Source organism: Dama dama, chromosome 19, assembly GCF_033118175.1.
Source record: "Dama dama isolate Ldn47 chromosome 19, ASM3311817v1, whole genome shotgun sequence".
NCBI lineage: Eukaryota > Metazoa > Chordata > Mammalia > Artiodactyla > Cervidae > Dama > Dama dama.
Genome location: NC_083699.1, coordinates 510,213 through 580,714, shown reverse-complemented (window position 1 = coordinate 580,714; position 70,502 = coordinate 510,213). Strand labels below are relative to the sequence as shown.

General features: G+C 38.2%; 1 protein-coding gene across 4 annotated transcripts; it reads left to right on the top strand.

Annotated features, from left to right (window-relative positions):
• Positions 1 to 44,132: 44,132 nt before the first annotated feature.
• Positions 44,133 to 67,609, top strand: PLSCR1 (phospholipid scramblase 1). 4 transcript variants are annotated; one of them, XM_061168067.1, is made up of 9 exons: positions 44,133 to 44,254; positions 49,277 to 49,302; positions 51,985 to 52,026; positions 55,332 to 55,534; positions 56,877 to 56,919; positions 59,302 to 59,522; positions 61,382 to 61,543; positions 64,060 to 64,221; positions 66,645 to 67,609. In XM_061168067.1, exons 2-9 carry the CDS (start codon positions 49,290 to 49,292, stop codon positions 66,672 to 66,674), a joined length of 876 nt encoding a protein of 291 aa, XP_061024050.1. In that variant the 5' UTR covers positions 44,133 to 44,254; positions 49,277 to 49,289; the 3' UTR covers positions 66,675 to 67,609. The 4 variants fall into 4 exon arrangements, with proteins under 4 accessions (XP_061024050.1, XP_061024049.1, XP_061024052.1 ...); XM_061168066.1 differs by having other exon boundaries at positions 44,213 to 44,352; XM_061168068.1 differs by having other exon boundaries at positions 44,240 to 44,352; positions 49,263 to 49,302.
• The last annotated feature ends 2,893 nt before the right edge of the window (positions 67,610 to 70,502 follow it).

Sequence of the window (70,502 nt, the reverse complement as noted above, 5' to 3'; positions counted from 1 at the left end):
AATCAGATTATGTCTTGCTGACTGAGCCACTATTTTATGATCATCTGCTAATATATATTATTATCAAAATAATTGAAAATTCATTTTCTGGGCATTTTCCATTTAATTATAAATATTTGGTTTTAAAGTTCAGTTACAATAGAAATAAGAGATTTCAAATATGAAAGTATAGCATTTTGCCTAAAACGAAACACGATGAAACAATTTGTCTTATGAACTTATAAAAGCTAATATTAATAGGCATGTTTCACACATTGTGCTAGATTCGTCACATATGAGTCTCATCTAATTTCAACACAACTCAGAAAAGTGATTATTATAAACTCAAAAGCACAGAGGAAGAGAATGATGCTCAGGAAATTTAAGTAACTTGCCAAATTTTACAAATTTGTTAGCCTTCTCTCTACCTTCTATAATGAGAATATGAATGGACAAGAAATGACAAGACAAGAAATTTTAAAATACACAGGATGAGGATTCAGAAACCTAGGACAGAAGTATCCTCATCCCATTAGGACCTGAACAAATAATATTCTCATCAACACCATGTGCTATCTCTATTTGGAAAACAACATATAAACAACAACATAAAATCTTTTATCCATTAACAACGTATCTCTGACGTCATTTTTGTGGATGCCTCTGGTTACTATTCTAAGTAGTAGATTAAGGGTGTAAAGGGTAAACCTGAAAAAAAAAAAATCTCTTTGAGAAAAAGTTTAAATTTTATGGAGGAATTTTTAAAACAAACTTTGTCAAACGTAAGAGGTAGAAAATATTTCCTAGTATCAATACATCACAATGAAGTGAAGTGAAAATCACTCACTTGAGTCCGATTATTTGTGACCCCATGAACTGGAGTCTGCCAGGCTCCCCTTCTATGGAATTAGGCAAGAATACTGGAGTGGGTTGCCATTTCCTTCTCTAGGGAATCTTCCTGACCCAGAAATCAAACCCAGATCTCTTGCATTATAAAGGTAGATTCTTTACCATCTGAGCCACCAGGGAAGCCCCAATATATCATAAAGGCTATTTTAGTCTACCATTTAATTGCTTTTTAAAAATTAATTTTAGCATAATCAAATAATCAACAAATAAATCTCAGAAATCATTCTGGCACCTTACTGTATTCACAAGTAGTTTGTAATGTAAAATATACTACATTTTTAAGTAACGTTGAAAGCTAGCAGTTGAAAATACATAGAAAGACTAATGGAGAAATTAAACAATTCTTACTTAAGTAAGTTCTTCAAAATCCATTTATATACATACAGGTAATACACACTTTTAATGTCTTTCAAACTGCAGGTGGCGGCAACACTTCACAGTATCCGCTCTGCTAAGCTACACCAGATTTATAGAAGCACAAATGTCTACTGAATATTCACTCTGTTCATCCCATAATCTGGAAAAGAAAATGTGCTACTTTTGTATGTGGAAGGGTGAAATTTGATGTTATTCTTCCTATCAAGCAAGAAACAGACTGTTAGGGTTGCGGTATACACAACACAAATGTTCAGTAATTACTATTTTTGATCACCAAACCAAATACAATTTCACAATTTTGATCAATTTAGTGAATGTACATAATCTTATTTTTCCAAGAAAATTGAGTAACAGTGTATTATCAAATAACGAATTATAGGCATCCCTAAAGATTAAGCATATAATTAAAAAGAGATCCTAAAATCTGATTTGCTATTTCTCACTTAAGAGAACTAAAATTATTCAGAATCACGCAGGAAATCTCTTCACTGTGGTCATTCGTATGTTGCACTGTGATCATCTTCACAGATAATATATAGGCAAAGCCATGGCACACACATGGAGTCAAACACTTCCAGAATTGCTGATTCCAGGTCGTCAAGCAAGGGTGAGTAGTTCTGATCATGAAGAAGAACATCCCACCATTTAAAATAGGTTTAAGATGATACAATGACAGGAATTAAAAAACTGTAATTAATATTTTATAAAGAATGGTGACAGGAAGAGGAGCAAAAGTAAGGGAAATACAGTGTAAAATATAGAGAATCAACTGTATCCTGTATTGGTCATTTTCAATTCAGGCTGAATGTTCAGTGTGGAAAGATTTTTTAAAGTACCAATGCAGAGGCCTCATTTATGATCATTGAAGACACAATTCCTAGAAGAATTCCTGGGCCACTGTACTCTTTGTTACCAGTATTTCCAGTAATATAAATGCTCACCTATTACTGTAAACGATTTCATATTCAGTGTTGACAAAGTAACAAAAGATTTATTTTTAAGTACAGATCCCAAATTTAGCATTCAAAATTTCAGTAATTTGGCTCTGATTTTCTTTATAAACTTCCTGGCAGTCTAAGCCCTTTATATCACAAGCCCACTCATGTCCCTTGGGGATCCTTATGCAGATCCTCAGCCTACCATCTTTAACCCATATTTCCAAAGTACCGACTGATTGCAAAATCATAATGACAATAGTGGTATCATCTGTCCCTGGTGACTCAGTGGTAAAGACTGACCCTACCAATGCAGCAGATGCAGGTTCGATCGCTGGGTTGGGAAGAAACTTGAAGGAGTAAATGGCAACCCTCTCCAGTATTCTTGCCTGGGAAATCCCATGGACAGAGAAGCCTGGCGGGCTATAGTCTATGGGGTCACAAATAGTTAGACACAATTTGGTGACTAAACAACAATAACACCTATACAGTTGTAGAATTCTTTAGAGCATTTTAAAGAACTTCCACAGAAAGCCTCAATAGAAAACCAAGAGTTTCAATTGTGTAATTTGTACATGACCAGGTACAATCTCCATACATTGAAGTTATAGAAAGTGAGAAGTAGAAAAACGACTTTTTTTCTACTTCATGTCTACAAGTCTTTTCATCATCAGTTCAGTTCAGTTCAGTCGGTCAGTCGTGTCTGACTCTTTGTGACCCCATCAATCGCAGCATGCCAGGCCTCCCTGCCCATCACCAACTCCCGGAGTTTACTCAAACTCATGTCCATTGAGTTGGTGATGCCATCCAGCCATCTCATCCTCTGTCGTTCCCCTTCTCCTCCTGCCCCCAATCCATCCCAGCATCAGGGTATTTTCCAATTTCATCATAGTTGACATAAAAGACTATTAATAAATATGTGAAATGCTCAATGATGATGAATAAATTAATAAATTATGTTTCACACATCACATAGTATTCTCTTTTCTTAAAATTAGATTGTAATTTAGATTAAAATAGAATACATAGATATGTGGTTAGACACAGGACTGGAAAATGTCAGTTTTTATTCCAGTCCCAAAGAAAGGCAATGCCAAAGAATGTTCAAATGACCACACAATTGTACTCATTTCACATGCTAGCAAGGTAATGCTCAAAATCCTGCAAGACAGGCTTCAACAGTATGTAAACTGAGACCTTCCAGATGTGCAAGCTGGATTTAGAAAAGGCAGAGGAAACAGAGATCAAATTGCCAACATCCGTTGGATCATAGAAAAAGCAAGAGAGTTCCAGAAAAATATCTACTTCTGGTTCACTGACTACACTAAATCCTTTGACTGTGTGGATCACAAAAAACTGTGGAAAATTCTTTTTGTTTTTTTTTTGTTTTGTTTTGTTTTCCTTTGGAAAATTCTTAAAGAGATGAGAATACCAGACCACCTGACCTGGCTTCTGAGATACCTTTATGCAGATCAAGGACCAACAGAACCACAAATGGGACAATGGACAGGTTCCAAATTGGGAAAGGGGTACGTCAAGGCTATATATTGTCACCCTGCTTATTTAACTTACATGCAGAGTATATCATGAGAAACTGGGCTAGGCTGGAGGAAGCACAGCTGGAATCAAGATTGCCAGGAGAATATCAACAACCTCAGATATGCAGATGACACCACCCTGATGGCAAAAAGCAGAGAGGAACTAAAGAGCCTCTTGATGAAAGTGAAAGAGGAGAGTGAAAAAGCTGGTTTAAAACTCAACAATCCAAAAAACTAAGAGCATGGCATTTGGTCCCATCAGTTCATGGCAAATAGATGGGAAAACAATGAAAACAGTGACAGATTTTATTTTCTTGGACTCCAAAATCACTGCAGACAGCAACTGCAGCCACAAAATTAAAAGACACTTGCTCCTTGGAAGAAAAGCTATGACCAACCTAGACAGGATATTAAAAAGCATACATTACTTTGCCAACAAAGGTCCATATAGTCAAAGCTATATGGTTTTAGCAGTAGTCATGTATGGATGTAAGAGTTGGACCATAAAGAAGGTTGAGTGCTAAAGAAGTGATGTTTTTGAAATGTGGTGTTGGAGAAGACAATAGAGAATCCCTCGGACTACAAGGAGATCAAACCAGTCAATCTTAAAGGAGATCAATCCTGAATATTCACTAGAAGGCCTGATGCTGAAGTTCCAATACTTTGGCCATGTGTTGAAAAGAGCTGACTCATTGGAAAAGACCCTGATGCTGGGAAGACTGCAGGCAGGAGGAGAAGGGGATGACAGAGGATGAGATGGTTGGATGGCATCACCGACTCAATGGACATGAGTTTGAGCAAGCTCCAGGAGTTGGTGAAGGGCAGGGAAGCCTGGCGTGCTGCGGTTCATGGGGTCGCAAAGAGTCAGACATGAGTGAGCCACTGAGCAGCAACGACAAATGGATAGACAAGAAAGAAAATAAGTGCATTGTAGGAGGTAAAGGGAAATCAAGTTACTTGGCAGCAGTATGCAGAATTACGATCACTTTTTGTAAAATTGAAAATAATTACATGTGCATTGTGTATAAAAAAAGAAAGAGAAGAGGGAAAATACAAAATGTTAAATTTTCTATTTGCTCTAGCAGAAGCAGGAGCATGCAATTATAAAAGTAATATAAAACGCTTTTGGATATATCTTTGAAAGCACAACAATCAGAATATTATTCTATATTATAGACCTATGTCAATTCTAAAATGAATTGTTTTCTCGACTTTTTTGTATCTAGGAGTCCCCCTATAAATCAGATCTTGTCAATGAAGCATAGCTAGAAGTCTTTTAGGGCTTCTGGTAAATTATCTGCTGTTCTGTTAACAAGGGCAAATGTGACTGACTATTTTTCAGCCTACTTCTTCCTTTTTGGCATAAGATACGATGCCTAGAAATATTGCAGCAATCTTAATGAGTCAACAAGTCAATAGTCTAAGGATGGCAACTCAGATACTAGAAAGAAAAATAGGTCTTTAATGATATAATGTAACTCTTATACTATCTATCTCTAAAATTTTTCAGTGAGATCATTATTGGGCTTATGAGATCATTTATTGCTTAAGGCACAAATAGTTAGGTAGACTATAACAGGAAATTGAAAATATTGCTATATGATATGTCCATTTAGAAAAATTAAAATATAATTTGAAGTCACTCACAAACAGACCTTTAGACACACACAAAAAAAACATGAAATTTTGGAAGAGTAAAAATTTCTGTTTCACAAAACACAAATAGAACACAAATTAAGACAAAGGGGAAATAAGTTGCAACATAAAAGAAGACACAGATAGTACTTATTTACAATAAGGAAAGATCTTCTGCCAATATATGAGTCAATTAAAAAAAAACACAGGCAAAACAATGAACATACAATTCATTTAAAAGAAAATATTAGTGGGAGTAAAAACAATCATATTCAGTCTATTAAAGAACAGAATCAGATTATAGAAGATTCAAAAGTTTAAATTATCCATTGTTATCAAATGCTCCAGAAAGTAGCACTTTTCATATACTCTCAGTGAAACAGTAAATTAATATTAATCAGGAGGAAAATTTGGTACCAAGTGAAAAAAAATTTGAATGTAGGTATTAGTTAAGCAAGCAGTTTTGTTTTCTTGGAATTTATTCTATAGATGTTCTAAATAACTGCAAAAGATTTCAAAGATATATGTACCATGGTGCTAACTGCAAAACTGTCTTAATATTCACAATAAAATAAATGGAGACATTCTAACCATTCATCAATGATATATTGGCTAATAAATATTTGTTCACAAGTAAAATGGAGTTTTCTCAAAATTACAAAGATTGATAGCCATTTACATATAAGACAGGAGATTGAAGCAGGAGATAGGGAGAGAGGATGGAAAATATCTTTAATATAGAAAGTAGAGGAAAAGTTACTTTGCAAAAGTATGCAAAACTATGATTGATCTTTTGGTAAAAAAAAATATTGCATATACACTATAAAGGATATTCTTAAATTAAAAAATCTAGAAGAATATATTCCAAAATTTTAAAGTGATTAGTTTAGAGTTGGGTCAGGCATAAGAATGGAATAAATTATTATTTTATAAATTTTTGAAATGCTTGAACAACAAACATCTTCCATATCTACACACACAGCACCCTCATATAAAATGGTTAAAATGAAACTAGCTTGAAAAACAATTATCCAGATCTGCCCATAAGGGAACATATGTGACTTTTTTTTTTTAAATAAAATTAAGGAAAGTAATGACTTTTTTCTTTATGACTACTTCCAATCTTTTCAACTGTGTTCCAAACGAGTCCATCTTTTATGCATTCCTATTTATTCCATTGATTTTTTTTTTTTTTGGTCATAATGTCCAACTTATACACATGTACCAGGTTTTTGGGCTTTACGATACTACCCAACATTTTAAAATTCCACTCTGTTAATATTTCCCTTACCATAATTCAGTAGCAATCAGATTTGACATAGCATCAAGGGACATGAATATTCAGCATAGGAAAGAATAAATATCCTTCTGTCAAAATACTTAATAGGACAAAATTCACACTCTGAAATCAGTTGGTATCTAATTTATAATTAATACACACTACAGTCTTTTTAATACCAGCTTATTTTTTGCCCATACAAAAATGCAGTCAGAAGATAAACTGAGAAAGGAAGTCCATCCCTTACTGGACTGGTTTTGAGGTGCTAATGATGCATCAGAGTGAAGACATTTGGGAGGTGCTATCAGGAGAGAGCTTTAGCTCACAGGTTTTCATTCAGGAATTGAAGCCATGAGTGCATGATTTAACCCACCAAAAATATACTGTATGAAAAGAGAAAAATGTCAAAAATGGAAGGAAGACTTCAGATGCTATACTCCACAAAGGACAGAATAGAACTGCCTAGACGCTAGCAGGACAGACAACAGGGTATGATGTGAGGTGTGCAGTATTTAGCCATGCTCAATGCTACAGTGAGTTAAAATGTTACAGTGAATTTAGTTATTTTCTTTGGATTTAGGCTTTCAAATATTATTAGGCCTTAGAGAAATAGTATTATGTGAAATTTATTAAGGGTCCTAATTTAGTGCATTTGAACATGATGAAAAAAAGATATAGAGAAAGTGAAATTAAAATTTAAAAAAATTCAATGTAATAAAAATGACTTGGAATTCATAGAGCAAATAATAGCAATCACAAAGATCTATAAGAAGATGGCAATGTCAGGTCTTCAGTGGCCAGGGAGTATTTTATTATGCTGCAGAAATATTATAAAAATTATATAAGCAAGGCCCAGAGAATAATACATCAAAAAGAATACACCAAAAACAGGTGAATAAATCTATTATTCTTATAAGAGTGAGGTAGTTCTTCCAGAATCAAGAGCATAAACATTTGGTTAATCAGAGCTAAAAGGCTGAGCTCAAATATTATTTTAGGGAGTGACAGTATAAGACAAGGAATAATGAAGAATTATGGTTTCCAACTCTTCAGTGAATTGCTCAGTGAACAATTACATGTATCGTTCACATGTAAATCCAGACCTTGTGGTTCCATATTAGAGTTTAAAAAACACATCAATTAAAGTCAGTAGATCAAATTTTAATTACTAGAACCTAATTATACAATTAGATAGCAATTCTGAAAAGACATGTGGCCTGGAGTTCTACATATTGCTTTTATATTAAAATTATGCTTATTGGTCATGAAAAAGGAAGAAATTATTTCTTCTTGTGTATTCACAACTACCAATGATGAACTAGTCACCAAATGTTATGAATTCTGTCTTCTTTTTACCTCTTACTTCTCTCGCTCCATCTCCTTTCTACTGGCACTACCTTATTTCTGAACCTGCTCACTTATATTCCTGGCACAAAGCTCTCCTCCCTACAATCTATTCTCTATATAACTGAGACTGACTTCTTTTTTTTTTTTTTTGTCATACATTGATATGAATCAGCCATAGATTTACACGTATTCCCCATCCCAATCCCCCCTCCCACCTCCCTCTCCACCCGATTCCTCTGGGTCTTCCCAGTGCACCAGGTCCGAGCACTTGTCCTGAGACTGACTTCTTAAAGCAAGTGATTCAAAGGGTCTCTTTCAGTTCAAAACAACTAAAAGTAAAAACTTATCTCTCCTTTATCCTAAATCTCTAAGAAAATTATAGGAAATGAAGAAACAAACAAACAAAAAAATCCAGCAAAAGGCAGCCCAGTATATATGAATAGTTTATAATGGAGAAAAGGGATGTACCTGGATCACAGACAGCAGTGTCTGTGATGCCAGGCACGAGTAGGAAGAATGTTTAAAGAAAGCTAATTGAAAGTCTGTCTACTGAGATATTAATGTGGTCTAGGACTCCACACCAACTCACCCTAACCTCTTCCTTTTCTCCCCACACACTGAGCACGGAAGCCCAACATTATACTCCCAGGCATCCAAATAGCTCTTAAAGAATTTAATTAACAGTATGAGCATAAGGTTTCTAATGATGCTGGAATTGCCTTCACTGCTACAGAGTAAAGATCTCAAGATCTCCCCTTTTTAGCATCCAAAGAGTGGTTTCCCCATCTACTCATCCTAAAGATAACAAGCACTGTTCATACCTGAGCTCATACCAAGTCCTATCGCTGGGAGAGAGCTAGCAGAGAATCAGCTGTAAAAGAGCAGAGGGAAATGGTAACAGTCACCCGTCTTCTATTCTTTAATATGAATGAACTAAGGGCCACCAAATATATGGGAAACAGAAAATCAAATAAATAAATTACTGACCAAAAAGAAACAAATGGAAGTAAAGAACAGAGAACTCTTAAAAACAAAACTCCAGTATATATTGAGGAATTTGAAAAATTAATATATCCATTGAAGAAGAACAGGCTCTTACAAACAAAAGATCTCTTGGAAAATAGCATATTACTACATTCCTGGGACCCCTGTGATTTAGTATCATAATCTGAAAAAAATATGAATTTTCCACTTAAGAGTTTGAGCTCCTATCCCAGCAAATATTTATTGGAATTACTACTAAGGAGCATAGTTAACGAATTTTAAAGAGCAAATCTTTTCCATCTCAGATGAAGGAAAATAATAGCAATAAAGGTGCCATTAAAAAACATGCAAAGACAGGCAGATTATACATAACCAAAATGTACCATCACTTCTGAAAATTTTGTTTATATGTCCTTAATGAATGTGAGGAGCTTTCCAGGTGGCACAGAGGTAAAGAATCTGCCTGCCAATGCAGAAGACCTAAGATCCACAGGTTCGATCCCTGGGTCAGGAAGATCCGCTGGAGTTGGAAATAACAAGCCACTCCAGTATTTCTGCCTGGAAAATTCTATGGACAGAGGAGCCTGGTGGACTACAATCCTTGGGGTCACAAAGAATCAGACACATTCTTGTCTGACACACTTTGGAAAAAATTATGAGACATATTTGCAAAAAAAAAAAAAGGTTCAGTTTTGTTCTGTGCTATTTCATAGATCATAAAAGAATAAAATAATAAATGCATAATCTATATAAATAATCCACATAAGCAACTGACAAACTGCTAGTTTTTCTCTTAGATTTTAATGTTATTATTTCTGAAACAAATGTCAAATCCAACAAATAAGTATAAAAATGTTTTCAGCCTACAGGAAATGAGTATATTCTCTCCTTACCCTACAGTCATTTTAATAGCCATTGTTAATGAACTATGCATCTATTACATGAGTCAAATGTATAAAAGCATTACTGTACTTCTTTATAGTATAGTTGATATACATTTTCAAAAATGAATACTAGGAATAAAATATAACAGATAAAAACCATGCATTAATGATAAGAAGGGATGTGATGTGTGCGTACATATTGCTGACTTATGCTGTTGTACAGAAGTAGCTAATACAGCAATGTAAACAACTACACTCCAAAAAAAAAAAGAACTTGGGAGTTGTCAGAGTACAGCCACTTAGAATATTACTTAAACACTGTTATTTTATAAGCTGAACTATCTCTTGGATCTATCAAGTGAGCCTGGGATGACATAATGAGACACTGTACCTGTAATGTATTTATAATGGCAGGGGAAAAAAAATAAGATAAAAGAAAAGGAAAGAAAAAAACTGAAGGGAAAAAGAAGACATATGGTGATTGACTCTCAAATAAATACAATACTACAATGTCTTATGACTATTGTGGGAAGTAAAACAATTTTATTCTTGATATGTACATTGCAGTACCCATTATAAATGGGTTAGAGAATCATTTACCCCAATAAAATAGGGTTTACTTGTACATTCACTAGGTATTCCAAACAAAGCTAGTGGAGGTGATGGAGTTCCAGCTGAGCTATTTCAAATCCTAAAAGATGATGCTGTTAAAGTGCTGCACTCAATATGCCAGCAAATGTGGAAAACTCAGCAATGGGCACAGGACTGGAAAAGCTCAGTATTCATTCCAATCCCAAGGAAAGGTAATGACAAAGAATGATCAAACTACTGTACAACTGTGCTCATTTCACGTGCTAGCAAGGTCATGCTCAAAATCCTTTAAGCTAGGTTTCAACAGTACGTGAACTGAGAAATTCCAGATATACAGCGGGATTCAGAAAAGGCAGAGGAATCAAAGATTAAATTGCCAACACCTGTTGAATCATAGAAAAAGCAATGGAACTCCAAAAAAACATCTGCTTCATTGACTACTCTATAGCTTTTGACTGTATGGATCACAAAAAAAACTGTGGAAAATTATTAAAGAGATGGGAATACCAGACCACCTGACCTGCCTAAGCAATAGCTAGAACCAGACATGGTAAAACAGACTGGCTCCAAATTGGGAAAGGAGTACTTAAAGGCTGGATATTGTCAACCTGCTTATTTAACTTATATGTAGACTACATCACACAAGAGGCTAGGCTGATGACTCACAACTGGAATCAAAATTGCTGGAGGAAATATCAACAACCTCAGATATGCAGATGATACACTCTAATGGAAGAAAGTGAAGAGGAACTAAACAGCTTCTTGATGAGGGTGAAAGAGGAGAGTGAAAAACTGGCTTAAAACTCAACGTTCAAATAATGAAGATCATGGCATCTGGTCCAAACACTCAATGGAAAATAGATGGGGAAAAGTGGAGACAGGGATAGATTTTATTTCCTTGGGCTCCAAAATCACTGCAGATGGTGATTGCAGCCATGAAATTAAAAGACACTTACTCCTTGGAAGGAAAGTTATGACCAACCTAGACAGCATATTAAAAAGCAGAGATATTACTTTGTCAACAAAGGTCTGTCTAGTCAAGGCTATGGTTTTTCCAGTGGTCATGTATGGATGTGAGACTTGGACTATAAAGAAAGCTGAGTGCCAAAGAATTGATGCTTTTGAATTGTGGTGCAGGAGAAGACTCTTGAGAGTCCCTAGACAGCAAGGAGATCAAACCAGTCAATCCTAAAGGAAATCAACCCTGAATATTCATTGGAATAACTGTGCTAAAGCTCCAATATTTTGGCCACCTGATGAGAAGAGCCAACTAATTGGAACAGACCTTGATGCTGGGGAAGACTGATGGCAGGATGAAAAGGAGGTGACAGAGGATGAGGTGGTTGGATGGCATCACTGACTCAATGGACTTGAGTTTGAGCAAACTCTGGGAGATAGTGAAGGACAGGAGAGCCTGGCGTTCTGCAGTTCATGGGGTCACAAAGAGTTGGACACAACTTAGTGACTGAACAACAGCAATGTACATTTGTGAATGTAAAAAAATTTTACATGAGTTTATCACTCAATGCCTTTTGCCAGTTGTAGCTTCCAGAGAATGTAAAATGTAAATTATTTTGCAGGATGCAATCTTTCAATGTAGTGAACAGCAAATGGGACACTGGGTGAGGGCTGCGGAGGCACCAAATGTCATTACATTAATGGCAGATTTCAGTTCCTGCCATTCATAAATTTGTGGGCAATTAAACAAACAAACAAACAGACCTGCATATCTATTAGCCTCACAGGGCAGGAAGCAGTGAAATCTCACTGTTAAGAAGTTAAAACATCATAATGAAACTTTTCAAGCTGAATGTTGAAGCAAAAAACTAAAAATATTTAGACTTTACATAATCTCAAGCATCACCCTTTATTCAAATTCAGTTATGATCTAAGCACATCTGTTTTCCTACAGTTATTTATATATCTGTCTCCACTCTAGCACATTTTCATATTTTTCTGCCCATCCAAACAGGCCTGTCATCTTTTAATGCCAAAACTGCATTTGCCTCAAAAGTCTTTTCCAATTTTTATTCAGTCGATGTTATTTTCTCCATCCTCTCAGTGTCGAAATGAAACATTATTAGAGAAGTTAGCCTTTTCATACTATTCATGGGAGTCTCAAGGCAAGAATGCTAACGTGGTCTGCCTTTCTCTTCTCCAGTGGACCACGTTTCATCAGAGCTCCCACCTGACCTGTCCTTCCCGGGTGGTCCTCCGTGGCATGGCTCATAGTGTCATTGAGTTAGGCAAGGCTGCCGTCCATACGATCAGTCTGGTTCTCTGGATTGTGGTTTTCATTCTGTCTGCCCTTTGATGGATAAGAATAAGCGGTTTGTGGAAGATTCCTGATGGAAGAGACTAGCTATGTGGAATACTGAGTACTGCTCTGATTGGCAAGGCCATGCTCAGTAAATCTTTAATCCACTTTTCTGTTGACGGGTGGGGCTGTGCTCCCTTCCTGTAGTTTGGCCTGAGACCAAGCTACTGTGGGTTAATGGCCACAGTGGCACCCTCCTCCAAAAGGACTTATGCCAGCAAGCCACAGCTCAGGACTGTTGTAGTCAGTGCCCCTGACCTGTTGGATCATAGAAAGAGCAAGAGAACAAGCAAAAAAAAAAAAAAAAAACCCACCTCTATTTCTGTTTCACTGACTACAACAAAGCCTTTAACTGTGTGGATCACAACAAACTGTGGAAAATCTCTTTAAGAGATGGGACTACCAGACCACTTTACCTGCCTCCTGCAAAACCTGTATGCAGGCCAAGAAGCAACTGTTAGACATGGAACAATGGACCAGTTCCAAATTGGGAAATGAGTATGTCAAGGCTGTATATTGCCATCATGCATATTTAACCTCAATGCAGAGTACATCATGTGAAACGCCAGGCTGGATGATGCACAAGCTGGAATCAAGACTGCCAAGAGAAATAACAACAACTTCAGATATGCAGATGACACCACCCTTATGGCAGAAAGCAAAGAGGAACTAAAGAGCCTCTTGATGAAAGTGAAAGCGGAGAGTGGAAAAGTCGGCTTAAAACACGACATTCAAAAAATGAAGATCATGGCATCCAGTCTCATCACTTTATGGCAAATAGATGGGGAAACAATGGAAACAGTGACAGGTTTTATTTTTGGGGGTTCCAAAATCACTGTAGATGGTGACTTCAGCCATAAAATTAAAAGACATTTACTGCTTGGAAGAAAAACTATGACAAACCTAGACATCATATTAAAAAGCTGAGACATTATTTTGCCAACAAAGGTCCATATAGTCAAAGCTCGTGAGAGTTGGACCATAAAGAAGGCTGAGCCCTGAAGAACTGATGTTTTTGGACTGTGGTGTTGAAGACTCTTGAGAGTCCCTTGGACTTGAAAGAGATCAAACTAGTCAATCTTAAAGGAAATCGATCCTAATATTCATTGGAAAAACTAATGCTGAAGCTCCAATACTTTGGCCACCTGATGTGTAGAGCTCATTCATTGGAGAAGACCCTGGTGCTGGGAAAGACTGAAGGCAGGAAAAGAAGGGGATGGCAGAGGACGAGATGGTTGATGGCATCACCGACTCAATGGACATGAGTTTGAGCAAGCTCCGGGAGATGGTGATGGACAGGGAGGCCTGGCGTGCTGCCATCCATGGGGTCGCAAGGAGTCGGACACGAGTGAGTGACTGAACAACAACCATGGAAGTCAGCATGTTCTACTGGACATGACAGCTATTTATCTTCTATTTATAAGTCACATTTTTATTTTTAAATTTTTCATTTTTTAATTTCTCTTTATTGGATGTATAGTGACATAGAAGATTACGTTAGTTTCAGGTGTGTTACATATTAGTTTGTTACTTATATACATTACCAGTTTATCACCAAGATAATCTAGTAACCATCACTCATCTTACAAAGTCACTGGAATATTATTGACTACATTCCCTATGCTTTACATTCTATCCCTATGACTTATTTATAACTGGAAAGCTATACCTACTTATCTCTTTACCCTCTTTTTCTCACCCTCTTTGGCCCTCCTTTCTCACAGCTACCAGCTTGTCTTCTATATCTGTGTGTTCATTTATGCTTTTGTTTTTAGATTCTACATATAAGTGAAACCACATGGTACTTATATTTCTAGTCTTACTTATTTCACTTAGTATAATAGCTTCTAGGTCCATCAGTGTTGTCACAAATGACAAGATTTCTTTTTTTATGGTTAATGTTTCATCGTATAAATATGCCCAATTCATCCATCAGTGGACATTTAAGTTGCTTCCATGTCTTGGCTATTATAAAAATGTTGCAATGATCATAGAGTGCATGTTTTTTGATTTAGTGTTTTCATTTTATTCAAATATCCAGAAGTAGAATTGCTAGATTGAACAAAGTTCTATCTTTCATTTTCTGAAGAATCTCCATATGCTTTCCATAGCAGCTACACCAATTTACAATTCCACCAATAGTGCCTGAGGGACTTCTTTTCTCCACCTCCTCACCAATAAGTTTTGTCCTATATTTTTGAAAATAACCATTCTAACAGGTGTGAGGTGATATCTCATTGCAGTTTAAATTGCCATTTCCTTGATGATTAGCAATGCTGAACTTCTTTTCATGTATCTGTTGGTCATCTGTATGCCTTCCTCAGAAAAAAGGCTATTCAGGTCCTCTGCTCATTTTTAAAATCAGATTGGGGTTTTTTAATATTAAAATATATGAGTTCTTTATATATTTTGGATATTAACCCCTGATCAGATATATCATTTGTAAATATATTCTCCATTTAGTAGGTTGACTTCCATTTTATTGAAGATTTCTTCCTCTGGCAAAGACTTTCTAGTTTGATGAAGTCCCACTTATTTTTCCTTTTGTTTTCCCAGTTCAAGGAGACAGATCAAAAGTTACTATGAAGTTTGATGTCAAAGAGCACACTGCCTCTGTTTTCTTCCAGGACTTTTATGATTTCAGGGCTTACAGTTGACTCTAATACATTTTGAATTTATTTTTTGTATATGGTACACGAAAGTAGTCCATTTTCATTCTTTTGCATGGACTAGCCAGTTTTCCCAACATTGTTTATTAAAGAGATTGTCTTTTCCCCACTACATACTTGCCGGGAGCCAGCACACGAGATCCCACCCATGACAAGGTCTTGGGGAGAAAACCTGACAAGCAAAGTCGGTCAGGATTCCAGGGATTTCGAAAAGCTGTCCCAGGCACTCACCTTAAAGATGATATCTGTCTTTCTGATGCTTGCTTTAACAGACTACTCCCTAATTTCTGTGACACAGGCAGAAGGCCTTCCCCGATCTCTTTCCAAATAAGAATCAACTCAGAAGTTTGATCAGTATGTCTCCCGGGTGGTATCTTATGAGGTTATCCAGGGTGAAAGGAGGGTTTCAATTTGAACTCCTTTGCTGGCATTCTAGTTTGTTTAGCAAATGCGTCCATGCCCTTGGTACTAATATGCATGACTGCTCATAATACCCTAATCATAAAACAGCATAAAAAACCTGATCATATAAAGGCCCTAACAGATAAGAGCCCTTCAGGGCGTGAGGAAGCCCTGTTAGAGAACACAAGAAAAATTATTCTGAAAGTGGTCACTGGGTTAATGTTTGCTTGCTGTGTTTTTGCTCTTAATGTGCCAAGGTTGTGTTATGGAGACCATTGTTAATATAGTTAAAGATCTAGAAAAATAAGAGCTTAGCCCTCGTGGGGTAACAATGAGACGGTTGTTAATTGTTAGCCAGGAGTAATATGCAGGGGCTGCCTCACGGAAGCCGGTGGGGTCTGCGTGGGGTAAACTTCTTAGGTAAATTCAACTGACAACTTGCAGAAGGATTAACCTTTGTGTTAACAAGGTTATGCTCCTGCTACGATGTGACATGCTGTACTGTTGCCCTACGAGACTGCACCTTTTCTGCAACAGAAACGGAAAATAGGTTTTCATTCACCTGACTTGCATAAAATGTTAATAGGCCCCAAGGCCAGAAGATAATGTGCAAAGACCTATTACAAAAATAAAATGTAGAAAACATCTTGCTCTTCCTAAAGGACAAACTGATGTAACGTTAAACTAACCCTTGTGAGCATGAGTAAGCATCTCCTACCTGGGACACATTCTGAGTGAGGGGATATAAACTGTCCTCAAAAAGTAAACGACAGACTTGGCTTCACAGAGGCTGGCCTCAAGTGTCTCCTCTCGCTGACGCCGTTCATCCCAAGGGTACCCCTGGATCCTGCCGAGGCTGGACCCCGGCATATCCCCTTCAGTGCTTTGTCATAAATTAACTGAAAATGTAAATATGGGTTTGTTTCTGGGCTCCTTATGATCCGTGTGTGTGTCTACTGTGCCAGAACCAGTTCTGGTTGCCATGATGTTCAGGCACTCAGTCGTGTCCGACTCTGTGACCCCGTGGACTGCAGCATGCCAGTCTTCCCTGTCCTTCATGATCTCCCCGAGTTTGCTCAAATGCATGCCCAATACATCAGTGATGCTATCTAACCATCTCATCCTGAGCATCAGGGTCTTTTCCAAAGCTTTGGTTCTTTGCATCAGCTGGCCAAAGTATTGTAGCTTCAGCTTCAACATCAGTCCTTCCAAAGAATGTTCAGGGTTGATTTCCTTTAGGATTGACTGGTTTGATCTCCTTGCAATCTAAGGAACTCTCAAGAGTCTTTGCCAGCACCATTTGAAGACATCAATCCTTCAGCACTCATCTTTCTTTATGGTCTTGATTACTATAGCTTTGTAGTATATTTGTGAAATTAGTAGCATGGTAACTCTAGCTTTGTTCTTTCTTAAGACTGCTTTGGTTGTTTGGGGTCTTTTGCAGTTTCATACAAAGCCTGGTATTATTTGATCCAGTTCTGTGAAAAAGGTTATTGGTATTTGATATAAATCACGTTGAATTAGTAAAATGCTTTGGTTAGTATGGACATTTTAGCAATATTAATTGTTCCATTCATAAGCATAATATGTCATTAACATTTTTTGTATCATCGTCAGTTTTGTTCATCAATTTCTTGTATATTTTAGAGTGTAGGAGGTCTTCTATCTCCTTGGTTAAATTTATTTCTAGTATTTTGTTCTTCTGGATGAAATTGTGAATGGGATTTTTTCTTAATTTCTCTTTCTTATAGTTTATTATTAGCCTATAGAAACTGACCGGATTTCTATCTAACTATCTAACTAGATTTCTATCTATCTAACAGAAACTTCACTAAATCATTTATTAGTTCTAGCAATTTTTTGTAGCATCTTCAGGATTTTCTATATGTAGTATCATCATTTGCAAACAGTGACAGTTTTGCTTCTTTTCATTTTGTAATTTTTCTTTTTCCTGTCTGATTGCTCTTGCTAGGACTTCCAACACTATGTTGACTAAAAGTGGCAAGAGTAAACATCCTTGTTTTGCTCCTGATTTTAGAGAAGCTGCTTTCAGCTTTTCACCACTGAGTAAGATATTGGCTGTGAGTTTATTATACATGGCCTTATTCACTGAGATATGGTCCCTCTATATCCACTTTATTGAGAGTTTTTATCATAAGTGGATGTTGAATTCTGTCAAAAACTTTTCCTACATCTATTGAAATATTCTTAATTTTGTTAATGTTGTATATCACACTGATTTGTGGATGTTGAACCATTTTTGCACCCCTGAAATAATCCCACTTGATGATGGTGTATGATCCTTTTAATGTAATGTTGAATTCTGTTTGCTAATATTTTGTTGGAGATCTTTACATCTATTTTCATCAGAGATACTGGCCTGTAAATTTCTTCTTCTTCTTCTTCTTTTTTTTTTTTAATAGTGTCTTTATCTGGTTTGGGCATTAGGGTATCTTTACTATATGTTTGCTTTTAAAAGGGAGGTTTTTTTAAATAGCTTTCTCATTTCTACTTATAGCTTTTTGTTTCCCATCTAAATAAGTCCCTTTAAGATTTATTTTAAGGCCAGTTTAGCGATGATCAACTCCTTTAGCCTTTGCTTGTCTGGGAAACACTTCATTTCTCCTTTGAGGCTTCCAAGGTGGTACTAGTGGTAAAGAAGATGTTTGCCAATGCAGGAGACATAAGAGACACGGATTCAATCCCTGAGTCAGAAAGACCCCCTGGAGGAGCGCATGACAACCCACTCCAGTATTCTTGCCTGGAGAATCCCCGTAGACAGAGGATCATGGCAGGCTACAGCCCATGGGGTTGCAAAGAGCTGGACACGACTGAGTGATTTAGCATGCACACAATAGCCTTGCGGGGTGGAATGTTCTTGGTTGTAGGTTTTTCCTTTCAGTACTTTGAATATATCACGTCACTCCCTTCTGACCTGAAAGTTTCTGCTAAGAGTCAGCTGACGGTCCTATGCGGGTCCCCTATGCATGACATCCTCCTGGTGCTTTTAACTTTGGATATTTAATCACAACACACCTTGGTGTGGATCTTGGGTTCCTCTTGTTTGAGATGGTCTGTACTTCTTCAGCTTGGATGTCCACTTCCTCCACCAGATTAGGGAAGTTTAGAACAATTATTTCTTCAAGTAGTTTACCTCTTATTTTCTCTCTTGTTTTTCCTTCTGAGAGCTCTATAATGCAAATGTCAGTACCTTTGATGTTGTTCCACAGGCCCCTTCAACTATCCTTATTTGTTTAACTCTTTTTTTTTTTTTTTCTTTTCTTTTCACTATTTGATTTCCTCTCCTTGTCATCCAGGTCACCGATCCATTTTCCTGTATTCTCTAATCTGCTTTTTATTATCTTTAGTGTATTGTTTTTTTCAGTTATTGTATTATCCCATTCTGACTGGCTTTTTTCTATATTTTCTATCTCTTTGTTGATGTTTTCACTGAGTTTATCCATTTTTCCCCTGAGATTGGTGGTATTTTTATGACTATTTGAACCCTTTATCTAGTAAATTGCTTATCTCCATTTCACTTAGTTCTTTTTCTAAGGTTTTATTTTGTTTGGAAGGTATTCTTTTGTCGCATTTTGTCTCTCTGTGTTTGTTTCTATATATTAGGTATATCAGCTACATCTTAGAAGAGTGTTCTTATATAGGAGTTCCATGGGGCCCAGTATTACACTTCCCCTGGTCATCAGACCCAGGCGCCCCAGTGGCATCCCCTTATATAGGCTGTACGGGCCTCCTGGGGTTGAGACACAGCTGCTGCAGACACCCTGGTAGACAGAGCTGACCCCTGGCCCAGCTGGCTGTGTGGTTCAGACATGACTACTATTAATGATCTAGCGGGCAGGTCTGATCCCCCGCCCAGCTGTCTGTGAGAACAGTGACTGTTGTGGGCATGTTGGTGTGTAGAACTGGCTCCCCAGAGCAGAAGACTCTTTAGTGGGGTGCCAAGGTCAGCTATAGAATTGGTGAGAATACTTCCCTGGAATGAAAGCCACTCTGGGAATGCCCTGCTGCTGCCCAGAGCTGTCTGGTGGGGCAGGAAAGGAGCCAGTTGGAGGGACCAGTCAGGACTGGGCAGGCTGGTAGAGGATACTCTGTGATTCGTCTTCTTTCCAAGACTACAAGGTCTTTCTTGGCAGGGTCTGCCTCTGAACCATTTTTCTTACTATCCTCAATGATGCCAAGAACACTGCCTTGCATATAGTTAATTTTAGTAAGTATTTTCAGGTGGTAGAATAAATGAAAATTTGAAACAGATACATCTAATTTCTCAGACCTGACTACAAATCATCTTCAAAATTTCAGAATGGGGAGTGTGCCAACATTTCATGTAAATGAAAAACAAGAGTTTTATTTAACTACAAGCTCCAGTAACTACTAAAAAGTCAGAATTTTACCAAGAGGGTTTGACAGAAGTATAATGTCTACAACAAAGATTGTAGCTATAGTACTGTATGTGTCAATAATTCTCTATCACAGGTTTTATAAACACTATCAGTTCAGTTCAGTGCAATCGCTTAGTCATGTCCGACTCTTTGCAACCCCATGGACTGCAGCACGCCAGGCCCCCCTATCCATCACCAACTCCTGGAGTTTACTATACTAATAGATTTAAAATTTCAAGAACACTGGTAAACTAGAGGATATTTGAAATAGTATGATTAAAAAGATGAATATGGGGGGATGCTTCCAGTTCAAGGTGACAATGAACATATGTCCTTTATACAGACATCAAATCTCCAGCTAGAAATAGGAAAGTTCATTCTGAAAGAAAAACAAAAACTAGCTGAGTGGCTCCTACATATCAGCCAAACAAGAAAATATCCACATCAAAATAGGTAAGAGAGGCTGAGACACAATCTCTCAATAAATCCCACCAGGGATTTATTTAACAGGGGGGACATTCAAAACTCCCTGCATCTTCTTGAGCACCAAAGGGTTTGACCCCATATTTGACACCCCACCTTTTAACATTTTCACCTAAGAGATGGACTCCCAAAACATCCAGCTTAGAAAACCAGTGGGGTTTGCATGCCTAATATCCACAAGGCTATTGCAAACTCAGAGGAAGATCTTAAAAAGTTAGTGTGGACGCACAGTGGTTATACCTTTAGAGCAGAGGCAGCAACTAAAACACAATGACTCTTTTAAAAAAAGAGGCTGTCGGGAGCCACTGAGAGAAACCCCGCCTGTGACAAGGTCTGGGTCCAAGGAGCTGGCACGCAAAGGCGTCTGGACCTCCGGGGGTTTCTTGGGACCACCCCACCATCCACTCCCAGGCCTTCGTCCTTTCATCTTCTGATGCTTGGCGTTCTTCTATGTTCCCTAAAAACTAGTCTGACTCTTACCTAAAATCCCTCCTTGAAATCTTTGCATGGCAGCAACACAGTCCCTGGGGGCACATGGGCCCCAGTAAACCAGCCAGAGGTAAGGAAAATATTACACAGAACATCCTGACTCTTCTGGCTCTGTTGGAATTATGATTGGGAATTTAGAATCTGGAATGCTCATGACGGCACAAAAACCCTTCTAGCACAAAACCGAGTCTTCTAGAAACAGGCCTATCTATACCATAAGCAAAAGGAGATTGAGAAGATTCCTTAGGGTGTGATCAGGAGGGAATTCATGAGACCTCTGACCCTTAGGATTACATACCAGAGCTTGCTGTCATGCCTCCCTGGCCCCTGTCATAATGTGCCTGGGAGCATACTAGAAGAAGACACAGAGATAAGAGTAAATAACAGAAGAAGTATAAGAAGGGATTTAGCTGGATAACAAAATAATCATAATGTAAATTTTACCTTTGCTGAGAGGTCAAAAATCAAATGTCATGCTACCTATGAAGCCACATCCACTGGATCATAGAAAAAGCAAGAGAGTTCCAGAAAAACATCTATTTCTGCTTTATTGACTATGCCAAAGCTGTTGACTGTGTGGATCACAATAAACTGTGGAAAATTCTGAAGGAGATGGGAATACCAGACCATCTGACCTGCCTCTTGAGAAACCTGTATGCAGGTCAGGAAGCAACAGTTAGAACTGGACATGGAACAACAGACTGGTCCCAAATAGGAAAAGGAGTATGTCAAGGCTGTATATTGTCAACTTGCTTATTTAACTTCTATGCAGAGTACATCATGAGAAACGCTGGGCTGGAAGAAGCACAAGTTGGAATTAAGATCGCCGGGAGAAACATCAATACCCTCAGGTATGCAGATGACACCACCCTTATAGCAGAAAGCGAAGAGGAACTAAAAAGCCTCTTGATGAAAGTGAAAGAGGAGAGTGAAAAAGTTAGCTTAAAGCTCAACATTCAGAAGACTAAGATCATGGCATCTGGTCCCATCACCTCATGGGAAATAGATGGGAAGACAGTGGAAACAGTGTCAGACTATTTTTTGGGGCTCCAAAATCACTGCAGCCATGAAATTAAAAGATGCTCACTCCTTGGAAGGAAAGTTATGACCAACCTAGATTGCATATTAAAAAACAGAGACATCACTTTGCCAACAAAGGTCCATCTAGTCAAGGCTATGGTTTTTCCAGTGGTCACGTATGGATGTGAGAGTTGGACTGTGAAGAAAGCTGAGTGCTGAAAAATTGATGCTTTTGAACTGTGGTGTTGGAGAAGACTCTTGAGAGTCCCTTGGACTGCAAGGAGATCCAACCAGTCCATCCTAAAGGAGATCAGTCCTGGGTGTTCATTGGAAGGACTGATGCTGAAGCTGAAACTCCAATACTTTGGCCACCTCATGCGAACAGTTGACTCATTGGAAAAGACCCTGATGCTGGAGAGATTGGGGGCAGGAGAAGGGGATGACAGAAGATGAGATGGCTGGATGGCATCAATGACTCGATGGGCATGAGTTTGAGTAAACTCCGGGAGTTTGTGATGGACAGGGAGGCCTGGCGTGCTGCATTTCATGGGGTCGCAAAGAGTTGGACACGACTGAGTGACGTGACTGAACTGAACTGAACTGAACTGATGAAGCCACAAAGTCTGCCCGGGGCTGAGCTTCCCAAGATAAGGTTTGTAGATGGCTTTTCATAGTTGATTAGCTGCTGCTGTTGAATTGTTTAAAAGTTATGTGTAGGTATTGATTGTTCTGGAAAGTTATTTATGATGTAACCCATGATTATGCATCTGGTACAATCTTATCATTCCCCCCTCCTTAAACCTCTTTGAAGGATTATTGGTTTTAGGGTATATAAGCACTGATGTAAAAGAATAAAGCAGTCTTGATTCTGCACTCAACCAAGACTCGACTCACTTCCTTTTCTTCGCCAACGCCGCTCATCTAAAGGGAACCCCTGGACTCCGCCGGGGCTGGACCCCAGCAAGAGGCTATTTTCATATGCTAATATTTGTATCCCAAAGAACAGGCTTTTATTTTAGCACATATAAACAAGCTGACTGCAAGACTCTTCAGAGACCAATTATCCAGTGTTATGAAGTTAGAAATAAATTACAAGAAGAAAGTTCACAACTATGTGAAGATTAAACAACATGCTACTAAACAACCAATGTGTTAACGAAATCAAGTGAGAAATAAAAAAATATATTGAGACAAATGAAAAAGGAAATACAGCATTCCAAAACTTACTGGATTCAGCAAAAGCAGCTCTAAAAGGAAAGTTTAATCTACATTAAGAAACGAGAAAGATCTGAAATAAATACCACAACTGTACACCTGGAGAAACTATAAGAAGCAGCACAAACTAAGCAAAAAGCTAAAAGGAGGAAAATCAGAAAGATCAGCATGGAAATAAACGATAGGGACTTAAAAAAATCAAAATGACCAATTGAACAGCTGATTTTTGGAAAAAAAAAATACAAAGGAAACAAACCTTTGTCTAGACTCACCAAAAAAGCAAAACAGGTCTCAAATAAAACCAGAACTCATAAGAAAATACTATGAACACATATATGCCAAAAAATTGTATCAGTTCAGTTCAGTTCAGTCGCTCAGTCATGTCCAAGTCTTTGCAATCCCATGAACTGCAGCACGCCAGGCCTCCCTGTCCATCACCAACTCCTGGAGTTCACTCAAACTCATGTATATTGAGTCTGTGATGCCATCCAACCATCTTATCCTCTGTCGTCTGCTTCTCCTCCTGTCCTCAATCTTTCCCAGCATCAGGGTCTTTTCAAATGAGTCAGCTCTTCCCATCAGGTGGCAAAGTATTGGAGTTTCAGCTTCAACATCAGTCCTTCCAGTGAATATTCAGGACCAATTTCCTTTAGGATGGACTGGTTGGACCTCCTTGCAGTCCAAGGGACTCTCAAGAGTTTTCTCCAACACCACAGTTCAAAAACATCAATCCTTCAGTGCTCAGCTTTCTTTATAGTGCAACTCTCACATCCATACATGACTACCGAAAAAACCATAGCCTTTACTAGATGGACCTTTGCTGACAAAGTAATGTCTCTGCTTTTTAATATGCTGTCTAGGTTGGTCATAACTTTCCTTTCAAGGAGTAAGTGTCTTTTAATTTCATGGCTGCAATCACCATCTGCAGTGATTTTGGAGCCCAAAAAAATAAAGTCTGACACTGTTTCCCCATCTTATTTGTCATGAAGTGATGGGATCGGATGCCATGATCTTAGTCTTCTGAATGTTGAGCTTTAAGCCAACTTTTTCACTCTCCTCTTTCACTTTCATCAAGAGGCTCTTTGGTTCTTCTTTCCTTTCTGCCATAAGGGTGGTGTCATCTGCATACCTGAGGGTATTGATGTTTCTCCCAGCAATCTTTTCTGTTTTTTCCTCCCAGCAATCTTGATTCCAGCTTGTGCTTCTTCCAGCCCAGCGTTTCTCATGATGTGTTCTGCATAGAAGTTAAATAAGCAGGGTGACAATATACAGCCTTGATGTACTCCTTGTCCTATTTGGAACCAGTCTATTGTTCCATGTCCAGTTCTAACTGTTGCTTCCTGACCTGCACACAGATTTCTCAAGAGGCAGGTCAGGTGGTCTGGTATTCCCATCTCTTTCAGAATTTTCCACAGTTTATTGTGATCCACACAGTCAAAGGTTTTGGCATAGTCAATAAAGCAGAAATAGATGTTTTTCTGGAACTCTTGTGCTTTTTTGATGATCCAGTGGATGTTGGCAATTTGATCTCTGGTTCCTCTGCCTTTTCTAAAACCAGCTTGAACATCTGGAAGTTCACGGTTCACATACTGCTGAAGCCTGGCTTGGAGAATTTTGAGCATTATTTTGCCAGCCTACACTAGCAGGCAGATGCTTTACAACTGAGCCTCCTTGGAAGCCCATAAACTTAACCTAATTATGTGCTATTTCCACCTAGAAAATCGACAAAGGCTTATACAGGACTGGCTATGTGCTGCACTACTTTGTGTGCTTATATATTTGGTTAGTAAGAAGAACTATGCAGAGAATAAGTCAATTTTTATATTAAAATAATTATATTGAAAGAAGCAGGGCTTCCCAGGTGGTGCTAGTGGTAAAAAAAATCTGTCTGCCAATTCAGGAGATGCAAGAGATGCAGGTTCGATCCCTGGGTCAGGAAGATTCGCTTGAGTAGGAAATGGCAACCCACTCCCGTATTCTTGCCTAGAAAATTCTATGGAGAGGGGAACCTGGTGGAATATAGTCCTTGGGGTTGCAAAGAATTGAACATGACTGAGCACATCACAAAAGAAATGACATCAGAGACAGCAGGATTCTACACAGCAGAAAGAAAGTGAACTCAAATAATTCTTAATAAAGGTAAAGCCCACGTCACAGGCTCAGTCATTACACTAAAACTATTAATTTGAGCTTAAGTTTTCATAAATTCTGTCTCAAACAAATAAATCACTTACAGGTGAAAGATGTCAAATAAGTTATTTCCCATCCTACATTTGGCCAACATCATACTTAACCCAATTTTAGTCTCTAAATTTTCACCTAATTAGGTTTAAATTTTCACCTAATTAAACAATATCTACCATATATTCAATGATGTAGTAGAATTCTTGATAGCAAAAAAACAAAACCCACTCTGGATAGTTAAAGCATGAAATAAATATATTAAAGGGTATTAGTTTGCAGGGTCTGGGGATGGCTAGTGTGTCTGGCACCCAGAAAGAAACAATGCCCTAATCCTTCAAGGAATTCTCCAGAATGCAGGTCTTGTGTGGAATTGTAGAAGAAAATCAGGAATGAAGAAATTAGAAATTCACGAAGAAGATGAAAAAGTGCAGCAGATTTGTTAGAGAGGACACTACAGTGTCAACATGTGGAGAATGCAAACTCTTACAGTGCTTTCATCTTCCATATTTTTCATTCATAAGCCTCAACCACCAGGGCTGGAACTCTGGAGAATCAGAAATTTGAAAATAAAATGTGAGCATTCAACAGTTAAAGCAAAATGTAAAGAGAAGTCACAGCTCCAATAATGCAGATACAGCTAAACTGTGAGAGTATCTGAAGACTTCAAGTTTTAATTCAATAAAGTTAATTAGAAATGGCTGTGAACACAGGGTCTATGAAACAAATTATGCTTGTTATAAGAGTTCAAATGATCCGAGTTACACAGAGACTGGAGAATTGCTGTCATTCTGACTGAGAGACTGAACAGCCTGCTGAGAACAAGGGCATGGTGTTTGAGACGCTGAGAACCAGGCTGAGTAAATGCCTTAGTGATACAGATGATAAATAATATAGACACTGTCACATAACAACAAAGATAAGGTAAATTATATCATGATTACCTTTCATTATCAGTTTTCCAGTTTTCTCCAAAATTTGTTTTAAAGATAAATCAATTTGAGGGTAAATTTAAAATCCTAGCTTTCTGTATTTTTCCACCAGAAACCTTATTAGCCATGTGATATTTGCTGAAAATAGGGATAAATTCCTTTTTATAGAGAGAAAACAACATCTTTCAAAAAACAGCACTGACTCTCAAAACCTTGAGGAGATTAGGCAGAGATTGAGAGGGAGAAAGAATAAATCAGAACATGACTTGCACTTTAATTTGGAAGAAAGCTGGAAATGCCAAATACACTTTTTAATGTCCCAAAATAAGTCTCTGTCCTTATGTCCACCCAACACCCTCCAAAACACTAAGTTATTGACTCTGTGGTTTATCCTAACCTCAAAGAACCCAAATAGGAGAATATTATAATAACCATACTCTGGAGCTCTTTTGATGAGCCTCACCTGTGAAGCACACAGATTGCAGAGAGCCCTATTCTTACCTTTTTCTTTTTTTTGCAAAAAGCTTCATTGCTTCCCTTTGGTCCACAGCTTAGGCAGGGCTCCTGGGTGTTAGAAAAGCTGCCTAGAGCCTGCAGAGAGGCCCAGGCAGAAACCCCTGGTTATAAGGGATGAGGAGCAGCCCCGCAAAACTGCTTAGGCTCCGGAGGCTCTAGCCTTGCTTGAGGGTGAGTGAGCCTTTGGAAGAGATCCTCGCCCCACCCCAATTGGGGCCGCCAGCCTGCGCAGGGCAGTCACGGGATCACCATTTTCTTGGTGAGTTTCACCTGCTCATCTAGGACAGGGCTCTCCAATAAGTCACAGAAACGGGGTCTATGCAGGAGGAACCCAGGGCATGCACCTCCCAAACTGCCTGGTTCATGTTCTTCCAGGGCCGCTGTGGCTTCCATCATGTCCAGGGCTTTACCTCACTTACTGGGGGGTGGCTTCTGCCTGTCCTAAAAAGTAGGGGTGGCCTTTGCATTGGTTTTGCATCTTCAGGGGATACTGGGCGCCCTGAGCTTCTCCTCGGTCAGGCCGAGGAAGAAGTGGGCCAAGCCCTCTGGAGCGGCAATATCTCGGTGGAATCGGAAGTGCTGAGAGGATTTTTGCTGATGAGGAATGGGCTGTGGCAGCTACTGTTAACGGCAGGCAACACGGGCACAGCTCCACTCACCCATCTTGACTGCTGAGTGTATTTCTTCATTAGTAAGCAGAAAGGAGTATCTACCACCCTTTTACGGCCCAGCCCAAGCCTCAACTTCCAGGACTGTGTATCCCTTAAAGCAGGCGTCCTCAACACCCCCCAGCCCCGCCCCTACCCAGGCCATCAGGGACCAGTACCAGTCTGTGCTTGCTAGGGACCTGGGAAGCTGGCAGTGCAGCAGGAAGTGAGCGGTAGATTGGCAGGTGAACAAAACTTCAGCTGTCTTTATAGCTGCTCCCCAGATGGGACATTCTAGTTGCAGGAAAACAAGCTAAGGGCTCCCACTGATTGTGCATTATGGTGAGTTGTGTAAATTCTTTATATATCACAATGTAATAACAATAGAAATAAAGTGCACATAAATTTAACGTGCAGTAATCATCCTGAAACCATCCCCCAACTCCCAGTCTGTGAAAAAAAATTGTTTTCCGTGAAACCAGTTCTTGGTGCCTAAAAGGCTGGGGACCACTGCCTTAAAGAGAAGCAGCAACCTCATCTCCCTTAACTAAGCTGCTGTGAAGGAAAGCAGGGTGCGTGTCTGGCAGTGCAGCTTTGAAACAAGTCACGACGTAGTCCCTCCCTCCACGTGATGTATTGTCTATTTGATACGTTCATTCTAAAGTTTATATATAGGTATACATATATATACACATATATATATGAAATACATATTCATATATACAATGTGGATATAAATGTATACATATACATATATAAAATATAATAGCTAGGACATGGATGCAACCTAGATGTCCATCGGCAGATGAATGGATGAGAAAGCTGTGGTACATATACATAATGGAATATTACTCAGCCATTAAAAAGAATGCATTTGAATCAGTTCCAATGAGGTGGATGAAACTGGAGCCTATTATGCAGAGTGAAGTAAGTCAGAAAGAAAAACACAAATACAGTATATTAATGCATATATATGGAATTTAGAAAGATGGTAATAATTGACCCTACATGCAAGACAGCAAAAGAGACACAGATGTACAGAACAGACTTTTGGACTCTGGGAGAAGGCGAGGATGGGATGATTTGAGAGAATAGCACTGAAACATGTACATTATCACATGTGAAACAGATCGCCATCACAGGTTGGATGCATGATGCAAGGTGCTCGGGGCTGGTGCACTGGGATGACCCTGAGGGATGGGATGAGGAGGGAGGTGGGAGCGGGGTTCAGGATGGGGAATACATGTACACCCATGGCTGATTCATGTCAATGTATGGCAAAACCTCTACAATATTGTAAAGTAATTAGCCTCCAATTAAAATAACTAATTAAAAAAAGAAAGAATAGTGAGGGAAGACTATTATAGATATCACAATACACTGTAAGTTAAGTCTTTAAAACAGAGTAGTACTGCACATGGTACTCGAGGAAAGAGGTAAATAAAAAATCAGTGGATCAAACTAGAGAAGCCATGTACATGTGAAATGACACATACGATGGAACTGGCACGCTCAGATGCAAACTGGTGCTTGCCAAGGGCCTTTGCCGTCTGGCTCTGTTGGAACTGAACCCTGAGCTGCTGCCCTTCGCCACACCCTGAAGGGAGGTCAGGGTCGGGAATGAGGCACTTTGTGCTCCAGGGAAACTGGTGGAATGGTCTCAGATAGCTATTTTCAGGAACTGACTTCATGATCCCATCCCTTGTATCTCCTCATGTCTAGAAAATCACTAAACCCCTTCATGGTGACATCAGCTCCTCGAGATTAACAGAAAACCTTTTGCGAAATAAGTGCTTGACTGCAATGGGTTCCCCTTCACCAGAACCACACACGTGACCTTCCCCCACCACCGCCTCTTTGAGTCCCTACTAGCTCAGTTGGTAAAGAATCCACCCGCATGGCAGGAGGCCTGGGTTCAAATCCTGGGTTGGGAAGATCCCCTGGAGAAGGAACGGCTACCCACTCCAGTATTCTGGGCCTGGAGAATTCCATGGACTGCATAGTCCATGGGGTTGCAAAGAGTCGGATATGAATGAGCAACTTTCACTTCCACTACCTCTTTGGAACAGTTTCTCACAGCTATCTGAGGTGCTGTCTCCAGGGCTGTAGCCCTCATTTTGCCCAAAATAAAACAACTTGCAACCCTCACACTGTGAATCTTTTTTAGTCAATAGCACCCTAAAGCAGTGGAGAAGAATTAGCTATTTTTAAAATGGCATTAGAATAATTTGAGAATATTTAGGGAAAAAGGGATCAGTTTATATGTCATATACAAAAGTCATTATCAGATAAAATGAAAAATAAAACACAAAAAACAAAAATATAAAAAGATTAGAATAACCAGAAGAGATTACTTTCAAAATTACTGTTTGAGGAAGGTGTTTCAGAGGAAAAAATCAGGAAAATATTTTCAAACTTTAACCAGCTCAAAATTTAAAATCCTCATATTGTTGGTGGTAAAAGTCTTAAAAATTAAAAGTCTCAAAGAAAATATTAATATCAGTGGGCTATAGGTTTCTAGAAATATATAAAAATTAAATTCCATAAATTGATGGAAAAGAACAAGAATTATATACAATATGAGCATCCAAGGTTTCTATAAATAACATTTGTTCTCAATAGCAGTCAAAATCATATGGATTATGAATTCTGTCACCTTGAAGTCAACATTCATGCATATTCATTATCTCAAACAATGTGTTAAAAGGGGTTATTTCTTTAGAAGTTTCAGAAATGAAAGTTTTATATACTTATTCAAGAGTCTCAACTCTCCACTTATGCAAAAATACAATCATCTTTGAAAAAAAAATTAGATAACCTTAAAACTTTGGCCACCTGATGCGAAGAGCTGACTAATTTGAAAAGACCCTGATGCTGGGAAAGATTGAGGGCAGAAGGAGAAGGGGACAACAGAGGATGAGATGGTTGGATGGCATCACCGACTCAACGGACATGGGTTTGGGTGGACTCCGGGAGCTGGTGATGGACAGGGAGGCCTGGTGTGCTGCGGTTAATGGAGTCGCAAAGAGTCGGACACGACTGAGTGACTGAACTGAACTGAAAAACTCAATTAAGTCACAATACCTTTACACAATTTTAAACCTCTAAAGATATAACTAAATTTCTTATGTTTAAAAACACAAGAAACAAAATGAATTAACTTATTCACAGTTTTTAAGTTACTAAAAGTTAAAAATGTTAATATACAGATTATCAGCAGAAGTATGCAACCTGTGTGTCCCTGCCACTAAATTCTGCATACTTTCAAGCAAGCTCAGTCTTCATCTGCTTCTGAATCTTTATAAATTCTGATATCATGATTTAACAAAGTTGCACCTATTAAACACTGTGGACATATATCTAACTAATTCTCCAGAACTCAACTGAATGTAAAGAGGCAATCTGCAGGATTCTAAGAGTTGGGCATGACTTAGCACCTAAATGACAACAACACAATGAACAACTAGCAATGAACGTTAAGGAAAGTTTGAATTTTTTTTTGAAATTTTGTCATGGCCCATAGGCTAATTAGCTCAGTGAATGTAGTTGCAAATATACATACATCCTCACATATATTTTACGTGTGTGTGTATATATATGTGTGTGTGTGTATCTGTATACACATAAGGTTGTCAACTTAGGTATTTCTTTTAGAAAATGAGGAACACTAGTGATGTCATCTAGTTGCTGGGGCCACAAGAAAGATTAAGGCACCCACTGGCTGATGTGCTCTCCTCTCTTCCTTTCCTTGGCCTCTGTCACATGCCCCACGTGCTGGAAGAAAGGGAGAAGCAGCTGTGCGGAGGTGATGCACATTTATCTCATGTAGAAATCATTTTCTCTAAGTGGCATGATGGAAAAGGACTTCTATTTTGTTTCAGAATGAGCCTTTCAAAGGAACACATCCTGAACCCAGTTAAATCCAAAAGTGTATATGTGCAATCATGACTACAGTCCTTAATAAAAGAAGGGGAAAGTTCAACTGCTAAGGCTCGTAAATAGATATATTTGATGTCATTAGAATGAAGAAGCAACATAGCATGTTTAATATACTGACACTGGAGGTAGAGTGCCTGACTTCAATCCTACCAATTGTGGTCACATTTCTTAACTCTCTACAAATATCCATCATCTGTAAACTTGGGGAAAATTTAACCTTAAGTATATAGAATTAAATCTTAATTACAGAGAATTAAATAAGTATATATGTTTAACCTTACATATAGAGAATTAAATAAGTATGTATGTTTAACCTTAAATATAGAGAATTAAATAAGTATATATATTATACTTAATTCACAACATAGTACTCAAACCAAAGCCTGCTACATAATAAGTGCTCATTGCTGTTTTATTTATAAAAATATGTAGATTTGTCCATTTATGACATTTTTAATCTCTTAACCCTTGTGAGGGCTCTAACTGTTCCAGATCCAATCACCTACTACATATCTGGAGACTGACAAGAGTAAAACATTAGTAGAAAAACCTGAAGTGGCATATTATTTCTATTTGTGTTTGTTATTAACATTTCAAGTATATCCTGAAGTAATTAAAGTTTCATCTTAAAAGAGAAATTGAATTTATATAATTTGATATCTAGTTGATATCTAAGATTGAATATCATATATCTACAATTTAGTTTTTACTAATATAATTGTATTGCATTTTTTTCCATTTGGGGACTTATAGAAAGGATATCTTCATCTGTGAATTTTAATAGGTATTTACATCAAAGAGCTCCTCAGAAATACTGCCTATTGGGAAACAAATTCGAAAGATTATAAAATTAATCCAGTAGGTTCCCTATATCTCTTCTCTCTTCATGTGTAATTTGCATACCAAAAATTATTATTAAATCCCACACAAATGTCAAACATTTAATATAGCTGTAATTGTAATCTTGATTAAATATCTCACATGATGCACAGTTCATAATGTTCATACATATATAAACATATATATGCAATATGCACTATAACACAAAAGAATAAGAGAATTCAAAAACTATTCAACAATTCTAGATGCAGATGAGTTGGGGTAAGCACACTGCTCCCTGTCCCTCCCACATAACATAGCTATAAAGCCTGGGTTGGCCAGAGAGCTGCTACTTAAGGACTCCAAAAATTTAATAGTACGTTGCAGATTAAGTGAAGACCCCAAAGAGCTTTCATTTATGCAGGTTTTTATCTCCTGATACTTATTATATTAGAAATTAAAACTAAGAAATTGTTAAAACAAAAGTTATATTCCATCAGAACTATGGAATATAGCTAATATTCCATAGCTATCAGATTAATTATGTCATCACCACATATCACAAGCTTCTGGAAATGTTCACTGTGCATTCATATGAAAAAGAGTGAAAAGTGCAGGTAACATCTTAATGATATAGGAAACAATTTTCACCACACTTTAAGAACTGCTGTCTTGCGTGTGATGGATAAAGAATACATATTATTTTGATACATACATGCAATATTCACCAACTTGTGAAACAAAGATCCACAAATATTTTAAACACTAATTTCATACTGAAAATTAAAGAAAAAACACTCTATGCAAAAGCTAAAAAAATGTTTAAAAAAATGACACTTCTAAGTAATACAGACACATGTCATTTGATGTCTTTTCCCCAGTTCTGGTTCCCTGCATTCCTTTCTAAGGCTTTCCATTTACAGAGGGTCACGGTAGAGTTAAGGATGATATCAAACCCTTTTACAATTGGGATTACATTGCCATTGAGAAAGAACTCACTTTAATCAGTTAGGTTGTTTATACATAAAAAATTCTACATCAGGCTCCCCTAATTTAGGAACCAAGTTCAATACTAACAAGGCCATGTCTGGGATGGTAGAGATGACTAGAATCAGTATTCAAATATCCTTGAACAGTCTCAAGTTTTCCAGAGTTCCATAGAGAAAATTTGTCTGTTAAATTTCTTGTTATCCAATGATTATTCTGAAAAAGACAAATGGTTCAGCATTTATTGAGGAATATCTGTGAGAAGATATCAGATATTACGCCTATTAAAAATTATGGACTTAAGATGATCTATCTAGAGTAACATTTTTGAAACCTGCTGGAAAGAATATTATGTAGATTACCTTTGATTTTTTAAGAAAGCATTGATTTTTAATATTTTTTTAAAAATCAGTAAAAATTATTTTCCTCACTTGGCTTTAAAAATGTCAGGGGCTGGGAATTTTTAATACTCAAACAACACTTCTGATTTTTTTCAAAGAAAATTTAACTTCAGCAGAAGAGAAATGTATATATATATATATATATATATATATATAACATATATATATATAACCATTTTAGAATTTTTAAAAATATAAACAAATATAGCATATAGAACATAAGTGGGTTTCAGAAATATTAAAATATGAATGTTAATGTATGACTTTCAAAGATCGTAAGATATTTTAGGCATAGTCATGGATTTTGGCATCAAAGGAAGGTATAATCTCTTCAATAAATGATGCTAGAAAAATTGGATCTCCACATGTGAAAGGATGAAACTGGTATTGTACACAAAAATCAATACAAAATGGACTAAAGAGTTGAACAGAAGATCTGTAATCAGAAAACTACTAGAAAAAAAAACATAAAGGCAAGCTTCTTGAGGTTGGTCTTGGAATTCATTTCTTGGCTATGTCACCAAAAGCATAGGAAACAGCAGCAAAAATTAAAAAGCAGGACTTGTATCACACTAAAAACTTCTGCCAAGCAAAGGAGCAACAAAATGAAATGGCAACCTACAGAATGGGAGAAAATATTCGCAAAATATATATCTTATAATGGGTTAGTATTAAAAAAAATTCTTAAACTATACAACTCAATTAAAAAACAGTCCAGTTTAAAAATGGGCACAGGACATGAACAGTTATTTCTACAAAGAAAGTATACAATTAACAGGCATACGAAAAAGATGCCCAGTGTTACTAACATCAGGGAAATGCAGCGAGCTCTCTCGCCTGACATCTGTTAGAACGGCCAATATGAAAAAGACAAAAGAGAACAAGTTTGGCAGGTTGTGAAGGAAAGGGAACGCTTGTACACTGTCAGTTGAAATGTAAATTAATGCAACCACTATGAAAAACATTATGAAGACTCCTCAGAAAAATTAAAAATAGATGTGTCATGTGGTCCAGCAATTCCATTCCCGGGTTTATACCAAAAGGAGTGAAATCAGGATCTCTAAAAGATATCTGCACCTCCATGTTCATTGCAGCATTCCTCCCAAGGGCCAAGAAATGGATGCAGCCTAAATGTTTCTTGATGAACAAGATGATGAAGAAAATGTGGCATATAAACTTAAGGAATATTATTCACCTTTAAAAAAGAAGGAATTTTTGCCATTTGCAACAATATGGATGAACCTAGAAGACATATGCTAAGTGAAATTAGCCAGGCACAGGTGGATAAATATTAGGTGATCCCACTTACATGAGAAATCTAAATAGTCAAACCAATAAATGCAGAGGAGGTGCTGGGTAGAGGGGGAAATAGGGAGGTATTATTCAAGGAGTACAAGTTTCAGTTATGTAAGATGAACTAAGTCCTAGAGGTCCACTGTAAACTATAATGTCTACAGTAAAAAAAAAAAAAAAATATATATATATATATATATATATATATATAATGCCTACAGTAAACAATACTGTAGAGTATATTTAAAAATTCACTGAAAGTAGTACTATATTGTGTTCTTATAAAATTAATAATGATGAATATAGAGGGCAGAGTGAGCTGTTGTAGGCAATGAATATGTTTGCGATGTTGATTTTGGTGGTTCTTTCACAAATGTATGGTTGTGGGCTAAGGTGCTCCAGTCGTGTCCTCCTCTTCTGTGAGCCCAAGGACTGCAGCTGCTAGGCGCCTCTGCCCATGGGATTCTCTAGGTAAGAATACTGGAGAGGGTTGCCATGCCCTCCTCCAGGGAATTTAGGTGAGATATTTCAGGTAATGAATATGTTTATGATATTGGTTTGGGTGGTCCTTTCACAAATGTATACTTACGTATGAACTTAAACAGTTGGAAACATTAAATATGTACAGTTTTTTATATGCCAATTATACCTCAATAAAGCAGCTTAAAAAACATATTTTAACTGCCAAATTTTGTTTCTAATCAAACAGGTAAGTTATTGGTTCACTGTCATACAGGAGGACTAAAAGATATGTACTCACTAATCTGATAATAATTCCACAGGACAGGAAAAACCAAAACTGGTAGTATGACCATAGCCCTGTTTTGCCAGGTAAGTAGTAGAAAGAGGGAAGAAAGGAATTAAAGTCCAACTATATATTGCATATCTTATGTTGGTTATCTTCGTTATCCTCAGTGAAGAGAGTCATGTCACTTTTGGCATCTTTTTTTCAATTTGATATTAGCAGTTTGCACAAAGTCAAATGCAGACATCCCCAAAATAATTGAGCTGGCTGCAAACACTTTGAACATGAACAGGGACCAATCTAGCCTGAGGCTGTTCAGTGAGAAAATCATTCTTGGAGAAACTGAATAGTCAATGGGTAAAAACAAAAAACATTAGATTTTGGTGGTATCTGCAAAAAAAAAAGTTCAGTTACAACCCATTAACCCTACAGTGAGGCACACAGATCAACAAAGCCTGTTGCTGAAATCTGCTACTTTACTGCATCTTAAATATATAAAAATAGGCTATCTAAAAATCACCAAATACTTAGGGGAGGTCTCAGACAACAGAGACAAAAACAAGAGAAAAGTAAAACGTGGAAAAAATAGATGTTAACAAAATATTGGTAAAAATCAAAACCCATAATTAATATCCTCTGAGACATAAAAAACTATTTATAAAGCATGAATATACAACTGTAAGAAAGAGTATTTGGGGTGGTGGGCGGGAGTTGAAAACATAAATAGCAAAAATTTTAAATTAAGTTTAGGTATGAAAGAGAAATTGAGAAAAAGCTCTCTGAAATTTTAGGAAAAAAATACCAAGAAGGGAAATAAGGAACAAAAGGTATGAGAGGCTAGAGGGGAAGGAAGAGGGAGAGAATTGAAATGAAGAGAAAGGTGAATTTTGAATACTCTATTAAGAAGGAATAAAGGTTTACTTTGGCTATTGTCTAAAGTTCAGAAATAAAAGAAGTAAAACCAATTCATCACCAAAGCAGTAAAAGTCTTCTGTGCACACACTGGAAAGACGGTTTGGGAACTGAAAACACTCAAATACTGAAGGAGGCTCTAGTCAAGGCTGTGATTTGTCCAGTGGTCCTGTACAGATGTGAGAGTTGGACTGTGAAGAAAGCTGAGCACCAAAGGATTGATGCTTTTGAACTGTGGTGTTGGAGAAGACTCTTGAGAGTCCCTTGGACTGCAAGGAGATCCAACCAGTCCATCCTAAAGGAGATCAGTCCTGGGTTTTCATTGGAAGGACTGATGCTGAAGCTGAAACTCCAATACTTTGGCCACCTGATGCGAGGAGCTGACTCATTGGAAAAGACCCTGATGCTGGGAGGGATTGGGGGCAGGAGGAGAAGGGGACGACAGAGGATGAGATGATGATGAGGTGATGCTGGATGGCATCACTGACTCAATGGACATGGGTTTGGGTGGACTCCGGGACTTGGTGATGGACAGGGAGGCCTGGCGTGCTGCGGTTCATGGGGTCACAAAGAGTCGGACACAACTGAGCGACTGAACTGATACTGGGTAAATGATTAAAGGCAATGACTATTGTTTGTTCACAGTGATTGGTTACAATCTTAGAATTTTCTTAAGGAATACAGAATAGGTTAGTGGCTACCTCATATCAATTTTGGGAAACACTTTATATTTTGCTTATGATATCAAGACACATAAACAAGAAACTTAATGACCTATACAACCATGATGATGTGGTCACTCATCTAGAGCCAGACATCCTGGAATATGAAGTTAGGTGGGCCTTAGGAAGCATTACTACCAACAAAGCTAGTGGAGGTGACAGAATTCCAGCTGAGTTATTTATAATCCTAAATGATGATTCTGTTAAAGTGCTACACTCGATATATCAGCAAATTTGGGAAACTCAGCAGTGGCCGCATGACTGGAAAATGTCAGTGTTCATTTCAATCCCAGAGAAGGGCAATGCCAAAGTGTTCAAACTACTGCACAGTTGCACTCATTTCATATGCTAGCAAAGTTATGCTCAAAATCCTTCAAGTTAGACTTCAGCAGTACATGAACCTAGAACTTCCAGGTGTACAAGCTGGGTTTCAAAGAGGTAGAGGAATCAGAGGTCAAATTGCCAACATTTGTTGGATCATGGAGAAAGCAAGGCAATTCCAAAAAAAAAGATCTACTTCTGCTTCACTGACTATGCTAAAGCCTTTGATTGTGTGGTTCAAAACAAACTGCGGAAAAGTCTTAAAGAGATGGGAATACCTTCTTCTTAAGGCCACCTTCCCTGACTCCTGAGAAACCTGTATGCGGCTCAAAAAGCAACAGAACCAAACGGGGAACAAACGAGTGGTTCAGAATTGAGAGACGCGTACAAAGTGGTATATCGTCACCGTGCTTTTAACTCATATGCAGAGTATACTGGGGCTTCCCTGGTGGTTCGGTGGTAAAGAATTCGTCTGCAATGTAGGAGATGCAGGAGACAGCAGTTTGATCTTTGGATCGGGAATATCCCCTGGAAGAGGAGATGGCAACCCACTCCAGTGTTCTTGCTTGGGAAATCCCATGAACAGAGGAGCCTGGTGGGCTGCAGAACCATGGGGTCACAAAGAGTCAGATAAGACTTGGCGAGTAACCAACAGCAACAAAGCAAGAAATGACCCGGGTCAAGTTAACATCAGGAAACAAGCTAAATTAAGCTTTGTAAAACGAAACTGACTTTGTCTGCTCTGGAATTTTCAAGGCTGTTTTTCCATTTGTGCTTAACACCATTGAAAAGAGACGTTATGCGTGCAGCCAATGTTGGACTCACTAAACACCAAGGCCTCTCTAGTCCGGAGGAAACTAACTTAGGGGGCTGTTATTGATTTTCCAAGAATGGAGGAAGGATAAAGGGAAAGGGAAAACTAAAACATGCCTACTGAATCTCTATGTTCAGTTTCACAGCTCATGAGTGCTAACCATCTCTTCTATGAAATACAGACAATTTTTTGAGAGAGTACTGAAAGTATGATTTGCTAAGTTTGGCTCAGTTTTAATTACAAATGGAGATAATGCTCTTATTTTGAGAGGCCACTCTGTATCCCAAATTAATCGATCCAACTCTATGGTTATTCTAGGCCTCAAAACTTCTCTAAAGAATGGATTGTGAATTTTCAAACTCTAATCCAAAACAGCTGGTGCTGTGAAGGATTGAAGGCAGGAGGAGAAGGGGAGGACAGAGGATGAGATGGTTGGATGGCATCACCGACTTGATGGACATGGGTTTGAGCAAGCTCCGGGAGTTGGTGATGGACAGGGAAGCCTGGTGCACTGTAGTCTATGGGGTCACAAACAGTTGGACAGGACTGAGTGATTGAACTGAACTGAACTGAACTGAATCCCAAACAGGTCTCTCCATAATATACCGTATTGAAACATCTTGATATCTGAAGCTCAGGCAGATTTGTATATTTTTAAAGTTTCTGAGTCCAAGCTTCCATGCTCAGCTGCTTCAGTCATGTCCAACCCTTTGAAACCCTTTGGACTGCAGCCCACCAGGCTCCTCTGCCATGGGATTCTCCAGGCAAGAGTGCTGCAATGGGTAGGGTAGCCCCAGGGTACCACCAAATAAACAAGCAGCTTTCTTCCAAATCTCAAAGCTTAAAGTATCTTTTTATAGGCACAACAGATGATACAGTTTAATTTGATTGGTCTCTGAGAATTTGGTCTCTCGATGAGGGAGTTAATCTTGCAGAACTGCCGGGAGGGTGCTCTGGGGAAGGAGGGGATCGAGGGTGGTTCACAAGATGAACTGGCCATGGCTACTCATGGACCCCATTATGATAACCAGCCATGGCAGAGGAATAGATGGTGCTTCCTCAACCAAGATCAATGAGAAGAGGAACGGGGCTTGCCACCAAGATTACGACACCTCTCACTGCTGTTAGCATCAGATTACACTCAGGAATGACAATCAAAAGTGTAACTGGTATGGCATGAGGCCAGTGTAATCAGAAAGGAGGCTGGGAATAGAATTCTAAAGATTTCCCCTCCAGCTGGCCCTGGGTGGCTGATCAAGCCCAACACTTGTCTCAGTACTGCCATGAAAGTTATTAAGGTTACTAATTAGCTAAACTTAACATAGGGATACTTACAATCAAATAGCATAAACTGGGGCTTCTCTTGTGGCTCAGCTGGTAAAGAATCTGACTACAAAGTGGAAGACCTGGGTTCGATCCCTGGGTTGGGAAGATCCGCTGGAGAAGGGAAAGGCTATCCACTCCAGTATTCTGGTCTGGAGAATTCCAGGGACGGTATAGCCCATGGGGTCGCAAAGAGTCGGACATGACTGAGCGACTTTCACTTTCCATCACACTTTCCAGAGCATAAATACCTGAATATTCACAATCCATGTAGATCGGTCCCATTTTGTACAGGTATTTAGTGCCAAAGGCCAATAGTACTGATACATAATTCACTACATACCTAGGAGTCGAACACACCTAAAACATTCTAGACACTTATATGTTTGATATAAGACCCTTCACAGCATTTTACATAATAGAAAGAATAAATAAAATATATCATGACACAATTATCATATGAAGTATTATGCAGCCCTCAAATTTTGAATGAAATAATTTCTGTATACTAAATGGAAGCAGGATACTAAATTATGTCAACTGAGTCTAATTTTATTAAAATTACAAATACACATGGACATACTAGAAAGAAATACATTACGCTATAGTGTTCATTAATGTGTGGTAGGTTATTAGTAACTTTTACATATTTTATTTGTATTATCTTATCAAAATCCTAAGTATTATTATTATTTTGCAATTTGATATTTTTTTAGAAACACTGAACATTAATCTATACAATTAGTTTGCTATTTATACATATTCTATTCTATATGTTACTAATTCTATATGCACTATTCTATATGCTAATTCTATATGTTACTTTGCCAAATTGACCTTTTAGTACATTTGTTCCCTAATCTTCAAAAATCAATTGACTTAAAGGATCTAATATATCTTTAAACACAAAAATTCTAAGCATATCTAAATATAAAAGTGTCAAGAAAGCCCTAGATTTATAATGTATTGCCCTAGATTTATAATGTATTGCCCTAGAATCACTGCTTGGACTTGGCTCTTTGCTATTTTGAACTCTGAACATGATCATCTCCTAAGTCATAATAAATTATCTTATTTTTCACCCTATCATTACATGAGTTTTGAACACAGCTAAGAAAGTACAAACAAGCATGCAAACTGTTGGGCAGTTGCTAGCTTAATTTTTCTTTATCCTATTTTAAGTAATATTCTCATATAAAAGTCCATATTGCCAAAGCTATGATTTTTCCAGTAGTCATGTATGGATGTGAGAGCTGGACCATAAAGAAAATTAAGCACCAAAGAATTGATGCTTTTGAACTGTGGTGTTGGTGAAGACTCTTGTGAGTCCCTTGGACTGCAAGAAGACCAAAGCAGTCAATCCTAAAGGAAATCAACCCTGAATATTCATTGGAAGGACTGATGCTGATGCTGAAGCTCCTATCCTTTGGCCACTGATGCAAAGAGCTAGCTCACTGGAAAAACCTTGATACTGGGAAAGACTGAGGACAGGAGGAGAGGGGGGCAACAGAGGATGAGATGGTTGCATGGCATCACTGATTCAATGGATGTGAACTTAGGCAAAGTCCCGGAGATTGTGAGGGACATGGACACCTGGTGTGCTGCAGTCCATAGGGTTGAAAAGAGAGGGACACAACTTAGTGATTGAACAACAGGTAAAATCCTTATATAAATGACAACTATATGGAACTGTTTGACTTTCCTTTTTAAAATACTTATGCTCTCATTATTGATTTATATTTTAATATTATGCATACCAAAGTAAGGTTTGTATATATGTTTGTAAGAAAGAGTTTTAATTGAATGTATTATTTTAAAAATTACATATGAGAATAGACTTATCAAAACTATTTTGTATGATTAGAATAATATTTTAGCCATCTACCTTAAACCAATAACACCATGCATATCAGTTTTCATTTTTAAAAATCTAATTTGTCATATAAGTCATTCTATAAGTAGAAGTATAAATAAATGCTTACATGCGTGTTAAGTCATCTCAGTCGTGTCCAACTCTTTGCAACCCTATGGACCATAGTCTGCCAGGCTCTTCTGTCCACGGGATTCTCCAGGCAAGAATACTGGAAGGGTTGCCATGCACTCCTACAGGGGATCTTCCTGATCCAGGGATAGAACCCATGTCTCTTACATGCTGAAGCAAATTTGGTACAATTATTTTGGAAAGCATTTTTGCCTGATACACAAGGAGAATTAAAATGATCAAGCACTTTGACCTCAAAATCCACCTGGAAATTTATCCTTATGAAATGAATAAAAAGAAATAAAATCAATGCTGGATATTTACTTCCATTTTAAAAGCTTTCATTAAATTACAAGCTTAAAAAATGTATTAGCATCTATCCTGAATTGTTTGAATTTCTCATCTACACAATCAAAAATAAATTTATTATTAATTTCTTAACACAATACTTTGCATCATCCCTATGTCTAAAGAATGGATTAGAAATTTCAGTTCAGTTCAGTTCAGTCGCTCAGTCGTGTCCGACTCTCTGGGACCCCATGAATCGCAGCACACCAGGCCTCCGTGTCCATCACCAGCTCCCAGAGTTTACTCAAACTCATGTCCATCGAGTTGGTGATGCAATCCAGCCATCTCATCCTCTCTTGTCCCCTTCTCCTGACCCCAGCCTGTCCCAGCATCAGGGTCTTTTCCAGTGAGTCAACTCTTCACATGAGGTGGCCAAAGTATTGAGTGTCAGCTTCAGCATCAGTCCTTCCAATGAACACCCAGGACTGATCTGCTTTAGGATGGACTGGTTGGATCTCCTTGCAGTCCAAGGGACTCTCAAGAGTCTTCCCCAACAGCACAGTTCAAAAGCATCAATTTTTCAGCACTCAGCTTTCTTCACAGTCCAACTCTTATATCCATAAATTGTATAGAGGGGAATAAAATCTTAACATGTTTGAGAAAATGGGAAGAGGCAGATGTAACTATTTTATAACAGGAAGTTATAGTGTGTAAAGAGGGGTGTTAGAAGAAAGAGATCCAACTTAGCACCACAGAATCCCAGAGAGACTGTCCTAGAGACTGAAGACTTCCTGGTTTCAAACAAAAGTGTGAAGAAAGCTGAAATTATAGATCAAAAGGAGAAATGCTTGGAAGTCCATATTCAGAGGCCTAAGCACCAACCCTCATTCTCTACTGCCATGGAGAGAATGTGGCAATGGTATAAGCCAACCCTAAGCAAGATGATGGAGACGGAAATGGCAAGCCACTCCAGCATTCTAGCCTAGAGAATCCTGTGGACGGAGGAGCCTGGTGGGCTGCAGTCTGTGGGGTCGCACAGAGTCGGACACGCCTGAAGCGACTTTAGCAGCAGCAGCAAGCAAGATGGAGATTTCTTCTGTTGAAAGAAAACAGGACGTCTAGAGATTCAAGAACAATATTCATAGAAGAGGGAAGGTTGAAAAATAACATTGTAATGCAACGGACTGGATCTCCACAGTTTTCCTACTCCTTCTGCAGTAGACAATTAGCAATCAGAGAGCTAAAAGGCAAGGTACGTCTCACTTCTCCATATTTAATAGTTTAGAAGGTCATGTGTCACTTTGGTAAATAAAAGTGTGAATTGAAAACAACAGTGAATCTTTCATTTTAACAAATATTGTCTTCGTGTGCCTGTTTGCTAGTAGGAGCGCTGTTAGCAGCAAACATTCTCAAGGACCTGGTTGGTTGGGCTCTTCAAAGGAGTTAAGCGTCATTCAGCGGAAAGAGAGAGAGGAGAGGAGCAGAGAGAGCAGAGAGCCAAGCAGAAAAAGGCGTGTTTAAAGAGACGAACAAACGCGGCTCGTGGCCATGTGTGCTCTTTGCTGCCCTCTGCTTCCCCGCGGGAAAGCCGCGGGACTCTCGGGGACAGAGGTCGGCCAAGGCGACGGTAAAGGGGACTCCGCTGAACTCCGCCCCCGGGGCCCCCCGAGGCGGCCACTGCCGGTTAACGACTTTCTACGTTTCCAGCTGATTTCGGCCTCCCAGTTCCTCGCGGCCCTGAGCCTCAGCACCCAAGGTTTTGGAGCCTCTCTGGGGACACGGAAAGGAGCCGACAGCCTCCGTCGCCGCGCCCGGCGGCGGTCGAGCCCCAGGTCTCGTGCAGAGACGAGGAAGCGCCCAGGGCGGAAGAGGGCGGGAACCGCTTTGTTACCCAGGAGTTAAGAAACGAAACCAGAAACCACGGGTTTCGTCGCCGACGTCTCTCGGGAGCCTGGGCCTCTCTCCAGCCAAGGTTGCGGGTAAGGAGCGCCGAGCGTCGGAAGCAGAGCACCGGCCCCGCGCCCGAGTTCCCCGAGCTCCTCTCCCCGCAGGCAGCGCCGGACAGCGGTGCCGACAGGTGGGCGGGCGCGGGCGCGGGCGCGCAGGCTGGGCGGAGGGGCGCTGGGGGCGAGGGGCGCGAGGGCCGGCGGGTTGCGTTTGCGCCGAGATTGGGGGTAACGGGTGGGGGCCGGGGCCCCAGCGGCCTAGGAAAGCGACCGCCGAAGCTGAGCGGGGACTGAGCCCGGGGCCGCCCGTCCCAGTCCCATCCCCGCCAGTCTCAGAATCTTTCCAAGGTCAAGGTGTTTCCTGCCTGAAACCGCCTTGTAGGTTCGAATTAGCTTAGTCCATCTCTTAACGACCGGGAGCCGCGCTGAATCATGACCAGAACACGGACTCAAGGGTTATCTGCCAGCATTTGAGGGAAATCAGAGGAACGATTAACAGAGCCTGCTAGCTGTCTTTGAACAGAAAGTATTAATTAGGATTGTGGCTGGAGCCAAAACTGTGCTAGGCACCCTGAAACACAGGAAGAATTGCCAAGACAGGTGGTTTATCACGTAGAAGGTAAAGTAGGAATCCACCTGCCCGACTTGAACGTGTCTGTACTACTTGGTATCTGTGGACTCCTGGGCACTTTCCTCCTACACATTCCTTTCTTGGCTCATATCTGAAATTGGGTGACGATCAAACGTTACAAGAGTTAGAGTATGATGTATAACTTTGGCACTGCAGAATATGCTCAGTAACGTTAGATTTATCACTTTTAATATCTGACCAAGCCCCTGCTTCTCCAGGCTCACTGTCTGGTTCCCATGTGGTTTATTTAGACGGCTATTCCAGCAAGTCCTGGCACAGCCACTTCCCTGTTCCAGGAACAGGCAGGAAGTATTTCTCCTAGTTTAACAATCTGAGATGCATGGTTAATGTAGGTGTCACTTGCTTGGTGGGAAGTATCAGGCGATTCAGAGTACCCTTGTTCTTCCTGGAACTTTCTTGACAACAGAACTTTCTCTTAATAGCACCAGGCCAAGTGTGAGGATTGTAGGGCTTTGAATGCTGAATAAGCACAAAGAAATGGAAAATAAATGGAAAGGGAAATGAGTAGGTTTCTGCAGTTGGATAGAAGTATCAGGTAAGCTGGCTGAGTCACAGGTTTGCCAACCTTCACAACTGTTCTTTCTGACTGAAGGGAGTGAAATAATACTGATCACCCTGTTGAATCAACAAGCACCAGTTAAGTATCTCGTCCTGACAGTCCATGTGCTGGCTTTTGAGAGTTTAGAGAGACAGAAAACCTATAAGAACTGCTCCCTGCCCACCTGTCCATCCTCTTGTCTAATGATCTCTCCTTCTTTGCTCTGCCACCCACAGATCTTCATAAGCTTGAATGAACCAAGCTCTCTCACTCCAGCCACAGGACTTCTACCCATTCAGTTCCCCCTGCCTCAATGCCTTGCCCCCCCAACACACACACCCAACACACACACACACACACACACACACACACACACACACACACACACATCTCTCTAGCCTGGTTGATTTTAAACTGCGCCCCCCCTAGTCTAGTACCTCATTTTCACTTATTCATAGGAAGTTAAGGATATAGAATTCTGGGACTGTGCTTAGAGCAGTAATGTTTTCCTAAAATAATAACACATATTCCCATCCTGGGACTTGGAGAAGAATGTTAACTGGCTTGGTTTTAGGCAACTAAGAAGTGGATTTGGATAAGTAATCCAAATCTAGTTAATGCCTACTTTATAGGCATAGTAGTTTTAGAATCTTTCAAAAATTAGGGACATTTCCCCTTTGAATTGCAGGTTGTACTTTAGTATTTCTTGACACAAAGATAGAACCTTCAGAACCCCAAGAGATGGGTCAAAGGGTTTCCTGGAATATGAATTGTGGGAACATAACTGTGTATGAGCTGCACTATTTCTCCTTCTTCCTGGTAGAAGAGGTTTATGATTAATATCCCAGAGCACCAATAGAATAGGTCTGATAGAATAAATCTGACAGAGATATGCTTATATGTGTATCGTGTATGATGCTTTAATTTCCTCAGATGCTCTCATTTAACAGATTAGGAGTGTGTAGTAATCCAATTATAATTTGAAGTTCTGTCTTTGCCCTGAAGTTATGATTCCAGTGGTGCAGTATATAATATGATTTCATTAGAGATCTTTTTTTACCACTACAAGATAAATACGATTTTCTTGGAAGCCTTTCTGTGATTTGTTTCTTACTAGGAGCATTATTTAAAAGTTAATGGAAGACATTATTTAAAAGTTATATTGAATTAATTAGCTAATTAATTCATCCAGGACACACAGCCCAGTCATTTCCAAACCTGAGTGACGTTATATCTTGTAATGTCATTAACAACTAATCAACTAAGTAATCTAATAAATCTAGTAAACTAATCAATGTTTAATATCATTAAACATTCTCAAACATTAAGTTTGAAAAAACCAAAAGATCCTTAAAGCAGCAAAGGAGACCAGACAGGGATGAACATGGTGGATGTCTTTAGCCCACAAATATGTTGTTCTACCTGGCACATGTAACGGTTCCACTGTTACTTCACATTTTGTACCAGAGCTTATGACATACCATTTTTCCTGCTTGAGATATTATGAAATTGTGAAACTTCTAAAACCTATAGGAAATTGAGGACCCAGATTTTGTTCTGTTGTCATTTTACCAACAGATACTCATCCTCACAAAGCTATAGGTTAAGACTCAAAAGTAATGTGACCTGGTAGGAAGGGAAAATGTAAATATGAGCAAATTAGCTCTGAGTCTATTTAAGTTTCCCTTCCTTGGATTTCTGTGTAAGGAGGGAATTATCTCTGGCTTCATGAAAGGTAAACACCCTTATGTTCATAGTTAGTACTCATTTGGCAAGGATTTGGGAACTTATTTCTCCGTTATTTAAGAGCCTCCAACTATTTCTAATGTGATGCACAGCATTGGTTTTTAGCACATTCTTTGTTTCTAACTGACACTGGATTTCCCAGGATCAAACAACAAAATGATAAGAAATACATTGTAAATTGAAACAATTTTTTCCATTTCAAATGATAGACTTGCCCTCCAGAAACAATGATTTTTTTTTTTTTTTTACTAATTCAGTGATTTTCTCATAAAAATAAATTATTTAATTCTAAAAATAATATCTCCAGGTATTATTTGGGATTTTTCCTTGAACTGAGTTTCCTTCTGGCCTTTTAGGAAAGGGAAGAATGACTGAACCAGTACTTCCGTAAAATTACTTAGTTGATTAAAGAGTCATATAACATTTTTAAAAAACTAATCATATTTATAAAGTGATCCTGTGAGAAACAGTGTAAGGTAAAAACTTGAGCTGTTTAGTCTAGTGTGTTGAGATGGCTGGATGGCATCACCAACTTGATGGACATGAGTTTGAGTAAACTCCGGGAGTTGGTGATGGACAGGGAGGCCTGGCGTGCTGCGATTCATGGGGTCGCAAAGAGTCAGACACGACTGAGTGACTGAACTGAACTGAACTGAACCCATTTCTACTCCAGAATTTATTAGGTTTTAAATTTTTACGTATGTTAAGGAACTTAGTACACTTGAAGATAATGAGTATGAATTTTAATATGCACTCTTTGATCACAGAAATGAGTGTTGACAAAAGTAAGCATGGCTTATTGTATATAAGAATTTAGTCTTCTTTTTTAGTTCTTCATGTGATAGAACATAAAACACTAATATGGTTTTTGAAAACTTTTGGCATATGTTTGTTACATTTGTTTTTCAGTTTATTGTTCACTGTTCTAGAATAACTGCAGAAAAACATAAGATGTTAATTTTTTTGTTCTTTTGGCCTGAGGAGGTCCATAGCACTTGGTTTCTGACTAGTTAATGCTAACAGTGGTTATTATTGTTCTAAGAGAATCCAGAAAGTCAACACTGCAACAAGAAACATATTTTTTTAATTTATTCCAAGGTCAAGAAAACCCATTACTGAACTTCTTGAGTATATATAATTAAGAGGTGACTATAATTGGAATATATTTAAGAGCTTTGCTGTATTATTAAAATTTATGCTTATGGCAGGCAATGACAAATCAGTAATTTGGAAGAGGAGAGGAAGGATGTGGTTTCTTCTCGGGAACACCAGATTTTAGTTAAGGATATGGAAGGATCAGTTGACTTTTACTCCTCATCTAGGGTAGCACGGTAGTTGGAGTTATTAAAGGGGCAGCAGAGACGGGAGAAGGCCTGGAAAGGGCTGAGCTGATTCACATTAGTGCAGGTCCAGATAAAACAGTCAAGTAGCAAGTTTTGGCTTAATGTGTTAATTATAATTAATATGCATACAGGGGCTGGGATTTAAGGTGGAGAGATGGAAAAAGTAGTGACTAGGTAATAGTGGGAAGGACTAGGATGGGATCAAGTCACTAGAAGACAAAAACAGCTTCTCCAACCTCTGAGTGTATGTTTTTAGGCTAAAAATCATTTATTGATATACAAACAGGAGGTCAGACCTTCTCAAATTTGCTGTTCAAACTGGGCAGAAACTATCCTCAGGGCCTGGGAATTCCAGAGATATCTGCAGTAGTGTGACCTGGGAGCTGAACTTTCTCCTTTTCATGCTGGACCCCAGCTGGAGCCTAGACTGTGGCTCGGTCCTGGACTGCGTGCTCCCTGTAGGTTGTGTAGGTTGGAAGGCTCACGTTTTTAACTGGAGGGCCTTGGGCTCACAGTGTTTCTTTTCTGTCTTCCTTCCTCTTTGAACCGTCTCCTCCCAAGATTTTTAGAAATCGTTCACCATCCTGGACTGACCCACAATTTCTAAAATCCTACTCAGAAACACAGCAGTGGGAAAGAGAGTCAAGACTGAAGGGTTCAAATGACCAGATTCTCAATGGTTAGATGAGTAGAGGAGTATCTTGTGTGTATATAGTTTCTGGGTATCCTTTTACATATATTTGACCTATATATTTATATCAGGTCTTCTTTTTCAGAACTGGTTAAATCATGGACAAACAAAGTAAGTAATCTAAGTGTTTATTTAACTCCTATAATATTAAATCTCTTGTTAATGTGTTATTTGTCAAAATGTTTTATTCAGTTTCTGAAAGAACAGAATTTGGTTTGTGTTGTTTATGTTCCAGAACCCGCAGTCTGGGGCAGTGTTTTGACTATAGAGAAGATGTACACAAATATCCACTACCACTAACTTTCCCTTTAAAAATAAAAAAGCCTTAGATAAACCTATGAAATCTTGGGCTTAAAATAATGAAATTTAGGCTTACTGGAAAATATGTAACATTACACTTCATCTGAATCAGGTTTCCCTTTTCTTTGTACATTTTATATATAAAAAAAAGACTATTCAAGTCATATTATTTAATAAACAATGGATTTAATATGCCAGGACATTGTAATAAAATGCTCAGATACATCCCCAATATATATCTCATAAAATGCACATTTGAAAAGGTTTAAATAAATGTTTATTTTCTGGCTTTTTTTTCCTCAAGAAAATTCTAAGTAAGATGAATACTGGCCAAACATGTAATAAAAGACTTTGTCTTTTAAAAAATCTAAGTTTCTGAAGAGAAAAAAATCAAATGGGAAAAAAAAATCCTGTCTTCAGAAAGATCTCTTTTCTCTATCTTTACTTAGATAACCGAAGAGATATTTGTCTCTACCACAATGCCAGCCTTGCTTCATATATCAGGTCTTCTTTAGGGCCAGAAACCTTGACTTTCTTTCACAATGTTTCATGATTTTTCTTAATATATGCTATATTAATTAACAATACTAAAAGCTTTCAAAATGTAAATTCATATAATATTAAGCTATTTTCTTTGCTGTAAGCTTTAAGATTCTTCAAATCACTTAAAAAATTGATTGGGTCATGGTCATAATTACCTTTTAACTTCAGTTTCATATATACAAATATATGAATTTGTGTGTATATGTGTACATAAGTAGAATGTATATGTGTGTGTGTGTGTGTATATATATACACACACACACTGATATAGAGAAATAACAATAAAATAACTTGTTGACAATATGAACGTCCTATGATTTTTTAAGTTATTCTGAGTTGCACTGCACAAATGCAGAAATGCATCCATAAGTCATTTGCTCTTTGATCCACTTGAACACTTGCCCATTCACTTATTGTTTTTCTTTGTATAACTTCCCCCTGGAATTCCTGAAACTGGGATTGTTGCTCTGATACTGAAACCCCAGAGATTATAGCCACCTAATTTCTTGAATCTGTCAGCTCCTTGATTTGTGTGCGTACTTACTGTTGTTCAAACAGCAGTACCTGGTAAGAAGTGACAAAATGCGACATGCCATTTAAGGATGGGTCTCTAACTCACACTTGCAGTGTGTTTCCTCGAGGTCTGTTGAGTCTTACCCTGTGAGGGGCTGTGGGCAGAGCCTGGGGAGCTGGAGAACTGGAGCTGGCCCACCCACCTGAAGCCAGGGCAAAAAAAGGAAAGACGGCTAGGACAGAATGACTTGTGATATTGCAGCGATGTGTGATGATTTGGGGTATGCTGTGGTCCGTATGGGGAAAAGCCTTAACTCAAGTAGAGGATTCTCTGTTGCCTGAATTTGCACAGTATGCATCGACTCCATTCAGCTGAAGTTATTATGAAGCCAATAATGGGAAAAAAAGGGGGTAGGAGTGGGGCATAACCCAGTCTTCCTGTGAAATTACATGACCTGAGTGGTCTTTCAAGACACATGATAGAGAAACATACAGGAAATGTGTCAGATTGAAAGTCTGGTCAACTTTTTCTTCTACATTCATGCTATGTCCCCATTATTCAAAACTAAACTATTTTGAATTTACAATTAATAAGCCATAGGAAAGAAAGGAGAATGTTGCATAAACGGAGTGTCTGCTAGATCATAAATTCCATAAAGGCAGAGCCAGTGTGGCCCCTGAACCTGACTGCGGGGTGACAGAGGACATGCTAGGAAACACTCCTTTTCTGGCCACGGCGGTCGCTACGGGAGGATTAGACAGATGCAAACATGAAGAGATGGGAAGCTGAAAAATGTGTGCATACACTGAGACTATTCAAAGCACACTGATTAGCGGATAGCAAAACGTAGTATGTTTGTTTATTGTAATTAACTCAGTTATGATTTTTGTCAGTCAGAATCAGTCAAATGCTGGGAATTCCCTATGGTATAAACTTAATGGGGGTAGTTCCAGAGTAAGCATTAAAAGGATATTTAAATACTGAAGTACATGTATAATTTTGAATATTTAAAACATAATTCTTATAGCAACAATTACAGATAGCTTTAAAGTCACCTATAATCCTTCCATTACCAAACCCATATCCAACTAGTTTCATGTATCTGTTTCTCCACAGTCTATGTGTGGTTTTAAAACAATCTATTTTTTCCTCATAACGAAATCAAAATATGGAAGACAACACTCATCAAACTTTTTTGAGAAATAGAAATTCAGTCCCAGTAACTTAGCTGCTATTTTATTCAAAGAGAATTTGTTTGAACCAAGATTTGACTGCAAATTACCTTTGATAACCGGCACAACTTTTGTTAAGTGAAGAATCCACACTGTTTCAATACAACACGAGAGCATGTAAATGAAATTATCTAAGAACTATGCATTTTTCTGATATGTATATATATTTTTAAGAAGGTATGTTTACCTTTTGTTGAATTACAGATGTGCAAATGAATGCTCCACACCCAGGAACAAATTTAACAGGTGGGTATCCCCTTGAATATCCATCAGCAGCATTCCCAGGTAAACGTTTGCTTAAAGAATAAAAAAAACAAAACAAAATTTACCAGTATGGACATTCCCCAAAGGATGTGCGTGTGTGTGTCTGTATGTGTGTGCCTATCTCTGTGTGTATTTTAGTAGTGTCTTTTATTAAAGGGGCAATAATGAAATTGACAGTGTAGTACTTGATTTTTTTCTTTGATCATATGTTATCATAAGGATCATTAAAATATTTTTTTATATACAGGATAGTAAAAACAGTAGTGAGTTGACAGCATATGAAATATAAGTTTTCATGTAAATTGAAAACCAAAATATACATATTCAGTAACAGATTTTATTGATTCTCAATTTGTTCTGAAAATTATGGTCATTCAATCATATTTAGGAGATTTGTCTCTGGGTATTTTTGAGTTATTTATTGTCTGGAGTTAATTGTGTTCAGTGATTGTCATGAAAAAGAGATAACTGCTTAAGCATGGAAGCTTCACTCATCAGAAACATAGCTACCTGGGATAATTCTCACTTTCATTTTGAAACATACAGAAATGTGAAAGCTTTACTTTTATATACATACTCAACTGTGCCTTGCCTTTCTAAGAAAATAACTGAGTCATATCACTACATACACCAAGGAATATATTTTTTTTTTTTGAACCACTGTCTAGAAGACTTCAGAGATTTTCATTTAGACAAACAGTCATCAGCATTTCCGGAACTTTACCAGATGGCAGAGTTCATTTGCAAGTAGGCATCTACTTTTGAGAGACCAGGACTTAGGATCAAAAGGGATCCTGTTTGGCCACAAGGGTTTACACATTTTGTATTCTACTCTGAGCAAACACATCTGCTTGGAACTGAGGGACTAGTTTAGCTGTCTAGCCAGGAGCCTTTCAGTGAAGCCTGATCTCCTCCCGATGTTTGTGTTTAAAAAAAATGTGACGTAGAAAGACTGCCGAGGTTCTAAGATGATCGCTCTCAGAGGTGCCTCGGCTTAAGTACTACTTGTTAACTGTCGAAAACACTAGTACCAGGGCACCATCCCAGGAAAACTGAAGCAGGGGCTCTGGTTGTGGGACCCTGGGATTAGTAATTTTTTAATTTCCAGGTGATTCTAACGTGCAGCCAGGGCTGAGAACTGCTACTTGAAATTTTTATATGGTTGGTGTTTAGAGAATTATTAGCACTTGGGGGATATTTTAATCCACCCATGACTAAATAACAGTAGATGGTACATAATTAGGTTATAACCAGACTGGAGAGCTTGTGAGAAAAATAGCTCAACTTTATTTCTCAAGTCTAAGGCTCATGTAGCACAGGTCTTTTATGATAATGATGCTAACAACAGTGATGGATTGTGGAATAACTCGTTTAGTTCTCAGGAAATATTAACAGGGTAAATACTATTCATTATCCCCATTATGCAAGTGCAAAAACAGTCATAGAGAGACTGGATCGCATAGAGAGACAGGATCAGGCTTCAAGTTCTGGCTTTTGTATTTAATCATTGTGTAGTGGTTTTAAGCAAGTTGCTGTACCTCCAAGCCTCAGTTCTTATGTATAAAATGGGCATAATATTTTCTAATTCAGGTGGTCTGAAAATTAAATGAGACTATGTGTAAAACACCCAGCACAATGCTTTACAATTAATAAATGACAAGTATTTGCTATTATATTTGTAATATATTAAATCAGTTGGGCTTTAAGTAAATGAAATATTATTTCAGGTAATTCCATATGTCTGTTTAATCCATTGATTTGGAAAATAACTATTCTCTCAAAGAATCCTGTGAGGATTTAATGATGCTAATAATGTAACCAGTTAATTCACATCTCTCCCTCACTGGCTTCTTGTGGTTTGATCTTTGCACTATAGTCAGTGCTGTTTAAAAATAGATATGTTAATATTACAGACAGTACCTAATGGGTGAGGCTTCCCTGGTGGCTGACTCAATTGTAAAGAACCCACCTGACAATGCAGATGATATGGGTTCAGTCTCTGGGTTGAGAAGGTCCCCTGGAGAAGGAAATGGCAATCCACTAAGTATTCTTGCCTGGGAAATCCCATGGACAGAGGAGCTTGGTTGGCTAAGTCCATGGGGTTGCAAAAAAGTCCGACAGGATTTAGCAACTGAAAACAACAAACAACTATTAAAATATTGTAGGACACAGTAATTTCTTTGAAGTTACATTACATTCCTATGGAACAGTTACTCTGTAGACCATTTAAGTTATAAAGTTACAAAGCTTCATATTTGTAATCACAAATTCATGTGGAATAGAATAAATACCTATTGAATTTCTTCCTCTACTGTGCTTAATAAATACTTGAGACAATTTTGCTTGCTAGAAGTTTTTACCTTCCTTGATTCTCAAGTTGTATTTTCCAGAGACTTGCTAAATTGTGAAATTTAAATGTGGAACATAAGTATCATAATAAACTTTTTTTTTTTTTCCCCTATGTGGAGAGTTTTAGGAATGGAATACACCATGGGTTCAAACTTTAGGCAAATTGTTAACCCAGGGGGGGTATCTGGACTAGTGGAAGCAATGACACGCCTTTACCTCTTTATGAGGGTTTCTCAACAAAGGCACCACGATATTTTCGGAAGGATAGTTCTTTTTTTTTCAGGCACTGTTCTTGTTCTTTTAGGCTATTTAGCAACACCCTTGGCTTCTACCCACCTGATGCTAATTCTGCCCTCCAACTGTGACAGCCAGAAGGGTCTCCAGATGTCGAGTATGCAAGGAAGGGACAAAACTGCTGTCAAATCTACACGTGTAGGAGACGCCACTTGTTAGAATTCTAGAACCATTTTTTTCACAAGGTGGCCTGGCTACAGAAATGCTGACTCAGAGCCTCTGTTCTGGGCTTTCTACTCAATGCCATCCCCCTTTTTCAAGAAGCCATTTCAGAAGTTTTATGTACCTGACTCTAGATTGTTTGTTGACCTTCTTTTACTTCCTTGGTTTTCAGGCATATTTTCATCTGAGTTTTGAATGATGAGGGTAAGTCTGTGTGGCAACTCTGTACACAGAGCCTAAAACCCTCAAAATAGGAGTGGACATGAAATCACAGATGTCTCAATGAAAAATCACTGACAGATAAAAATATCTTAGAATCCTAAGAATCTTAAATATCTTAAGATTTAACATTATCTTAGAATCCTGTTTCTACAGGATTTCTGAGTAGGAATTGTAGTTTGTAGACAACCGGGGTGATCCTAAAAGACTTGGTTTGCATTTTTCTGTGCAGTTACGAATTATTTCCCATGTTCGTATTTCAGGACCTCCGGGATATATTGGCTGTCCTGGCCCCCAGGCTGGCTATCCAGTGCCACCAGCTGGTTATGCAAGTCCTGGCCCAGCTGGCTTCCCTGTCCAACACCAGCCAGTGACTAGTCACCCAGGTGAGCCCACCCAGGTATCATGGATGCCAGCACCACTGCCTCCATTAAACTGCCCACCGGGACTGGAGTATTTAACTCAGGTAATTCAATACCTAAAACACTCATTAAAAACAAAACTGTGCTCCCAGTTTACTTAATGAGAATAACAATTGACTAATTCACAAAAGTGTGAAACAGTAAACAACTTTACTATCAAATTACTCTAATTCTTCTAGGTCAGGTCTACTTTTACAGCAAAATGCAAATGTTTTAGGAAATTGTGTGTTCTATGATCTTGAATATAATCTGCAGTAACAGCCAATATCAAACCTTTAGTAAGCACTATTTTTCCATGCTTTATCCCTAAGTATAATATATGTATTAACTCATTTAATTCTTTTTAAAAAATTCTGTGATATGTAAGTATTATAATTATCACCATTTTACAGAAGAAGAAACTTAGGTCCAGAGAAGTTACATAATTTGCTCAACATCAAAATGCACAGGAAGTAGGAACAAGTTTTTATTTCCGGGACCTTGGCTCTGAAAACTGCCCAACACTGAATAATTTTCCAGGAGTTGGAAAGAAACATCAAACTCAATTTAGTGTTCATTTTCCACAAGTGGTACTAAGAAAGGAGTTAATAACCTGTGTATAATATGACCTACCTTTTATAATAATTAGAAAATTACATTTTTATGTTGCTCTTGTGTTTTGGAAGACCCAATTTTATTAATGCTACCAATAAGGAAAAAACATTCCTGGGTTTTAATGTACAGCATAACGGCTTACCTCAGCAATGTGAGGTTTAGTATTTGCTTGCCATTAGAAATTTGGTAAGTTAGTTTTCAGTAAATGAGCTGTCTCTCTTGCATTCTGCACTAATTTCCCATAATGCACTTGGGCAGCATATACTATAAGAATTTTGGTAGTTCTTAAATTCCCTAAGAAATACCCTAAGTAAAAAAAAAAAAAAAGAAGAAATACCCTAAGTATATTTTTTTAAAGAAAAATTAAGCCCTTACAGTATATTTGGGGAAGTCATCACCTACCACAAATGATATCAAGCACACTTTAAAAGAAAAGTGTTTTTATTTGTAGAAAAAAGCTCTTTAAATGGATGAAAAGGTCTTAATATTTCTTAGGCCCTTTCTGGAAGGAACATTTTTTTCTAATTTTATAGGGATTCCAGTGTAAGTCAATTTTGTTTGCCCTGAATTTGTCCACATTAAAAATAAACACATTTCAGTAGTTTTTAAAAATATACTAACTTTAATTTTATACCTAGATGTGAAATAAACAGTTATTAACTATTGATAGTATTGATAAATGTTGATAACTGATTATATACATTCTTTTAAAATATACAAACACTGATGTTAATTTGTTTGGCTCAATAACATGGTTACAGCTCTTTTTTTTTTTTTTTTTTCCTATAATAGATAGATCAGCTATTGATTCATCAGCAAATGGAACTTCTGGAAGGTATATATTCATTGTATTTATCATATTTCTAGGAAGAGAGGACATTTATGCAGATAAAAGCATATCATCAAACACAGATATAACACTTTCAGTGATGTTGAAATTAAACCTGGTTTTAAAAACCATTATCTGTGATAATGATAATCCTGATAAGGATCATCAGCAGCTCATTTTTTTGAAATTAATAGTCAAGTGGTAAAATAACATTAAGCTGGACATCTGTCCTCATGATACAGACCATGACTTGGGAGGAAACCAATCAAAACTTACTTTTGTTCAATCTTCTCTCTAGAAATCACTTCAGTGATTCTATCTCTAACCCACCCTAACCTCTATCTCTTCAACTTTTTTTCCCCCAGTTTGTGATGAGCTTGAGATTGTCAAAGAGCCACATGCAGTAGTTCAGTTACTACACTTCCAAAGTAGATGAACTCTTGACTTTGGAGGGATGGGGATGTTTTGGAAAACCTCATTATTGTCCATGGTTTTTCTTGGGAGTTCAGATGAGCACTATAAAACCTTTGTTCCACGGGCTATGAATTATCACCTTGGCACAGGGCCTCCACACTGAAGGGTGCTGACCAGTCAGCCACGCCTGACTTCCTAGAGTGTCCTGCTGCTCCTATGAATGGGGCCTGATTCCTACAGTTGTTTCCTTTGGCCCAGAGCTCCTCAGGGGCAAAGGAAACTTAAGAAAGCCAGTAGATGTTTCAGGACTGCTGCCAGGGAAAGAGAACCTGGGTAAATTCACGCACCGATGTATTTTCCTTACAGACAATTCAGTGAAAACGCTAATAGATTTTAGAATATATCTATTAAATCTTTCTTCACATCTCTGCAAAGTTCTTTACCACTGATAGCAATAATAAAGTGAATTGTACTACTATAGTAATATGGTTAATATTTGGTTAGAATATATAATTGTTGCTTATTCCACTTAAATCACTTGTGATGTTCACTGTTAGAAATTTAATGTTCTCTTTTTTTTTTGGTCCTGAGATCTCAGTTCCCTGACCAGGGATTGAACCCACAGCTCCTGAAGTGGAAGCGTAGTCTTAACCACTGGACCACCCGGGAGTCTCATAATGTTTTCATTTTTTTAGTTTGTTTATACTATATTTTCTCTGGAAAAGAGTATGATAATTTGAATTTTCAGTTTTTTTTTAATGATTCATTGTAGGGTTTATTTTTGATATTATAAAAACCAAAAAATCAGACACTGTACATTATATAGCACTCCATTTATAGTTTTCAGATTTATAAGTTTTATATATATTTGAAAAAATATATATGCATTAGTCATGAAATATAAATTTCAAATTTAATAATTATAAATTCTTCAGTTTTTTAAAAAGGATATCTAATTTTCTTATTTTTTGTCTTAAATTGCAAGTTTATATTTTAACATTATAAATAGTATAGAGAAAAGATTACTCAGTTCATTTTTTAGCACCTGAGACATGACAGGACACTAGTACATGTCCCAGTTCAAAACTTAAGAGACAATAAAGACAAAACCGTAGAATTCTTTTATTTGTTTTCATTTTTTAAGTAACTAGAAAGAAACAGATTGTGTAAGCTCACTTATCTCACTTTACAGATAAACAAGCTGAAGAAGTTAGAGATTAATCTACTTAAGAAACACTTAGGTAATAGATCCCATTTCATGATTACTTTAACTTTTTTACATAAAATATTTGACAGGTGGATACTGAAGTAAAGGGTGGCTCTTTTAAAGGCAGAATCAGGGTCTGTCTAAGGCATAGCAAAGACACTTAAGGGAGGTCATGGTGATGGAACTTGTGAAGAACATCTTCATCTAGATCCATCCACACCAATATGAGGGACTGAATTTTGCCTCTGGTTTTGACTGCTCCGTATTTGGATGACCGCTGGTGCCCTGTGACTCAGCCAGCGAGGGCTGTGGACGGGCGTGTGCACGTGTGTGAAGTTGCTCGGTTGTGTCCCACTCTTTGCGACCCCAGGGACAGGAGCCTGCCGGTTCCTCTGTCCATGGGATTTTCCCAGCAAGAATACTGCAGTAGGGTGCCATTTCCTACTCCAGGTGATCTTCCTGACCCAGGGATTGAACCCCCATCTCTTGCTTCTCCTGCATTGGTTGGCACTTTACCTCTGTGCCACCTGGGAACCCCTTGTGTCTCATAGAAACTCCACATTTCTCTGTGCTCTAATACCCTCTCCTCCATTCCCGTCACCTTTTTTCTATATTTAGATCATTCCTAAACACCTTTCCTTTTCTTCCTCCTGTGTTAAATGAAGTGCCATCTAAAAACGGTGTAGCTAGACACTATAGCATCTTAGGATAGACTGATTATTGTTTCAATACTGTAGTCATAATGAGTCCCTCTTTTATGTTTTTAGTCCTCACAGGTTTTGAAACTAGAAACAAATATGAAATTAAGAACAGCCTCGGACAGAGGGTCTACTTTGCATCAGAGGATACTGATTGCTGTACTCGAAATTGCTGGGGGCCTTCTAGGCCTTTCACCATGAGGATCCTTGATAACCTGGGCCGAGAAGTCATCACTCTGGAGAGACCACTGCGGTGTGCCTGCTGCTGCTGTCCCTGCTGCCTGCAAGAGGTGGGTGAGCGATTAACGGTAACATTCACAAATACTTTGCAAAGTGGTCCTGTAGGAGTTTTCACCTTATCGGTGAATTTATATAATAAAGTGAGATTTAAAGGTGTGGTTCACCAGCTATTAGTTTATGCTCGAGAGTAACTTGTAGGAAGGAGGCAGGTGGAGAAGAGTAAGCCGTCAGCCGCACCTCCCTGAACAGTGTGCCCTCCGGGCTGGGATCAGAGCTCAGAGACCAGACTTCTTGATCTTCAGGGAGAGCTGAGAATTAGGGCACGTGGGTCACATCCCTCACCTGAAATGACCACGAGGGCCTGGCCAAAGCCAGAGGAGAGCCCCATAGGGAATATCCTCAAATACCATCCCAGTAGCAAGTGGTCAGAAGAGTGAGGAAGAGGACACACATGTTCATCACATAATTTTAGCCAACCTGCAGGGAGCTAAGCAGGGCTTCCCAGGTAACTCCAGCAGTAAAGAACCCTCCTGCCAATGCAGGTAGATGTGCGTGGCCTGGGTTCCATCCTTGGGTTGGGAAGATACCCTGAAGGAGGGCATGGCGACCCACTCCAGTATTCTTGCCTGGAGAATCCTATGGGGAGAGGAACCCAGTGGGCTACAGCCCATAGAGTCACGAAGAGTCTGACACAACTAAAGAACCTGCCCACTAGTGCAAGAGACCCAAGAGATGCAGGTTCAGCCCCTGGGCTGGGAAGACGCCCTGGAGTAGGAAATGGCCACCCGCTCCAGTGTTCTTGCCTGAACTACCCCATGGACAGAGGAACCTGGTGGGCTGCAGCCTAGGGACACGCAGTCAGACGTGCCTGAGCACGAATGCACACGCGGGGAGTGGCCCTAGTAGAGGCTCCCTCTGAGAAATTTCAGTTCCTGTGTCTTTCAGTTCTCCATTTGAAAAAGTAGTATATTTGAGTTCCTGTAATTCCTACTACAGGACAGGGCGAGTTGTGAGCACCTTCAGGCCCGTAAAGGCCAGGTGTCTCTTCCATAGCACTTGACAGCCCTCTGACAGAGAGCATGGGTCTCGGGGGGACCCCGGGCGCAGAGGAAGCTGTTAGAGGAAGCTGACCTTCGCCTGTACCTCCACTGGCCTGAGACCAGTGCTGCCGGGCTGCTCAGTCGTCCACACAGGTCGCTGTGAGAGCCGGGCAGACAGAACTACAAGCACATGGGCATTTGATGTCTAATACTGCACTGATTTTTGAAAGGATAATTGAAGTTGTTCACGCTGAATTATTTTGTTTTCCAAGTCAATTAGTTTATATATAATAATATTCAAGAATAGCTGAGGTAAAACAGAGTTTGATAGAATATGCTTTACAATTTATAGAGCAGGTTAGCATATGATTGGCCATAATAAACAGATCTAGGAAGTCCTCAGTTACACATGAACATGCCGAGATGCTCTCAAGGTTGCGGAGCTGAGGTTCAGCTTCAAGATTCCAGGCCCCATCTTGTTTCTGTCTTAGCACTACTGACCTTATTTGAAGATTGCTCCAGTGATCAGGACTCTGTCCATACATCTAAACCCCTATTTTTAAAGGAGTTTAAAAAATAGCTCTTAATAATTTAGACATTTTTCATAAGTATGGAAATTTTAAAATATACGAGACGGATAGAGCAGTACTCCAGAGTGGATGCGGGGCATGCGGCCTCCCTGAGCTGGCGTCTCCTCTCTTCCACTTCGCCCTGGGGAGTCTGATGCAAGTTAATTTACCTCTCTGTTCCCCCCTTACTGACTCTATAAATAGGGGTAATAGTAGCAACCTGGTAAGGACATAGAGTGAGTTAACTGGTGCTTAGAGCAGTGTCTGACAAACAATTTATATATTCTTTTGCTTTTGTAGATAGAAATCCAGGCTCCTCCTGGTGTCCCAGTAGGTTACGTTACTCAGACCTGGCACCCTTGCCTGCCAAAGTTTACAGTTCAAAATGAGAGGCGAGAGGATGTGCTAAGAATTTCTGGTCCATGTGTTGCCTGCAGCTGTTGTGCAGATGTTCATTTTGAGGTAAGACATGTGATAATGTTTATAGGTTTTGCTTTCCTAGTTAATAAACTTTAAACATGGTGGTTTCTGTGTAGAGGCACTGTATATTATCCCTTTTGAGTGGAACATTAACCTAGTCATTAACGTCTGGTTTCCAAAGCATATGGTCTTTCCTTAGTCTGAAACACAAGCTATCAGTGCTCTAAGCCCTCTTCAGAATCTCTGGCATCTTTGAGTTCCTACAAAAAGCCCAACTACGCAAGGAGAATTTTAACAACAATAATATATGAGGTACTACCCTACCATGCTTCTCTATGATCTGTCCTTTATCCTTGTATTAAAGTAATTAGAAATCACAATTTATCTGTGTATTTACTACCTCAAGAAACTTCATTTCAGCAATTTTTCGACAAATGGGGCCCAGACTTACAGCCCAAATTAATTGGATGCAAATGCTTAAAAGTCAAACAACTATAAAACTTAATCTTGATACCACAACTATCTTGTATAAGCATAAAATCTGTTAAACCTGACAATTTCTACAGAAGGGACAAATTCTAAAACTGAGTAGGGCTGGCCCCCTTATAATGAACCTGTAGATTTCCTTTTAGAATAGTTTATCAGTTATTTGTATTAAATTTATAAGTTAATCAATGTAATAGTAATATAATATGTTTATTATTTCTAGAAATTGAAATCATTTTATTATATAGGTTTTTGTTTTAAAATTTTTTTTTTAGAATTTAGTTAAAAATCATCTAGTCCTATTGACTTTCCAGTTGTACATCCGTATATGCTTTTCTGTTCCTTTCCATTAAAAATTTATATATTCTACTTCTTACATAAATTTTTGGTGAATTTTTAAATTCCTTTCTATAGGAATCAAAAAGAAAAAAAGGAAATCTTAATATCTTGTAAGTTTAGTAGTAGGATTGTGGTGGCTGATAAATTATCTTCTGTATATTTCATTTAAAATTTTTCAAAAATTAAACTAAAAATAAAATGTAAGGTATAGATGTTTAGAGGACAGCTGTTAGCAGATGAAGCATGCGAGTGTGCACTAGGGAATTTTTGTAGCGCAACGAACAGCCCCTAAAACCCAGTGGCTTAAGAAAACAGGAATTTATCCTCATGCTTATGGATCTCAAGGTCAGCTGCGTCTGGAGGACATACCTAGGCTTAGACAGATGGGCCTGACTTAGGCCATAAGTTGGCCTCAGGTCTGCCCCAGGTATGTTCGCTCTGGAGTTGCATCAACAGCAGCTGCCTGGATCATGCTTTTTTAGTGGCTGATCACTGGAGAGCAGGACCAAGGCCACGATCTCTGCTGTCTAAGATCTCTGCTGGTGTCACATCCATTAAGCCTCCATTGGTTAAACAAGGAACGTGGCCGCGTCTTAACTTCAGTGAGCAGGGAAGTATACCAATTTCAGAGGGAGGACACTGAAACGACTGTTTGATGAACAGCAACCCAGGCTATCACAGCATTCATAGGAGGAGTTTATTTCATGTTTTTAAAGAGCTTAACTGTCTACATCCAAATAAAATGAGTCAATGTTTTTAATCTCTCATATTTAGTGGCTGGTTTCAGCCTAAGAGAGGGCTTCAAATCCAAATAAAATGAGTCAGTGGTTTTCATCTCCCATATTTAGTGGCTGGTTTCAGCCTAAGAGAGGGCTTCAAATGTTGCCAGCATGCGTGGTGCGTCGTGCACATCTGAAAAGCACGCTTCCCTGCCTGCTCGGATACAGCCCTGCCTATAAATACCCTGGCGAGTGTGGGCTACGTCCAGCCCCCGGATGCCCACGTTGTGAGGGGCATTCCATGGGCTATAAGCTGTTCCGTTCTTTACCATGGGCCTGGGCTTTAATTCAGATAGAAACATACAATTAGAAAAACTTTGTTTTGGAGTTCTTTTGTTTCATACATCCTTCCTCTTTTATTGTTCAGTCCCATTCTGTTGTCCAGTTTTACCCCGAGCCTTGACCTGGGGCATCCCATCAAATTACTTACTGGTTACTTTACTTCACTGAAAACTGCCAGTCCTCTGTTCCAGCCTCTCGGCCTTTTATGTTTTCCTGAGTCCTTCCGTCACCTTTAAACACTCAACCTGTGTCAACTTTCTGTGCTAATCTTAAAGCTGAAGTCAGATTAGAGTTTCATTTATTACCTGCTCCCCCCACCAGATGGCTTTAGAAATTTCATTCAAAGAATAATTTCATAGTTGTATCTTTTCCTGCTTGAATTTTATTTTGGATAGATTCAACTAATATATTACTGTATATTGTAATGGAGAATAGAAAACGTTAACTATTTCAGCTAAACTACTTTCATATTAGTTCTCTGTAGCAAATAAAGTTTTTAAAATCAATCTGTAAATAAACATAGGAATCTACCTTCATCTACTGAGTAATATAATGTTCACAGTTATGAATGGCATATAATTTTAATAGTGGTTTCATTTTACTTCTACTTGGAAAGTAGCTTTGTTAGTTTGCTAGAAGTTTTTGTCCTTTTTTTTTTTCTTTCCAATTTAGGTTAAATCTCTTGATGATAAGTATGTGGTTGGCAAGATTTCCAAGCACTGGACTGGCCTTGTTCGAGAGTTATTTACAGACGCTGATAACTTTGGCATCCAGTTCCCGTTAGACCTTGATGTGAAAATGAAGGCAGTGATGCTTGGCGCGTGTTTCCTCATTGTAAGTTTACTCCTGCTGATCTAGGGCACAGATGGCTTCTCTAGTTTTATTCTGAAATAGTTTTTTAAGTTTTATATATTTAAATGACCTTAAATTTGTAGGTTTTATCGAAAGTGGTCCTGTTTAATCTTAGCTCTGAAATTCCATTTTCTTCTGCTACTCTTGGTTCACAGGTGACTAGCTTCTCTCTGGAGAGTCTGTAGTTTCACACGGTAACAGAAGGATCTTACATGTTAAGGAGAAGTTCTGGTTTTAGTGGTTAAAAAAAACAGCCACCACCACCACCAATAACAAAAAACCCCACATTGGTACTTTGGAGAAGAGTTTGGATCTTCTAGTGTGTTTAAATGAAATATGTCTCAGTGAAACAAGGAAATTCCTTCCTTATTCACTATTAAACCGTCTAATACAGAAATACAAACTGCAGTAAGAATATACATTTGATCAAGTCTTGGATGGAGCTATCAGTTGAGAGGAAATATATGGAATGCAGCATCGATTCTGAACTTGTCTTCACATTAAATTAGGAAGTTTTTAGTAGTAAGCCATACCCCAGTTTAACTAAGTCAGAAGCACACCATTAAACATTTGTGTAGCCCCCCAGATGACTCCGTATGTGGCCAGTGTCAGGGTCTCTGGGGACAGAGCAGTGGTTTTCCACCTTAGCTGCACAGTAGGAACACCTGGGTAGCTTTTTCAAGCCCTCCGTCAGGACTGGACCCAGATCCAGTAAACTAAATCTGGAGATGGAACCAAGCCATCAAGTGTTCAAGCTGTCATATGATTGCAATGCAAGTGAGGTTTGGAGCCACTAAATTAATATCTTAAACACTGACATGCAGAAGCAATCAGAAAAAAAAACAAAACAAAACACTAGAAAGTGAGAGAACATACAGAAAAGGATTCAGTTACTTCAACAAACAAATATCAGAAGATGAAAAGGAAAAGAGAAACATCAGCTCAATATAGTTTGTAGACTGTGTTTGGATACTGATTTAAACAAACCAATATAAAAAGACATTTACAAGACCTTCCTGCACATGTGAATACTGGCTATTTGATGATATTAATGAATTAGTAAGGTTTTTAAAACGATGTTGTTATTATGGTTATGCAAAAACAAAACAGTCCGTATTTTTTAAGGGTATATACTGAAGTATTTCAGTACAAAATGATATGGTTATTTATCACAGATTTGCTTTTAAATAAGGGCAGTGAAGCCAGGGGGACATAAGGGATGGATTAATCGGTGAACTAAGCTGGGTGAGTAGTCACTGGGACTTTATTATGCTATTCTATCTAAATTGGGATAGACAAGATTTTCTATATAAAATTTTAAAGATAACCACAATTCTGTTTAAAAATTGTGCTTTCAACAAATGTTTATTTCACATGAGAAGAAAACTGTAATCTTAATCTTGGGGAACTGTTTAACCAAAGGTTTACACACCATAACCAAAGATATGATGTATATAGGGCAGAGAGAGTGATGTCTGGTTAGATGAGATACGGGACTGGAGGGTGGTGGTGGGGTTATGAAGTGAAAGTCCCTCAGTCATGTCCAGCTCTTTGTGACCCCATGGACTATACAGTCCATGGAATTCTCCAGTCCAGAATACTGGAGTGGGGTTATTAGGAACTGAATATAGGGTAGATTGGGCAACTTCTTATAGACCTTGGGAAGATACTACAAATTGTTTAGTTAACTGGTTAGTTTTAAGCTATGTATAAATAAAAATAATTATAAATCCAAATTTTAGAATGATAAATCCTGATGACCAACTGTATTAGTGCAACTGCAAGTGAATGGTTATAAAGATTCAGTTATTTCTTTATAAAGGGATAAAGGAAAATGACAGATGTGAGAGAGCTAAAATCCATACAATCTAGAAGTCATAGGGATGAAGATTTGGTTAGAAACTGATGGAATAAGACGAACTGAGGAACAGAGAGAGACAGGCTTGGAAGAGAAGTCATGAAATTGGGCCCCAGAATTCTAAGATATTATTCTAAGTCTAAGATGGCTGTCATTCTCCTGAAACAATCTAAAAATTGTACATGGAACTCCAGGTGCAGTCACAACACAAGTTATATTACTAAAGAAGGAGTTCAAAAAGTTGAGGCAGAAAGATTGAAAGAAGAACATTCTAAGAAGCATGAAGAATAGTGAAACTTGCAGAAATTACCTGAGAATTACTTAAGTTCATGCAGGTATCCATAAATGAACAGAATTGTAGGATTTAAGTGCCTTCAAACTGGAAAGTTGAAGCTATCACTTTTTCCTAGATCTACTTATTACAGTTGGTTTTTCTTGTTTAGCAAGTATGTTATTTTGTTTCTTCAGATCCCTTAGCATTTATGCATCTGAGAGCTGATCTCTGCTTCGTGCTGAAAACTCATTTCTGTATTTTGTTTTTCTCTAGGACTTCATGTTCTTTGAAATGATTAAGTGAACAGAGAGCAGGAGTGTGATAGTACATTCATGAAAGTCTCAGAAAATCTGAAGTCCATATCTTGATTGGGACTATGTAAAAGAAAATTGTGCGGATTTTTTTCTTTATGTAAATGACTTATTACAGCATGTGTAAATTATTCTAGGATACCTAAAGCTTCAGGCATATGATTTTACTTTTCAAATTAAATAGTTTATTTTATATATCACTTACTTATAAGTGTTTTTATACATTTTCTTCTTCATTGTGCATTTTGGAGGAAGGCTGTAGAAATTTTTACATTTAAACATAACTTCCTGGGATGAATTGCTTTGAACTAGAGTCCCTGCTTTGTTTTCAATCTGTACAGAAAAATTAATTAAAGCCTTTTTAAAGTAATACTAATATAAACATACATTGTTTTATTAAATCTAGTTATTTCCTATGTAACAACTGTTATTTTGCAAAAATGGTATATTCAAAAAAGTTCAAAATGAACATAATTTTCAGTGTTTATTTTTACAGTTATGCTCAAATAATACTCAATATTCATATTGTCAAATGTATTTTTTTGTTCAGAAAATCACACTACATTTAACTTCTATAATCTGCAACTATTAACATTTTTATATTGACAAGACTATAAATTACCAAATTTTGATGATTTTTCATGAATAAAAGAATGATTGTGTACCAAAGAAGGACATACTTAAAGATTCACTCTAAAACTGGGATACTATAATATTTTGAAGTAATTATATATATATATATATGGAATAATTAGCTTCTGTTCTATATTCTGTCATTCATGGAATATAGTAGTTTTCAGATCACTCAAATGTTAATTAAATAGAACATATATATTCCGTCCTTTTATATAAACATATATAAATGTTTATAATGGTCTATTAGATTATTTTTGCCAACAATTAAATAATTAAAACATTGCTGATATATTTCTTTGAATGTTTGATTTTTTTTTTTTAAACAAACTGTGAACAGTCAATTCACATGATATTCTGAACTTTACACATTTACCTCACTTTCCCTTTCAAATCTTTAAAGAGCTAAACCATAAGATAATCTTTGGTAAAATATGTATATACCTGTGCTGGAAACTGAGTTTTCTTCCTGTTAGAAAGTTAGTACAATTTTTATACACTGTTTTGTAGGGAAAACTGAATCAAGTGAGAGGAGATGTCCAACCCACCATTTACCTCATGGAAAGGAAAAATGTGTTTAGGAAATAAAGAGCTTAGGGGAGCGGTTCTCTTATCCACAGCAGAACTCCAGCACGACTAGCCCCTAAAGACGGCAGAGGAGCTGGGGGAGCAGTCATGCGAGACCACCTTTCATGAGCCTAAATAATTCACCAGTTGTCACACCCAGTGATGAGGCGTAACAGGCACTAACATTCAGTTTGTAGTTGGTGCAGACAGCGTGCGGACACAGGGGGGCATGTGCACAGCTGGGCTCTAGTGGCATTAGTTATGCCGGTTAGAGAAGGGGGGCTTTCCAAGCTAGCCGTGGTGCCACAGTCAACCCAGAATGAGGCTGCAAGGACTAACATTATCCCTGTGAGAGCTACATCTTGTTTTCACTTTCCCCTTCCTCCTTCCAATCTCCCCTACTCCTCCTCCTCCTTCAGACAGAACTCAAGATCTCTGGGTAAGCAAAGTAAAACTGCAGCTTATCTGAACAGTTCCTTCCTTCTTCAACTACACAAAGAAGATCTGAGCAGAAACTAAATACTAGAAGAATACGCTTTCATTAAATATTTACAAAGAGAAGACTCATCATACATGGAAAGCTGCAAATTTATGAAAAACACTAGGACTTGCAACAAATGTCTTCATTGGTAATCTCAATGAGATTTGAAGGAATGTTGCATATTTATTCCTGGAATAGACAGAAGAGAAAAAGGAACACTCTGATGAGGAAAAGTTTTAATAAAATTGAAAAGTATGATACACCCTTTAAAGTATGATGGAGACACTGGAACAATAGATTGCATTCGTTAGAAAGATAACATGATACAATAAAAGATATTTTAAAGAATAATCCCAGAAGTCAGATAAGCACAAAGTACAGAGAGAAAAGGTAATTCCTGAGGAACACATAAATCCACATCAAGTCACAGGCAACATAAATTCCAGAAGCAGAAATTAAATGGAGCGAAGAGAATACTTTATTTCCAATCAAAACAGACTGCTGTCTCTAGGTAAAAGGATTTATCATATACAAGAAAAATTAATGAAAATGACCTATTTGTAACTGTTGAAGAATAATTTCATCATACACAAAATTTCAGGTCATTGGTTTTTTCTCTCACTAAATATTTCATTCCACTCTTCTTGCTTGCATGGTTTCCGAACAGAAGTCAGATATTATTCTGATCGTTGTTTTTCTACAGGTATGGTGTTTTTTCCTGTTTCCTTTCACAATCTTTTTTAATCTTTGATTTTATGTAGTTTAAAAATAATATGCTAGGGTGGGGGTTTTTTTTTTCCTCCTCATATTTTTTCCTGCCTCATGTTTGCTAAGCTCTCTGAACCTGTGGGTAGGTGTCTGACAATATGAGAAAATTCTCAGTTATTATTGTTTTAAATATTTCTTCTGTTTTTTCATCTCTTTGTCTTTCTTCTGGTATTCATATTACATGTATGTTACACTTTTGTATTTTTCCCACAGTCCCTGAATTCTGTTTTTTTTTTTTTTTTTTTCCAGTCTTTGATCTACCTGCTTTCCGGTTTTGGCGCTTCCTATTGACATCCTCAGATTCTTTCTTCAGCTGTGTCTAGCCTACTAATAAGCTCATCAAAGACATTCTTCATTTCTGTCGCAATATTTTTGATCTACAGAGTTTCCTGCTGGTTCCTTCTTAAGTTTCCATCACTTTGTTACCTTACTGTCTACTTTATCTATTAGAGACCTTAGCATTTTAATCGTGGTGGTTTTAAATTCCTAGTCTGGTAATTCCAACACCCCTTCCATATCTATTTCTGATGCCTGTCTCTTCAAATGTGTTTTTTGACTTTTGCTATGCATTGTAATTTTTCCTGATAGCTGGGCACAGTATGCGAGATAAAAGGAACATTGTAAACAGGGTTTTTTGTACTGTGATGGTGACGTGGGAGAATGGAAAGTGTTCTGTACTCCGATGATTATTAATCATCTCAGTCTTTTACTGAGCTTTCCCCTGTGGACTGGAAACTTCACAAGTATTTTTTTCAGTATTTTTTTTTCTCCCTTCTTTGATGCATCAGGAAAGCTATCAGTGAACTGGAGTTGGGTATTTCCTGTCTATCACATGAAAAACAAGAGCTGAATGGAGTTCGGTATTTCCTTCCCACCAGATCATTTAGGCCATGGTTAACTTTTTCCTGAGGGCAGACCTTGTTAAGAACAGAGTGCTCTGGTGTCTTTCAAAATGAACCTTTCCCCCTCCCCGTGTAGGAAGCACAAGGGGATTTAATTGTTTTAATTTACTGTGAGAACCTGATTGAGCTCCTGAGGGAACCTGTCACAAAATTGTGTCCCATCCTCCCCACACCCACCAATGGCAAGGTTCTTGTGGAGTTTTTAACTCCCTGACTTGCCCACATGAGTGTCTGTGCACCAATACATCCTCCTTCTATGGCCCTGGTTCCTGTGGCCTTAGCTCCAATAAGCCCTGACTCCCGGTGTTCACCCGTCTCTTCAGTCTTGGGGCAGCAGTTGGCCTTGTGACCTCACTTCTGTTGCTAGATTCTAGAGTTAACTTTTCAGTCAGTTCAGCTTTTTATTTTTCAGGACAGAAGGGCAACTTTCAAGCACCTTCAGGCAGAACCAGAAGTCAGAAAATGAAAG

Coding starts and splice junctions, on each gene's coding strand:
- PLSCR1 (XM_061168067.1), top strand. Junction 52,027..55,331: donor CCCAGGAACAAATTTAACAG/GTGGGTATCCCC, acceptor TTCGTATTTCAG/GACCTCCGGGATATATTGGC. Junction 64,222..66,644: donor TTGGCGCGTGTTTCCTCATT/GTAAGTTTACTC, acceptor GTTTTTCTCTAG/GACTTCATGTTCTTTGAAAT.